At 32.4% G+C, this 70,342-nt stretch overlaps 3 protein-coding genes across 6 annotated transcripts in view; 1 reads left to right on the forward strand and 2 right to left on the reverse strand.

The window, feature by feature from the left end:
* Positions 1 to 2,604, reverse strand: part of wde (Fibronectin-III type domain-containing protein windei) — an 11,250-nt gene extending 8,646 nt beyond the window's left edge. Inside the window, exon 1 of one of the 2 annotated variants that reach the window (XM_088271012.1) lies at positions 2,560 to 2,604. The gene's annotated coding sequence lies outside the window, so the exon portion shown is untranslated. Of the gene's footprint in view, positions 1 to 567; positions 672 to 2,559 lie in introns of those variants that run through there. The other variant, XM_088271013.1, reaches the window with a different exon arrangement.
* Positions 2,605 to 3,998: 1,394 nt separating this feature from the next.
* On the forward strand, positions 3,999 to 11,179 carry LOC148302805 (transcription elongation factor, mitochondrial). Of its 2 annotated transcripts, none has more exons than XM_088271017.1 (7): positions 3,999 to 4,359; positions 4,441 to 4,604; positions 6,372 to 6,612; positions 8,462 to 8,614; positions 9,605 to 9,789; positions 10,175 to 10,297; positions 10,534 to 11,179. In XM_088271017.1, exons 1-7 carry the CDS (start codon positions 4,306 to 4,308, stop codon positions 10,820 to 10,822), a joined length of 1,209 nt encoding a protein of 402 aa, XP_088127143.1. In that variant the 5' UTR covers positions 3,999 to 4,305; the 3' UTR covers positions 10,823 to 11,179. The 2 variants fall into 2 exon arrangements, with proteins under 2 accessions (XP_088127143.1, XP_088127145.1); XM_088271019.1 differs by having other exon boundaries at positions 4,174 to 4,359; positions 4,426 to 4,604.
* An 8,233-nt stretch (positions 11,180 to 19,412) lies between these two features.
* Positions 19,413 to 59,194, reverse strand: jim (zinc finger protein jim). Of its 2 annotated transcripts, none has more exons than XM_088271015.1 (3): positions 58,826 to 59,194; positions 21,090 to 22,043; positions 19,413 to 20,570 (listed from the first exon to the last, which is right to left on the reverse strand). In XM_088271015.1, the coding sequence occupies exons 1-3, from the start codon at positions 58,908 to 58,910 to the stop codon at positions 19,627 to 19,629; spliced, it is 1,983 nt and encodes a 660-aa protein (XP_088127141.1). In that variant the 5' UTR covers positions 58,911 to 59,194; the 3' UTR covers positions 19,413 to 19,626. The 2 variants fall into 2 exon arrangements, with proteins under 2 accessions (XP_088127141.1, XP_088127142.1); XM_088271016.1 differs by having other exon boundaries at positions 19,469 to 20,570; positions 21,174 to 22,043; positions 58,826 to 59,192.
* Between the last annotated feature and the right edge of the window lie 11,148 nt (positions 59,195 to 70,342).

Consider the following 70,342-nt stretch of genomic DNA (forward strand, 5'->3'; position numbering starts at 1 on the left):
ATTCTAAATATTTTACGTAAGCATTTTTTTTTCAAAGTGACACACTGAAATGGTAAATATATATGTACATATTTTGTTTTCATTCGATCGATCAAATATATTATTTTATTTCTTAAACGTTTATTTGTTGATTATTTACCTACTAAATGACACAGAGATAACTCGACCTTTCACCACATTATGTGCTCGATTCGCAACCTTTTTTTATGAGGTTTCTGTCCGCTTCATTTGAGTTGATATTAAAAATTATTAAAATAAGTTTTCTGATTAGTTATATATAACAATGCCATATTTGATTTTTTTAAAGAGTATCTTAGAAATGTGAACATAAAAGTACAATATAAGTACCTATGGTATATAAACATATGATATATATTATATGAAGATATTTGTCTGTCTAAGGGTGTTGAGCGTAACAAGCAACAAATTCTGTGTATGAATAAAAAGTTATGTTTTTTGTGATTAGGTATGTACATGTAGATATATATATACACGAAATCGCTAACCATGCCGGTAAGTATTGTGAATTATTATTATATATCAAAAACTGAGCGTTGGCGAACTTACCAACATGTGCGGGAAGTAGGTAAGCGAGAAAAGTGGATCTTGTTGACCAGGCAGAAACAACAGACTCTTGGAACAGTTCACACTGGAAAGAAACCAAAACGGTCGGTTTATCGACCGTGCGGAAGTCTGACAACGACGCAAAAATATCGGCATCTCGCTCATAACAAGCGCGCGGAAGAGAGATAGAGAGCGGCATTTGCAAAGCCGAGGGAATTCGGTTTGCTGAGTGTGGAGATTGAATACTGCTTTGACATGTTGTTGGCGATCACTTGGGGGTTTTTATTAGTGGTTTGGGTTGCTTTCCACCAGCAATTCCAACAAATACATTGGAATATTCATCAATAAATCAAATCAAAACAAAGCGAGAACATATAACCTAAAAAATAAAAACAAAAAGTTAATGTAGAAACTCATAAAAACATTTATGCTGCTGAACAAATGTTTCGTCGTGGCAAAAGCACAATTGGTATACTTTTGACATTTTTACAAAATCATGAGTATATAAAATCTAGCAATATGAGAGTATTCAAAATACCAGTTGCCATAGAAATCAGTAGGTAATAAGATTAATTTTAAAATTACTATGACAATAAAGTTATTTTATCACTGATTGGGGGATAATGTACTCCGACAGTGGCGTAGCGACGAAAAAAATATATTTAGGTATTTTTGCACAAAGTGAGCGGTTATCTGTATTTAGATACCAATTATATCAGAGGACGTTTAAATTTAATACTCGTATGATTCCTCTACGAAGATCTTCGACCAAACCTCCCCCCCCCAGTTGATGAGCAAAACTGATGTCACTTGTCACTTCAACATGGTCGATCGACACCTATGATTTAGTCCGTGGGCATATTATGTAATAGATAAACATATTATATACATAGCGGGCTCTCGAGGGGAGGAGGGAGTCACAAGTTGTAATAGTCATAAACATCACTGTTTTGGTGGCTTAAATTTATTCAGAGGGTCTTGAATGTTGACGGTTTTTGTGAATCTTACATTTTCTATGAGGCCACAGGTACGCACATAAATTAGCGTCCCTCATTTTAAACTCTCTCTCTGAACGGCAGGTTCGCTTTAGCGACACGATCACATGTTATAATATATCTATAGGAAAAGGTTAAAAATAGGTATTACAGTTATAAATGGGGGAGTAATATTTATTTTCTACATGTTCGGAATTTTTCAATAAATTATATGTTTAAAACTTTATGGTTCCGTGGTAACCTGCGGACTTTGAATCTGGGTTTCGATTCCCCACTTCCAATTTTATTCATATTTTATAAAACATAATATTATTCAGAAAACATAAAAATAAATATGTGCATATTAAAAAAAAGCGTTTCATAAAAAAAAATCTTATTTTAAAAAAGCACACATTTTATGTATTTATTTTTAGAAAAAAAATACTTTTGTTGATTTATAAAAAAAATAGATGTATATATTTAAATAGATTAAACAAAATGTTCCTATCGACATAAAAACATGCAAACGTAATACATAAAACGATCGTAATAAAATGCGTTTGAAAGGAATATATGGAAAGCGGATGAGAGAAGTCAGATACCGTTCGATGTTCATATTTGGTTGATGGAGGGTTTTGCATTCGGTTGCATTCGGTATACGAATGTTTAAAACTTAAGTCCTAAAGTATTTAAAAACGCTAGCGGAACTATGAAAACAAAGGAAAATTCAATCGAAAATGCCATTTCTTTTAAAAATAACATTAGAAACCCTAGAAAACGAGGAACAAATATACGCGAAATATACTTCACGAAAAAACAGATGACTGTCGTCCGCCATTACACCCGGCGAAGTAGTGGAGAATCGAAGCAGTTGTACGTTTGTGTGTCAATTAAATGTCAACAAAGCGGAGTTGCCCTTATTCATCGACGATTTTAAGTCCAACTTAAAGTCGTCAATTACTATCTGATAATTTAAGTGTCATTTAAGATAAAAATTCTGATAAATAAAACAAAATCTTACCCGGTTTATCGCAGCTGTGAACCGCGTATCCCCCAGAACGAGAATAAAAATAATATAAAGGCATGACACGGACACGGGCAAGCGCACGCTACCGCTTGCCGATTGGCCGATGTTGTTCTACTATGTCGTTCTACTCTTACTTATCTCGCCTTATTTTCAGTAGAACCCACGATTTATATTTGAAACGTGTATAATCAGCATTATAATTAAGATTTCTAGTTAGTTTTACAGTAGTTAAATGAAAATATACAAAAGTATATTGTATTGTTTACATCGTTAATTATTTTTGGGGTTATGTACTAAAAAACGCCACGTTTTCCCTAGCCAAACTGCGATTGTGCGATTACAGCATTTTGACATTATGATATAAGTACTGCAGAAATGAAGGTTAAAAAACGTGTCTGTTGGGTTCTTTTACATTTTATACTATTTTGAGACCGTTTCTAAAACTATGGAACCATTGCAATGTGAAACGCAGCTATACGCGTATTTCGGAATTATTTTTTGCAAAATAATCTTAAATTTTGGATCAGGTTTACGTAGGGGTTCAAACTATATTATTGTAAATGATTTTACGCACATAAAATTCATGGACGAAATTCCACCGCATCGATTCTTTTCCACGTTTTTATTTTTTCCACCACAGCGATTTTCTTTTTGGTTGTTATTTTCTTGTTTTAATAAGCTTTGTAATGTAAAATTTACTACAGGTAGCTACATATATAACAATAAGGATTGATTCACAAAGAAGTTGAGTATGAAAGCTCGTGATTTTAATTTAAAACAATTTGCGTACAAATTAAATTGATGGGCATATTTACATTTAATATCTGTACAGGTATTACTAACACTTAAATCAATACTAACTGCTATGTTGTATAAACGTGAAAATTACATATTGAAAACAAAAAATAAATACATCTAGAGAAACCCTGGTCATGAAGTAGTAATAACAATAATGCGTTAAAAGTGCAGTTTCAAATAAATAAAACGATGTGATATGAGGTGGTGTGTTAAAAAGTTTGTGAAGCGCTGAAAACAGTATCCAGAAAAGGGCTTATTTATTGTAGAATATTACTTCATAATGCACTCTAGAACAAAGAAAACATATTTGCCGATAATAAAACTGCGCTGGACAGCAATACTTTGAATTTATATTTTAAACACGTTAATCATTCTATGTAAAAGTTCATTGAATGCGTAAAATTGCTGACATAGTATTCTGTTTAGATTGAAATAAACATCGCAATAAATACATAAAATCGAATGATAATAAAATGGATATAATTCGTATAAAGTCGGAACTATAAACAAGCAGATTACTCCTTTTCACGTACGTTGCAATGTCAAAAAAGTTCACGATTAATGTAGATAGTTAAAATTTGAGTCCATAGATGTCTCTCAAAATAACTGTAGTTTTGTCTTGTTTGGGAGAAATTACTCATTTTATTTAGCATAATTGTAGTTAATTTCAAATTTTTGATGAAAATAATTATCTATGTTGAATTTAATTAGTACGTATTGGATTTAAAAATTAAATAAAATAAAATGGTGTTTTTAGATGTACCAAATAATACCGTTAGGGGGCGGTTTCGGCAGCTGTCAGTGTCAGATGTGAAATGTATCTTTGGTTGGCGATGTAGTACTCCTAGAAACATAACCTTTATTATTTTAACGAATTTCATAAAACTTAAGTATTAGATAAAAAGTTTATAATTAAAGCAAACTAACTCAAATAACGTTAAAATGTTGGGGAGCCGCATTATGGTCGTACGATCGTGTCGTTGTGCATTCAGAGAAGTATGAATAAAATAATTTTAGATTAAAATGAATTATGCACAATGTTATCAAATTAGAATAACTTAGAATTGACTATTACAGACTTGGACATTTTCAAAGATTTCCTACGCGAGCCTTCACTTTTCTCACGTTTTTAAGACCGAGCATGGCGATAATTATGCGCAATATAAATCTAAGTATATCGACAGCCAAGAATCAAAAATACTCGCTAAATTAAATATCGCTAGTCCCGAGGAACTGTCCACGTAAGTAAACATAAAATTAAAGAAAATTGTTAAATCTCTTTGGATAAAGTAATGAGTTTGGTGTTTAAAACATAAATTTATATCTCTACACCTATGTTTCGGAGATTATTCCCTAAATTTAATTTCACAAAGTCAATCCCAAGTCTTGAAGTGAAGTATCTATATTTATATTACAATGTTTTGTTATTTTTATGGAGTTATGACTTTTCTAAATATATTGCAGTATAATGTACATAATGTAAATACATACAGGTTACCATCTTTTTACGCCGGGGTTCCATTACAAGAGACAGAGTGTAAAATGAAAAAATATGTAATAGATTGTAAAAGGTTAGGTTCCGTTTCAAATTTAGAATAAATTGTAAATGTATTTAATAAATAAAGTTTTAATTCCTTTTTACAAAATAAATAATCTTTCGATATAATTAATGAATTTTTAAAAATAAATACTAATTCACCAGTTCGTCCGTATGAAATCAAATACCCACACTTTAAAAAAAAGCATCCAATTTAATTTGGTTTCATTGTTCCTACCTTTCTTGTAGAATCACAGAGGTCATCTGTCAATCTTTCTATAGAAAAAAGTATACAAGTTAGATCGGCCACTTTAAGGGTTTTCCCGTAATTTTTTTCTCAAACTCTACTTCTTTGGAAAGTTATTTACTTCGGTCACAAAATTTAAGCACAGTAGGGGAAAAATAATTTTTCCATAATTTCAAAACATTTCACTTTCACAATAGCCTGCTCACGTACGCGGTAATAGATTAAAACAATGTGTAAAAGTTTTCTAGGGATAGAAAGATTGATAAAGACATAGAAAGGAGAGTGAACGCTGGGAACAGAGTGAATGGTGCACTAAAATCAGTTTTAGCAAATAAAAATCTATCAGCGAAAGCTAAACTGGCAGTGCACAACGGAGTTCTGGTTCCAACCCTTATGTATGGAAGCGAAGCATGGAGTTGGCAAAAGAAGGATGAAAGCAGACTGAATGCAGTAGAAATGCGATCCCTCAGAGGAATGTGTGGTAAAACGATGTTTGATAGATGTTCGAATGATGAAAAGAGGAAAGAATGCAAGGCTGAGATAAGTATTATCCATAAAATTAAGAAAGGTGTGTTGAGATGGTTTGGACATGTGGAACGTATGAGTGAGGAAAGAACGGTTAAACAAAATCATGAGGCGAATGTAGTTGTAAAAAGAAGCAGAGGAAGACCGAGGAAAACCTGGCACAATCAGGTATGTCAAATACTTGAAAGCGGCCGGGTCAGGAGTCGTAATAATCGTCGGGTATGTATGAGGAGATGCATGAATGTAGACGAGGCGAAGAATGTTTGCAAAGACAGAGTGGTGTGGCGTTATATTCTCTCTGCCTACCCCTGCGGAGAAGCGGCATGATGGTTAGTTAGTTAGTTAGTTAGTTAGTAAAAGTATTTCTGCTGTTAGAATCGTGGCTCTTTGATGTTGGCCGAACTGGTGAATCCTGCTGGTGTCGGCCCAACCAGGAAATCCCACGGCTGCCATTAACTGGCGTAATTGCGAATTGGCGTAAATTGAACCGGTGCAATACGTCGGTTACCTGTATATTTGCAATATAATTATACACTTGGCATGATCGAGTATTTCATATGCTTGAAAGTGGTCAGGTCAGAAGTCAGAATAATCGGCAGGTATATATGAGGAGATGCAGAAATGTGAAAAAAAAACTATTAAAAGAATAAAACTATTTTTAATCTAAGTACATTTACCAAAATATGTTTTAATTTGCAGATTAGCATTAAGTAAAGTTCGTCTTAAGGGACTGTTACATCGGAGAGCAAAGGGACCTTTTAATTCTTTAACCGATATTCTGGATGTGCAGGGTTTGGGCATAGCCAGAATGGAAAAGATGTGTGATAGTATTTTAAATGAATCTGATGATACCAATTCTCTCCAAAAATCATCTGAAAAATCTAGTAGCAAGTTAAAAGGTCAAGTTTTAGACCCCGTTTTAGGAAATGATCAATTGAAGGTAAGTAAAACCACAAATTGCATCTTCGCTTTTTTTTAATGTTTGTCATACATAAATGATGAGTTTGTCAAAAAGGGGGCTATGGCATTGTTAGATTATCAACTGAAAAACTGGCATTACGGGATTTTTTCTTACCAGTCACAAAATGAATTCAAGAAAGATTGATTTTTATTACCATATACGTTTTCCATCTTTATTAAGGTGTAGACTGACCGGAGCATTTCGTCGTAACATAACGTCGTAACATCGCTCGCGGCGAGCATCTCCGAGGATCCGAAACTATGGATGGAGCGCTCGGCTCGGCGTACTGACTGCCTGAATGCTCGCATCGTAACGTGTTACGTTACAACGAAATGCTCCGGTCAGTCTCCACCTTTATGCAACCTAAAAACAACCCTTTAGAATAGTAACCTTTCGGATTATTATTTTAAAAAGGCTATTAGCAATACAATCAATAAAATGGTTGATATTTATGTCTCTCAAAATTATTGTCATTTGCCATCAATAAGAAGCCACAATGGAAATCACTTCAATTACCTCTGTATACTGGTTACATTAATATGTATCAGTAACATAAAAGTGTCGATTCTTTTGTCATTTTCGATGGGCTTATTTTTTACTTAAGTGTGGGCCGAGTTTTACTAGGGTGTGAAATGTTTTCTTATATTTTCGTTCCCCTTAAAAATTACATAAAATTATTAAAACTCAAAATAATTAACAAATTAATGTTACATGTTGGCAATAAAGGTCCATCTTTGAGTTATTCAACACCAACATAAACTCTTTCTATGTATTTAGCTGTATAGGGTGTCCAGTGCAGAGACAGGTCAATGTAATAAACTTATGTTACGTGCCATGATGTACACCTGTAACCTGCAGTTTAACCTTTTCATAGCCGCAAATAAATTACGCCGCAGTGCTCAACAGGCCAAGTATTTTTTTGGAAAAAAAAAGTTGTCTAAAGATTTTTTTTTTTGTTGTTTTTATTGAATTATAATTTACTTACCAAATATTATATCCCGCATCGATTGTTAGAGTTTTATTCTTGAAGTTAAACCAGTTTCAAATTTTCAGGGTTGTCACACTAAGTCGCACACGCAAGTTTTTATTAAATTTAATATTAACACACAACTATTATTTATCAATGGAATATTTTAAAATAATAAGAAAAACACAAAAAAATTTAGCAAAATAAAAACCCCTGGCGTTCAAAACAATCGATTAAAATAATCAATATTTCAAGTGGTTTGAGTGGTAGCCCTAATGACATCTGTCAACTGTCAGCTGAAAGTGATACCGATAAATCACTTAAAAGTATTTAAAAACTTTATAAAATATTTTGTGACAACTTCAACTGATGGCAATGTATGTTCCGTTTTTGACAGATTGTCAATATGAGTTAAAACTGCGGAGTGATACGTCATCAAAAGTACTGACGAGATATCTCGTCTCTGGCCATACGGGCACTCCGCCATTTGCCGAGATATCTCGTCTCTGGCAGCCATCGGGTTAAAAAAACCCTTAATTTTATAAAAATATTTTTTGTGAAACATATTAAAGTGTAAGGGTGTTTGTGCACTACACGGAATTTTACCGTCCGGCAGTCCAGTTTTGAAAAATGAAAGCGACTACGACAGTTTAGCGTGATCGAATTTACGCGCAACGTGTTCACGCACCGATCAAGAGCACCGATCCGAAGCACAAGCACAAGACAAAAACACAAGCCAATCCAAGCCAATCATCGTTTTGAAAATGCTAACTGACGTGCCGGACTGTACAATTCCGTGTAATTCCGGGTAGTGCACAAACGCCCAAAGTCTATTTATCAATATTTTTAAATTTTTTTCAGTCAATAGGATCAGTGTGTGGGTTAGTATTAGACCTAAGGAGTATAAGATGGGCTCAAATTGATAGAAGTAGCAACGAACTGACTGATTGGAACACGCTCGAGTTTGGCGCTGGAGAGGGGAAAAAGCTTCAGCTCAGTAACATAATTGAAATTGTAAGTTGATATTCGAATTACAGTTGTCCTTCTGCATTCGCAGTGACTACATTCCTTCAATGTTTGTCACTAAGCAGTTGACATTTTTACCGTCATAATTTTTGCTACCCTGGTCAATTTGTGACCTGGTTAAAATTACCCCAATTAATTTAATAAATGTCTTTAAAAAAATCTCATTTCCCATGTAATATGTTTTTTTGATTATGGCAATACTTCAGAATATATTAAATAATTTCGTTCTCTATGTTTTGTCCGCCTCCGTAGTGTAATGGTCAGCACGCTCGGCTACCGTTGTGGAGGTCCCAGGTTCGATTCCCAGGGGGGGGGGTTAAATAAATATGAGTGATTTTTTCACAGTAATAATCATTCAATATTACCCTGGACTGGTACCTGAAGCGGAGGGCTGATCACCTTTCCTTCATGTGTAAACGATCAAGATAACACTGCGTTTATATGAAGCAGTGCCCTATGCACCATTGGGGTGTGGATAAGGGTTTTATTATTATTATGTTTAGTTGTATTAGCATATATATTTGACCATGGCCAATGAATGTTAGTTTAAAGCAGTTGAAATGTACTTTTCTGTTATAATTTATATGTAATAACTTCTTGCTCAAGGGTTTATTTTACCTTATACAAGTATATGTATATGGAGCCTTTGGCTCCATATACATATACTTGCACTGCTATATACGCTGCTATTATACGCCTTCAGCCGCTCTACTATGGTTGAGTAGAGCGGCTGAACTGCACTGCTTTACCTCTTTTTTATTTACCATTCAATATATATATTTGAAAACACTGTCGTAAATATGTAAAAAATTATTATTTGTAAATTTACTGTGTATTTATTAGCAGGGTACAAACACTAAAGGAAATTTTAAAAAAAATGACCACAAATAATCTGTAGTCTGCTGTATATTAAAAAATCCCTAATACGGAACCTAAAATGCCAGGGTGACATAATTATATGTGTATTTATTTCTTTAGGTTTGGTCTATTTGTCAATCTATTCCTCCGAGTGATGTATATGTAATGGAGGCCATTCCCACCGTATTGCGATCTGGGGGAGCTGATGCCAATAATCCTAAAACTGCTCAAGTCAATCTGCAGAAATCTCAGCTGATTGCCATGTTGGCTTCTGCGATTACATTTATTAGAAATTTAGTTCCTAGGTATATTTTTATTTTATTTTATTTTACTACATATTTTTTTCATTATTTTGTTATTTGTTACTAATGGAATCAGTGGCGTGCACAGAGTTTTCAATAAGAGTGGGCAGTATGATAGGATAAGGCATAGTAGGCACTGGTTGTGTTTCTATATCGAACGCGAGTAATCCAGGGTAGGCACTGCTTTTCTACCTATATAAAATGCACGCCTCTGAATGGAATCATGTTGACTTAAATTTTTACTCTGGTTCTCCATATTAAGCCCTGCTGTCGACAGCCCGTTTTATATTATATATGGTACTAAGTTTACTATACAAAGCATGCAAATTTAACAACAGTTTTATTTTGGTGAATAAATGGTTTATTTAAATTAATTTTTACTTTTCAGTGATGTTACCTCAAATAGTGATATGAGTCCAAATAATTATTCGAAAAATAACCAAATAATACAAAATCTTTCACCTGAGTTTCGACATAAAGTTTTTTATCTACGATCAACATTGCCTTCAAGGTAAGGTGATATGTGATATTATACTTTTTTACTGACATTTTTTAATGAAACTTTATTTTAATGATAGTAATTACTGCTATTTGACTAGAAGTAAAAATTGAATAGTTAGGGCGTTTTAGCCACATCAGGTGGCTTGGTGGGTCTCCGTTGAACAGTATAAAGTAAAAAAAAAATTTTAATGTAATCTTTGTCAGAAGAAAATATCAATGTAATGCGATAATAATAATTCTTTTCAGATTATTCAGGACATATATTGGAAATGAAAGAGTATCAGCGCAGGCTGTTGTAAGGAGCCTTCTACACGGGTGCCGAGAACAAAGTGAAGATGATGGCATTACACAAATTATGCAAAATATTACGCCGCTGCAAGTAGGAGATCACATTAAGGATCTCTACAGTAGGCAGTCCGACATTGAAAAGGAATCTCTTTGCCAATCCTTACTGTTGACAGTGACATTTTTAGAATTGTGCATTCATAAGAATAGCAAAGCAGTTAGTACTCTGGGAAGATCTAAAAATAATTGAATTTTGCGTATAAATCACGTATGCGTTTGTCAATTCTTAAACATTGATGGAAGAAGATAATGAATTCAAATGGAATATTATAACTCAGGAGGAATATTTATGAATATACTCTGTTTACATTAAACAGATTTTTTGAGGATTTTCTTCGTATTTTTGTATAAAAATCCCGAATGTCGATATGTTATATTTATTGGCAAAATTTGTGTATTGATAAATCCTATTATCCCATTCCCACTCTGAGTACTATACTTAGAAGGAGATTTGCAAGTCACACTGTAAGTGTAGAGCAGTGTTCCATAAACTTTTTCACTTCAAGATATCAAGAAATTTTACAGGTACACCAAAGAAAAAAACAAAGTTTATTAATTATTGATATTAAAATATATATAATGTGAAAACATAAACATATTATTTCTTGAATGTTTTCCGCAGATACTTTGTCTTTTATAAAGATATAAACATGTTATGTTTAATGCAAGATGTGAGCCTGCTTAACTGAGCACAGGCGATCAAAATTTGGAGAAGTTGTTGATAAGGCTGCTCTTATCTCTTCATTCATCGTCCTCAGGTGTTCTTTTTATTTTATTTAATAGTAGTCAGGGTCGAAAATCCCAATTCGCACAAGTAAGTCAAGGCGAATGATAAAATAATTGCGATGTCATGCTTTGTAAGCAGTGGATATTAATTTTTTATATGCAGCCAAAAATGTGGTATGTAGTAGGGTTTTGAAAAATTTCAGCTTTCAGACGCTCTCCCGCTCTTCGCACAACAAAGCACCTCGCTCACATAGCTTTCAGCTATTTGTAGGTGTGTTATCTTTACAAAACTAGACTTTTTCTGTGGCATACCAACTAATCACCACGGTACATTAGTGTGCCGCGACACACACTGGTTTAGAGTATAGAGTGCATAGATTGGTACACGGTCTAATCCACTCTTGTTAGAATTAAGTGCCTTGGCGGAAATTTATAAGTTCAGAGTTTAATCCTTTATATCTTCGTTCTTCACACTGTTTAATAAGGAATGTGTTAATTTTCTGATGTTTTTTATGTTTATTTATTTTATAATAAAAAAGTTAAAAGTTTTGTAGTTGCGTTTTTACTAAAGTAAAGTGTTTTTGATTATTATTTCTCTTGTATTCGTAATGTTAATTTACAGCTTGCTCTATTCTAGCGGTAAACAGTAGAATGTTTGTTTTTGTATTAAAGATAAACTCAGCAATAACGCGGTACCAGAAACGTATTGTTGCTCACATTCCCATACACTTGTTTTCTGATACCGCGATACTGACTTTACTATCTTTTTTATGAAAATTCAAAATGCCCAGTTATACAAATGAAAACTCTTTTTGCGAAATTACATACTTAGTAATGCTATTGGACAATCTAACATATTGCTCACTCCTTTCAGGAACGTCATAAATCAAAATACTTGATTTTTCAGGAGAACGTTTTTAAAGTAAAAAAATATAATACAATGTATTAAAAATAAATATCAAGCCACTTATTGAACTTTTTACTGTGCAACAGAACTTTTAGTTAAAACCTGAAGGTTTTTTCTCCATTTGAAAAATATTTAGTATATTTAAAAAAATTATTATACAATACCTTTTCTTCAAAATGCAAAAACAATACTTTCTGCCCCGTAGCGGGTAAATATTAAGTTATAAATATGCCGCTTTTGCTGGGATATAGGACATTTTCTGGGCATTCCGAAAACATGCACAACTGAAAATTGACGATTTTTGATTTATGACGTTCTTGAAAGGAGTGAGCGATATATATACTCCACTTTTTATTAAAAAAATCTATTATATCTGAATTTTTTCCTTTTTTTTTTTCGTGTTTATAAACTTTATAAAAAATACTGTAATACATATAAATTTTAAAGATTTTTTTCCAAAAAAAAAAAACTCAGTGTCAGGTTTAACTAATAATAACAAGTATGATAAACTTTCTTCTAATTCTGGAAATCCTGCTATGGAAGTTTCTAGCCCTGGAATTTTCTATACACATATTTTATATACGTTGATAGAAAAAAATTAAAGTTCTGAAAAGCAGGGCTGTAGAGTCGGAAAAAAAAACACGACTCCGACTTTCTATATTTACCAACAACATGACTCCGACTCAAAAAAATCCAATTTTATCAAGTTGTTTCCTACCTTTGCATATAGCCATTTCCTTTTTTTTTAGACTTTATGCATTAAAAAGATCTCGGAAATTTGCCATATTGGCGTGACTTGCGCCAGCAAGTTTAATATTTGTGCACAATACACATTCATATAATATCATAATAAAAAAAATGTATTTTAAATTTTAACAAAAAAATAGTCGGAGTCGCTCATTTTTTACGTCTCCTACTCCGATTCCGACTTTGGTCCAAATACTGCAACTCGGACTCCAGAGCCCTGCTGAAAAGTGTATCCTGAGATTGTTTGTCCTAGTCACAAATGAAAATATAGAAACTCGATAAGATCTGATTTTATTGAGTTTGTTGTGATGAATTTTGGATTTTCAAAAAGTAGGATATGAGCAGACAGGGAAAGTAAAACACTGAATGTATATATATTTACATGGTTTTTATCTCTTTATTTTAGGATATAATCATTGTTGATATTAAATTTTATTACATAAATTTCAAAGGGTAAAAGATAAAATGGTGGCATTTTTCAATATGGGAGAAGTAATGCATAACTATAAAATTAAAGTAATGTTACATATTTCCAAATGTACAATTTTTATAAATAATGGATTAAAACTATTTTATCAATTATGATTCTGGCAAGAATTTTTATAATAATGTTATTTAAAAGTTTTTTTTTCAATACTGATATGAATAAAAATACAAACGACGGTAAGACATAAAGTACTTGTAGGATTAAAAGTTCAGTGTGGAATAAAAACATTATAATATCGAATAGAAAATATCTACGGATGGCTGTCTCCCACTTTCCTCTCATTTAAAACATCTGCATAAAATATTTGTCTGGTTACCTATTGATTTGTGTACTCACAATGTTCAGTAGGGAATATAACAAGATCCGTAACGAGAACTCTGTGTATAAAAAGAAATCCGGCTGTAAATGGCTCCACTATTGTATTGTATGAAAAATAAACCATTTCATTTACTGCAATTATCTCTATAACAAGGACTTTATTACTTATTTATTTGTATGTGTTCTTTACTTACTATTACATATTATGTAAATGTGAGTACTCTCTTCTGCCACGCAGGACAAAAGTACGCTTTCAACAAATGCACATTCTGACTTGTTCAATCTATGTCACGCAATTTTCCAATTCGTAAAACAACTGCATAATATATTATGTCGTTTTTTCTGTTCTCTTGATTTTGTACTATGCTTCTGTGTCGGAGAGATCAAAGAGGCGATCATGGTGAAAAATTATTGAGATCCAATCTTCACAGAGTATCATTTACTACTTAACACTCTGTCTTCTTCTTTTATACATGTACCTGCCGGGCTATCTATATTTGTCTCATTTTCAAATTCTTTTATTAAACTTGATAAATTTAAGTACAATTTGCACAGAAGGAATGCATAGTGCTTTTTGTTTGTTGAATCGGCTGCCAGAGAAACAAAGACTGAAATATATTATTTGGAGAAATAAAATAACTTTGTTATTTGACCAACTCACTTTTCTTTTTATAAACCAACTAGTTTCGGCAACAACCTGTTGCCGAAACTAGTTGGTTTAAAATAAAAAAAGTGAGTGTATCAAAAAACAAAGTTATTTTATTTCTGCAAATAATATATTACAATGATCCACAAAGTTAGTGCTTTAAATATTAAAAATATAAAGACTGAAATTTCGTACGAAAAACAAGATAGATCAGTATAGATGGCCAGGTAGGTACACGTATAAAAGGAAATATGATAATTATTAGAATAATAATAAGAATTTTTCTTGAAATTTGAAGCTCAACCTTTTGCTGTCAGAATGAATACTCCCCAGTGTACTTGATGGAAGCAAAATGTGCATTTCCTATAGTATGAATATTATTTATCCTTATATATTAATTTTAACATGTAACTATATCACTTGTTTTACCTAATATGTAGATTTTCCATTTTTGTTTATTCTTTTTACACAAGACGTACATATTTAGAAGTAAATCAATATAAAATTTTAATCCTAGAATGACTCATGGTTCATGATTAATGAAAAAATCATTTGGATTATTTTTTTAGAGCAAATTAAATGTAAATCTTACCATGAGTCGGATATTAAATATTACATATTTCCAGATATGTTTAATATAATTTACAATGCAATCAAATAAATGCTTTCTTTGTTAATCACAATTTATATACTGTATTCATATTTTTTCTTATAAAAAAATACATAGTACGTCACTAAGTGCGAAAGAATGTACATATGTATTAACATATGTTAATTTTTAAGTTATATTTTTTGATTTCAAAACAATAATATAATTGTATGTCCGTACAAATTAAAATTTAACTTAATGTTTCATTACTTATGTTTCTTTAGTATTTATGTATGTTGGTAAGAATAAAATTAATTTTGTTTTGAAGGTTTAGAAAATTTCATTCCTATCATTCCTTTCCATTCAATTAATTACATGCACATATTGTACACCCAACAGAATTTTCTTAAAATATTTAAAATATGTTTACAAGTTGGCATTGTACACTTTAACTGAAATATCATTTTGGGGCGTGCATACAATTATTTGAATCAATTTACATTTGTATTAGATCAAAAATAAAACCGCATTAAAACATCATTATATAAGATCAAATATAGTTGAGCAGATAACTTACAAGCTAATAAATTAATAACATTCCATTTGAAAGATTAATGGAAGTACATATTTCAGATCTGTGTTAAAAAATATTTGTTTGGGAAAGTAAAACAATGCATGTACCATAGGTAAATCAACTGTTTAAATAGTTAAATAACAGTCTAAATGACGTTTGTTGTAAAGATCGGGTTGGTATAAAATGTATTTAATTATAAACCTGTAACAAAATGCAGAGCTATGTGTATAATAAATGTACAACAAGTGTATAGAATGATAAATTTGCTATATTATGTTTGTAGAATAACCTAGTAAAGAAAAATATCCTGTTTATAAACTGTTTAACGACAAATTCAATACAATCATAAATATGGTTACTCGTTAAAATAATGCATTATCGTCACAAAATATGACTTATTGTTTCAGTATGAGGTTTGAGATATCGGTTTCTTTCTATTATCATTATTTGTATAAAATAAATATTTCCTTATTGTTTCTATGGATTTTAATGGTATTGTATAAAAATGTATTTGTGGTTCTAGTTTTCTCTATGGCACTTATCTTAGTGAATTATAAGGAGGACACCAGTTTCTGAGTGCTAGACCCGAGAATGTACGCAACAGTGATGCATATATTGGGCATAAAAATCTCATTTACGCTTAACAGACAATCAGGGTGGCATGATGAATCACTCTTCAAACTCTCTTCTCTTAGATGGTTCTTGCCAATATACAGTAGCTATCTTTAGTGGATATAATAAATATTATCTGGGCCTACAAAACGAATGGGTAACAGTGCACAATAGTGAATGAGAACAAAGTGTTTATGAGAGCTATAGATATCTTAGCACCTCTGTGCTGAAATCACATACCACATACACTTCTGGCTTTACTTTATGATGTTTCATGATGGATTTGTGATAAAATGTAAAGACTGATGAGGGATTTTGTGGTTTCAGCATGGTGGAGCGTACAATGATACGCAAGAAATACGATTTAAATGTATAAAAACAAATTATTATTATCATAAATAATTTTAAAAATGATAACCACCTACTTAATGAGAATTCCATTTATCACAGCATGGCTCAGTCCTTAATTGATAAAATTATACAATTATCCGCGGCAAATGCTGTGCTCCCCGTTTAGTTAAATTACACCACCGTATTATCATTTAGGTATACTAAATATAGATTGGGTAAACTGCGTTCACAAACTAATACAAACAATTTTCTGTACGCAGCCGACAGAGTATACTAGGTAGTAGTCGTAATATCTATTGTTATTATATAACATTCATTAAGTCTTGTTGCTCCAGTATGTGTGTACAACCTTCAAGGTTCTATTCGTTAATAAATATATTTAATAATAAAAACAATTCAAATTGTCTTAATCTAGCAGCACATGGATGATATAACAAAATTAGTTATTAAAATTATACTCGTAAAATGGGTAGAAGAACGGCGTATACTTTTGTAGAATGCACTTGTGTGTCTTTGTTAGGTATAACAATATTGTTGTCTGGTAAAGGAACAATAATTATTTGTACAATTGTAACCGCAAGAGCGCCAATGTTGGATACATCTTCGTAGGTCAACATTGCGATATTACATTAGGCCCAGACAGTAATTGCTGCGGTGGTTGGACTGAATTTTAATTATTGATGAAGTAGCCTTACAATATTTAAAGCAAAACGTGGCCACTGGAGTCGCTGAGCAAGTTTTAATCTGACTTTCGAGTAAAAACAATAAAATGGACAATTATAATCAATTTGTATTCAACACGATACAAACTATCTAGTGTTTGCGATAAAAGTTCCGGGCAAATAATTCTAGTAAAAATATACAATATTTAATATTAAAATAACTATTATAAATCAAAATTCTTACAAGTTTAAATAAAATTTAAAAACACTGTTCACTTTAAAACAATTTACATATTTAAAAGATATTCATAGAAAACTTAATGATAAAAGCACACAAAGTGTATAAAAGTGCGACATAAATAATGCACTTGAATAATAATAACATTGGCAAGTATTAATACCGTGCTTCTTACATATACTAATATAATCCTCCCCTATTACCACCTCTGATACGCACGTCTTAAAGCTTTTATTATACCTGGAAAAGTAAAACAAAACTCGGCCAGCTTCTCTTCGATAAGGGACTTATATTCATCGCCAGGTATGATTATGTACATGGTAATGGCTTTTTAATGCATTCGTCTTTCTATTTATTTGCCTTTAAGTTATAATAAGACATCTCGATTGCAAATCTTTGGGTTGGCATATCATTTTTAAGGAAGAAAACGCTTTGTAGAAGTCGACAGATAATAATGAAGATAAAATTTCACTGACTGGGTAATTTCCGTTCAGTGTATGTTTTCAATCATTCATTCGCATGACTATATTTAAAAAAAGTACAATATAATATACAATTGTAAAAATGTAAATGCAGCTTATTGGAAATAGTTCTCGGATGTTGGGGCCAACTGGGAAAGAGTGGGAATGTTAAGTTGATCGAAACATGTGAAATCCAACAGGTGTGTATATAATGTATGGGGATTGTAATGGAATTGTTCTATTATTGTTACTGCGTTTGGCCTCTACTGGCCGAGAACTGGAGGGACGGGACAACTTATCCAATAGATTAAAATGCATAGTATAGAGAGCTTAAACTTCTTTTAAAAACAACTATCTATTGAGAAAATATAATAATATGTATAAAATATCCAGTTAAGTGTGAAACACTTCACCCAACCATTAGGCACCTTTATTTTGCGACTCCGCATCTTCCTTTGCTCTGTTCAAGGTACGTCGGTATTATTTATTACTATTGGAGAAGACATACATACAATATGGCAAATCTCTTTGTCCTGTTTTTTTATTGTTAAAAAAGGCATAACTTGCAGAGTGATTGTCTGTAAGTAGAATAGTGAGAATGGGGTAAGAGGATTTAATAAATACATCATACAACACCTATAGACCAATGGAATAAAATATTTGCCGAAGTTTTTTTACAGTTGACAGGAATTGAACCCGCAGTGTCAGTTTCGTAGTCGAACACCTATGTTACAGTGGCTACTAATGGCACAGCTTCTATCATTTATATTCTAAATAATATTTGACATCAAACAATCGGTTTTGTTTTCATTAAGATGTGATAAAATAAGAACATTAATTTGCAATGGTCAATATGATAAAAGTAAACAGAAAGATTGCAGATGTACTGGTTGTACGGGTATTGTAATATGCAGATGTAAATAAGGTACAATGTGAGAGAGTATTGCCGTATTGTAAATATATTGTCCTCTGCCGCAACTGGTACTATTTACATTTAAAATATTACTTTATATAACTGTAAATATAACAATATGTATGTTAATCGATATAAAATTGTATGGAGGGCTTGCAGTTTACAAAAATATGAAAAATTATTCCGGTGAGCGCAGGTTTAGCGGAGTCGCATTCTTTCCTATTCCTAACTCTCTTTAGCCTATGATTTATGTTAAAATTACAGTTAAAAAATACACAAAGAGATCACACAGTTAAACCTTATACATGTATATAAACAAATCTCATAAGTATTAAATCGTATTATATAATATATGGAGTAAGCTACAACAAACCATCGGAATTCTACGGATCGTGGTCATATTCGTAGCTTTTTGAAAGCTTTTATCCGTGTCTTCGAATACTGTAGGTTTATTGCGGCGTTTATATTTCCAGATATTAACTCGGATATACCTAGTTTGTTTACTGAAACATACTTTAACCGAAGGTATTTCGAAGATATAAAAAAATGTTTTTGCGCCAAAGATAATATTTTGAGAAGTTATACAATTTATCTACCTAAAACTATTTTTTTTTTACATCGAGATTTGGAATAAAATTTGAAATCGTCATTCTGAAATGTAGTCCTCGGCAAAAGTTTCCCAAAATGGAATATCCCAATCCTAAGATGTAGCGATTTGTGTACGAGCACCGCGCTACGTCACGGAGAAGAGCAAGGCGGGCTGTCACTGCGCCAGCTGGGGCGGCGGCGGCTTGAACTCCTGCGGCGCCGGCGAGCCCTGCGGGAACTGCTGGAAGGGCGGCGCGTAGCACTGCGGGAAGTACAGCTCGGGCTTGACGGGCGGCAGCGCGCGCAGCAGCGGCTGCTTGATGTCCAGCAGCGGGTTGCAGTTGTTGTTGCGCCGGTTCTTGGCCGCGTGCGGGTTCATGTGGTTGTCGATGTGCTTCTTCACTTCCGGCTCCGTGGCGAACCGCCGCCGGCAGTTGGGCATCGGGCAGCAGAAGGGCCGGTCACCCTGGTGCGTGCGCGTGTGCTGGTCCAGGATGGCCTTCTGCCGGAAGTCCTTTCCGCACTGCCCGCACTTGTACGGTTTCTCGCCCGTGTGGATACGAAGGTGTTGGTTGAGGATGGTCCTCTGTCGGAAGAAGCGCGGGCAATACACGCAGCCGTAAGGCTTTTCGTTGGTGTGGATGCGCAAGTGCTGCGTGAGGTGAGACTGCTGCCGGAATCGCTTTCCGCATTCGGGGCAGGGGTAAGGCCGGGATTCGATGTGAATACAGCCGTGCTGGAGTAGCGTAGACTTTTGTTTGAACTCTTTCTGGCAGATAGGGCAGCGCACGTACAGAGGCATGCCCGCGGAGCGCCCGTGCTGGATGACGTCGGGAAGTCCCTTGCCTCCGCCGGCGCCCTTGAGGTACTGCAGCGCGCTGAAGTTGGCCCCTCCGAACACCGAGTGGCCGAGTCCCTTGGGGTCCTTGAAGTAGGCGGGGTACTGTATGGAATCCGTGGGGGAGAAGCACCCGTTCCTGTTCTGGTCGGGGTGGGAACTGTCCGCGTCTCCGAATGTGGAGGCCACTTCTTCTTTTCCTTCGTCCTGCGGGAACGGCATGTCCTGGGGCCACAGGGTGGGAGTCATTCCGTTCTTGAATATCAAGTGTGGGGACACATCTGAAAAAATAATTTATTAATCAGTGTGTCATTTATATAATCTAGATACTCGCAAATTATTTTTATTTTGGTTTAATTACGGTGGATACGAATACGTTATCTTCTATTTGAATGACATTGATTGTTGGTGCATTTGGTAAAAAGGTTTCGAAGCTGTTTTGAATTCGGTAATAATAATTTTGTTTAAATATGGTATGTTCCATGTGTTGTAGTCATACTACCACAGTCGAGTAGGGGAGAATATGCGGATAAAATAGTATGGCAATAATATGAACAGAAGGCCAATCGGTGACAGAGCAAATCACGATTCTCGATTCAAAATAAAGAGTCGCGCAATATTCTCATCTTACTACTCTTAGATTACAATAATTTAGTGTATCGTAAAAGGCAATCGTTTAGGGATAAAGCGTGTCTCGGAAGTTCGGCGACTGGGGAGCGGTGGAGAAGAGGAGAAGTGGAGAAGAGAAGGGGAGGGAAGGGCGCAATGCACAATGCTCTGTATATGAGAATATCGCTCGCCTTGGTGTGTGCGGACGTGCTGATTCAGGATGGCCTTCTGGCGGAAATGTTTGCCGCACTCCCCGCACGAGTAGGGCTTCTCACCGGAATGGATGCGCAGGTGCTGGTTGAGGATGGCCCGCTGGCGGAACGTGCGCGGGCAGTACACGCACGCGTACGGCTTCTCGTTGGCGTGGATGCGGAGGTGCTGCGTGAGGTGCGACTGCTGGCGGAAGCGCTTGCCGCACTCGGGGCAGCCGTAGGGGCGCGAGTCCGTGTGGATGCGCTCGTGCTGCAGCAGCGTGCTCTTCTGCTTGAAGTCCTTGCCGCACGTGAGGCACTTGAAGAGGCGCAGGTCCCCGTTGGGGTTGGGCTTGCGCGGCTTGCCCATCAGGCCGTCGGCGGCGTGCGCGCCCTGCTGGATGATGTCCGGCAGCGCGCTGCGCAGGTCGGGCATGCTGCCGTACTGGTGGCCGTCGGGCAGCGCCAGCTGCAGCGGCCCGCCGTCGCCCAGCGGCAGCATGGAGCCCGGCTGCTTGAGGTAGTGCAGGCCCGGGAAGCCGCCCGGCGCCAGCATGTGCCCGCCGCCCGGGTGCTGGCTGCGCGCGTAGTGTGCCGAGTACTGCTGCTGAAGCTCCTGGTGCTGCTCGGCGGGGGACGCGTAGCACGCGGCGCGCTCCAGCGGCTCGGCTGGCAGGTGCGCCGGGGACGGCTGTTGCGCCAGCTGCGGCAGCTCCTGCTCGCCCAAGGTCGACTGCTCCACGGGGGAGGGGCTGCCGAGCTGCTGCTGCTGCTGCTGTTGCTGCTGCTGTTGCTGCTGCTGCTGCTGCTCCGTGTCCGTCTGGTGTGGGGAGCCGCCGCTGGGTGGGGACTGGTGTTGTCCCCCCCCGTACGTCCCGTCCAGAACTCCGCCCCCCCACTGACCTTGGCTCCGCTCCATGCCATCTTTGTAAAGTACATAGGGCGCTCCAGTGTCTGAAAAAAAAAATATTGTGTTATTTTTATAACATATAGAGTAAGGTTAGATTACTTTATTTGTCATTTTTTAACGTTCCACTTCTAGAAACAGGGTTGCGATATTTCATAGTTAGCCAGGGGTCATGGAGTAGTCGGATAGACGCTCGACTGCGACACTGGCGTCGCGGGTTCGATCTCTGTCGATTGGAAAATTAATTCAATAGATATCTTTTTTCAATTGGTCGGAGTGTTGTGTTTACATCTTTATCTACCTTTCCTATCCTTCCTGTAAACAAGCCTCTAAAATGGAGGCTTTGAGGACTTTGCTTTTCGTTAGTGAAAAGAAAAAAAACGAACCTAGTTAAATAAATTATAATCTTATTAATATAAATATAGCTACTACGGATTGAGGTACATTTAAAAAAAAGATACTTGATTTTCGTAAAAAGGTAGATATCTTTTCAAATCACGATTCTTGATTATAATATTAGAAACTTCTGTTGAACTTGTGTACATTTTTTAAAATTACAAGTGTTGGTATATGTTAATATGTAGTATTTTTTCGATACTATAAATTAAAATCTTAAATATATTGTACTAAAAACAAATAAAATAAAATAAAGTGGTTAACGATGAAATGGAAAATGGCCAATTAAGACAAGTGGTGTTGTATGACATATCGACATCATTATAACGGGCAAGCATTGTGTAAATTGATTTTGTTATTATTTATGTGCGGAATATAATATTACCGTTCTGTCGATAATAGCGTCGGATATCCGGCGATAAAAACTTCGCACTCCGAAAGCGCGGAAAATTGATCGTGAATCGAAACGAGCTTTTTATCGCCAAATGCCGCGTATCAAAAAATGAGATCGCATTGTTAACTTATCCAAATGACTGTTTTATTTTTTCACCGTTAATCGAGCAATAACGACCGTTACTGATATAATGAGATATCTGCTAAAATCTGTGTCTGGTGAGAGATTTACATCATTCCGGAGACATAATGTACTCCATACAATAAAGTCGATTACTGGGAAGAGACGTGACCACCTGCTTCAGACAGTGGTCTCATAAAAGATGCAGGTCTAAAATCAATAATACTTTTGGATATTATTTTTTTGACATCTGTAGAAAATATTGAAGAAGAATATGGAAGCGATATCCCATATTCTTCTTCATCTATGTTGTATTACCCCAAAGCAAACGCATCCGCTCTCGTTAAGCCTAAAACAAATAAATTGTAATTTATAACCGTACTTATTTCGGCAATATTTTATGAATTATATCTATTTTGATCGCATTTCTGTTGGTCGATTCAAGATGAACGTCACTTTCGCATGACTAGATCTTTATTTTATTAGAATTTATTTTAACTATCAATAAATATTGTATTATATAAATAATAAAAAAAACGCTTTAATTGGGTTTATGTTTTGTACTGACATTTCTTGGTGGAACTGCAATTTATTAAATAAAATAACAACTACTTATATAGTTTTTTCCACATAAATTTTATTTAACCAGCGACCGGGTTTCGTCGTAACAGACATCAACGACACCAAAACGATTTAACTTTAATTATTGAACCAATTTTCCCACGACAATGAATTGAGGAATGTTTTGTAAATAAATGTAGCAAGATTCACAAGTTCATAGATTATTTTGTCTCACTTCGGACGTTTTCTATAAAACAAAGAATATTCTTAGGATTTTGGTACTCATGTTTCAGAATCTATCAAAATAATTACCATAAATACCATTTTGTAAATAATTTAATGACAATAAATTATTTATACATCAATTTAAAAGTTTTTGAGGAAAATAAAGTAAATCACAGAAGAAGAGGCAAGGGAGGACATAACAGGGGATAATTCTAGGATTCTAAGGAAAAATCATACCAAAAATCTAAATTTCCTATTTTTTTGAGGTTTTGTCTAAAATATGGATAGTGGCTTGGGCGAATAATGAACAAATCATAACTGAGTCACTAAAAATGTACGTTTGTTCGTATTCGATTGTTGTACAAATCTTCTTCGATTGTCACGATTATAAATAAGCATTCAATTATTATTTTAGTTGGAAATACAATGGCATTCAGTATTCGTCCAATTAGCGGATGAACGTGAAACGTAATGAGTTAAGGACCGCGGAAAAAGCACTAGAAATCTATAACCACGGAGAAAAAAGGGAAAAAATTATAATAATCAAGTTAATTAATTATTAATGTAATATTTAATTATAATCTATTGCTAATGCACTAAAAATGAAGAAAAAAAAACACTTATATTATACCATTTATTGAATTTTATTTCATTTCACACGACTAGTTTCGAAAACTACAGAAGTTTTCATCGGCAGGTGATTACAAAAACATTCCATTCCACAAAGTAAATGCCAAATCAATAAATAATATAAAAAAGACAAAAGTTAATTCGGTTCGTGTTTTGCGGTAAAAAGTAGCAATAGTCAATAAAATTATTCGAATGGCAGTTAGTGCGCACGTGAGATGAATGATGATGCATTTCCAAAGTCTTATTACTCGTATTTTTACCGCGAATTAAATTCCTCACAAGGTTGTTTGTTGACTTTTTCTGTAACTGTAACCAGTTTACCCCTATCAATGTAAGTCTCGGCTTTCCACTTACGGGTGGCAATTTCATTGAAGGTTTTTTTCTCCCTGCGTTACACGTTTAACTTGACGGCTTCTCTTGCTTCTCTATCAATGAACTGAACGGTAGAGATGCGCATAGCCGACTGATGATAGTTTTCGATTAATGATAACCGGTTATGGAAATTTATTATTCATTTGTTGATAATTTATTTTATGTGCAAAGAATAAATAAGGATTTTCGATAAAATTATTGTGAATAACCTTAAGTTCAGTTGTTACCTCTAATTTTTTATTGAGGGTGGGTTTTTGAAATTTAAATAGCTCAGCGAAGAAGCAAAATATTGACAAATCGTCCTGTGAGTTTTGTTGCATATATAATTTTTTTAATAATAAATGAAAATAAATATTTTTACTCTAATTCTACACTGAAAAATTTAATTAAATATAATTATTAGGTAAGTATAAAGCAATTTGTGTGTTGCGAATATAAATCAAGTAGAGACATAGTGTGGATCGATCTTACAGCCTCTGACTCAAGAGTCCGTGACGGTGGAACCAAAAATCGACTCTTTTCTATACAACGGTTATATTAACAAAGGATTTTCGAGTATGAAAGATTAATTGAATAAATATAATACTTTTAATTTATTCGATTCACAGACGAATAAACTAGTATATTATTCATACTTAAAAAAGTAATGTTGTTTGCCTATCTACGATTAATAAAGACAAGACTACGCAATATAATGATATGTTCTATGCATCATTGTATAGACAAAGGGAGGGAGATAGAAAGCTGTTTAATAAATAAAATCAATTTAAGCTGTATAATTTTATTAATAAGCATTGCAGAATGTGTATTAAAAAAATAATACAAAACTTGAATATTTTTAATGGTTATGGCCAGCACCTAAACGTTCCGGTTTTTAAAGTTACCTTATTATTCGATTGTAATAATCGGTCATTCGCGTTACTAGTATAAAGGAAGACGTGTATGGACACTATAAAAGTATTGTTTACACTACACGAGCGCATCCAATCATATCGACCCTTAAATCGATCTGGTTAAATATCACGAACGAACTGTAAACCATTCTTGTTTTTTTTGGAACATATACATAATTTTTTCCATCATCGCTACGTAATGTTTTAATACATATTTCTTTTGACATAAAGTCTTGTATTGTAGAATTAAAATATATTTTTTGACAAAGTATTAAATTACCGTGAAATAACATTCTTTAACGAATCACTCTTAAAAATCCATGGTTTTTATTTTCGATTTTCTTCAAATTGCTGACGTTAAAAAAATACAAAATAATGAAAGGATAGTTTTAAAAAAGATTGGAAGCACCTTTTATAAACATTTTTTTGAAAATAATTTTATGAATTCATCATTTACAAGGTAAAAGTTATGCGTAATTAAAGAAATATGTATGAGAATAATACGTTGAGATGCCACTTAAATCCAATTTGTTCTTACAATGTGTACAAAAAGTTATCCCATCATAGCGCTGTAAACACCAAATCAGTTTACCGCAAATTACTGATTGGATTATCGATGGAAATAAGGTTACGAATAGTAGAATGTAAATATTGGTCAATATACAAGGTGCGCTTTTATTTCATTCAGCAGTACGAATTGAGATGATTTGATTTTTCAATGATCAAAACATGCGAAGATTATAAGAGTGAAAGAATCTGATAACTCAACAAAAAACAATTAAAATGTTGATAGTTTCATAGAATAACTGCGTGCGATAAAAACACATATGAATACTAAAAAACATCCGTCAAAATGAAGTGGAGGATAAATAGTTTGATGTGGGGTAAAATAGAAACAACCTGTAACCGAAGTCTTATTTACCACGGTGGTAATCATTCTTGGTCGTGTAAGATTGATATATCCAAATATATTGAGTCTGAAAAACCATGAATCTGGCTTCTTAAAAAGCTCTCTTCTTGGCAAAATATACTTAAGAAGTGTTGGGGTATTAGTTTGAAAAAAAAGTCGCAATGATTTTAGCTTCCATGGCTCCATTCGAACTTCGTGGAGAAATAGATAGAAATAGAAAAAAAATAATCAAAATAAAAACGGTTTGTCAATCAAATTATGATTGCTAATATGAAATTAAACATACAGTAAATGACTTACCAGAAAATGGAGGTGAAACTGCTTATAAAAATGGACATTAAATGTTTAGTGTACACAGTATATGGCTGTTTTTTTAGTAACGATTTTTTTAGTACTCTACTGAAATTTTACGAGCAAGTAAAAGTTATATCGATTTGGAATTAAAACAAAATATTTTTGCGCGTTTGAAAATACCAACCCTGTATGTATAAATCAAGCCAATACGATCCAAATGTGTAGCCACGTACCGGCACTAATTAAATTAATATTCAAACATGTGAATAGAAATAAAAAGAGATAAAATCATAATAACATGAATTATTCCTAAATGAACAAGTATTCAATATGCACAAGTGAATTACTATTTACAGAATTCGTACCTATAAATAAATGCGGTCGGCATCTCATTTGGTTAAGCGGCTAGCGGGCCATAAAGCTTATGTACAATTATGACGAAGAGAGATATTTAGGTCAGAAATCGGGCACGTTTTTTTGGACTCGTTAAAAAAGATAATTTCATTAAAATTAATAAAATACTTTGATTCTCCTTTATCATTTCCTTTATTGAAATACGATAATCCTTTATGTAGCAACTATACGATAAGAATGATGCAAAACAATACCAATTTTAAACAGAAAGATTTTTCTATATATTTATAGAAAGTAATAACTTTGTGTCTAATGGGTAATCCTTACTTTTTCGAATACCCGATTAGGATGGTATTCGTTGCTTTTTTTTCATTTTTTTCAGCATGTGCTATGTTTCTTTAAAGTTTAAGTTTTTTATGTCAAATTATAAAATATACCAGGAGCTAGAATACGTAAAACGCAATCGAATTTGTGCACTACTTTGGTCGATACAATTGTATTTATTTATTGATAGGTTTAGGACGCTTATTTATCCAGTTTAAAATAAAATACTTTGTAGAATTATTAACACAGTATTTTGACTACAACATTATTATTATTATTATAATTTTTTTAAACCATATAAACGAAACCTCAATCACATCCAAATTTTACCGCGAATATTATGGAATACTGCTGTAAATAATTTACTAAAACAATTTTGGAAAAATAAAATAGGTAACCTAAATAACTAAAGCTGTTAGAAGAGATGAAGATTTTGTTAAGTGAAATGGGTTGTGTTGGTGATCTATAGTTTCTGTTTTGAATATTGAAAGCATTAACTTTGTGGATCATATTGATATATTATTTTGAGAAATAAAAAGATTTTGTGTTTTGATCCACTCACATTTTTATTAACCAACTACATAGTTTCGGCAACAGCCTGTTGCCCTCTTCAGGGTTTAAAAATAATAATATTTTTTTATAATAATAATAAATTAAACCCTGAAGAGGGCAACAGGTTGTTGCCGAAACTAGTTGGTTAATAAAAATGTGAGTGGAACAAAACACTAAGTCTTTTTATTTCTCAAAATAATAAATCTATAGTTTCGACCGAATTTGCTCAGCAAACATCCTGAAATAAGACTTACTAAGTAGACAACTGGTAGTAGCCCGTTGATAATAAGAATACATTCGCTCTGTTGAAATATTATTCAAGCAAATGGTAGACGCCCACCTTTGCAATTTGTTTTTTTACTCATTGATATTTGAAATGGCAAATGATAAAAACCTCGCTCACCGTTTGACATTGACACTGACGCGAATGCAAAAAGCTGTTCCGAATGCAAACACGAGACGCGAGTCACACTAAGGCGGGAAACGTTACTAAATTCAACAATTACCTATTATGATGATTCAATTTTTGCTTATACTTTAATTGTGTTCCCTACTTTCAAAATCCGCCAGATCCATGTAAGTCGATTTTACAAAAAAAATGCAAAATTCTCCGGGTAACATTTATGTTTCAAAGATTTGTCTATCTTTAGATAAAATATTATGAAATACATATTTTTTTTAGTTTTTTTTCAGTATTAAAAAAAAACATCATCATCATCAAACCCTTATCCGCACCCCAATGGTGCATAGGGCACTGCATTATATAAACACAGTGTTATCTTGATTGTTAACTCGAAGGAAAGGTGATCAGCCCTCCGCTTCAGGCACCAGTCCAGGGTAGTATTGAATAAATAATAGAGTGAAAAAATCACAAATATTTATTTGACCCCCCCCTGGAAATCGAACCCGGGACCTCCAGAACGGTAGCCGTTCGTGCTGACCATTACACTACGGAGGCGGACACAAACCGATAATGACGTCATCTTAATTTTTGACCTATCCCCGCTCTCCGATTGGCTGTTATGGGTCAGAATGCAAGTTTCATGAATATAGCGGAATTTGAAATACAACGCTATTTTTAAGTATTTTTAGCAGTTTTCAAGTACATAAATATTTTAAACAAAAAAACCCACAATCAGCCTCCTGATAGAGTATTTATTTTAAAACCTTATAAAATGGGATCTGGCGGATTTTGAAAGTAGGCGACACAATTCATTTCTATAGGTATTTGGTATAAAGCTAAATTTTTGAATTAATTTAGTTTATGTCACGAGTATTATGCGCATTTTTATTATTATTATAGCACTTGCCATACACGACTCCACGTTTCTGTGGCTTAGTCTGAATCAATGAAAAATAAAGAAAATAGAAAACTCGCATTTCTGCTGTTTAATTTCACATTGCAAATGCGAAATTAAATAGCTGAAAGCAATGCAACTAATAATATTTTATTTTCATTAATTGGTTCGGCAGTCACTTTGTGGTAATACCTATCCGTTTTTAAGTAAAACTTATATAAAATTTTTTTTCTTTAAAATAATAAGTTAAAGCAGTGTCAAGAAACACGCCGGCCGCTATAAGCAATGTTTAGTTTTCTTTGTGTTGCTGTTACGTGAGATGGCGTTACCATTGCTGTAAAAACTGTTTTTAGAAGCAAAAAACATGTTTTTACCTGTCACAGCTAAAAACACCAGTCGCACGTATATATACAGTTGCGTATTCAAATGCTACAAATATTGTGTCGACGTTTCAAATCAATCGGAGAATAACTTTAGGAGATTTGAGATTTCGAATAAATTACTTAGCAATGTTTGAAAGAGGGTGAAAATGCCATTAATTAGTAGTGTCTATACGGTTCTAGGTAAACTAAATTGGTTGTTGACGTTTTAGATCTTACCGAATATATCATTAGAGCTCAGCTTCTCCAGTTTCCTTTGCTTTATTTTCTTCAATACTAAAAATAAAGTGGACAACTTGAACACGAATTGGCGAAGGTCAAGGTAATGCAAGTCGAAGCATTACTGAAAAAAAACACCTATAAATAGCAACACATCTGGTGCGATTCTCGAAGCCTTCCGTTAATGCTGAGAGTGAAATATAATTAAATTACGAATAGAAACCGATAACATACATATATCTTTCCTCGTGTATCCTACTTCACTTATCAACAAAAAAAATCAGTGGCATTTAACCCATGTTTTAAAGTTAAACGTAATCTAATATGTCGATATTTAACAGCTAATTTAAAAAAAAATCGATTAATAACGAGAATCGAACTAAAATACATTTACAACATTTTAAGTGTGTACTTGTTCACAAGTATACTTCTTCACAAAATCTGGATTATCTCCAATTACAGGAGTTATTTTCATATTATTTTTTGACATCTCATCAAAGATGAAGAATAATAGATGGCTCTAGTGAAGTTCTAGTGATTCAAGAATAATGTTCGAAATTGGTTCATATATAATATATAGAACTTCCAAGAATTTGAGTAGTGTGGTTATCAATAATGGGTAGAATCGGTGAACGGTACACGTGTGTAAAGTGATCACTTAAACTAGCCTATGATGGTCGTCAGCCCCATGTCCAGACTTCCATATTTTTCTTCGTCTTTGATGAGTTGTCAAAAAATAATATGAAGTACATTGTTTGTCTGCCTCACAAGATACTCCGAGATACACATATTATTTAATAATAAAATGAAATATGTTGTTTGTTTATGGTCTTACTGTTTTGCGATTTTTCCCTAAATTATTATTTAAAATCAGATGATCTGAAATATATAGTGTCACAATTTTACTGTTATTTTACAGCAGAAGGGTTAATTATTCAACCCTTATTCGCATATGATGTTGCAAAGGGCACTGCATCATATATGTAAACGTAGTGTTATCTTGATTGTTAACACATTAATGAAAGGTGATCAGCCGTCCGCTTCAGGTAATAAATATTAGAGTGAAAAATCACTTATATTTATTATACCCCATCCTTGGGAATCGAACCCGGGACCTCCAGTACGGTGGCCGAGCATGCTGATCACTATGAGAAGGGTTAATTATACCCCTTATTAACGGATATAATTGTGAATAGCGCCTATAGTTTGATTGAAAGTACATTTTCGCAAACCCGTGTACTGATATAATAACCGTTATACATATAAATAATAGGTATTAAAAATAGTTAATTACAAGTCAAATTAGCAATAACATACTGTTATAAAAGCATTTTATACATATATGGTATTATTACGATAATTGCAACTGAATTTGAAGAATTACCTCAATAAATCCATCCATCAACCAACCAAACATAAAGTGCTACATCACGTATTGAAATGATGGCTTTATTCTAGCCCACTTTGCTTAGTTTCGGTATACTGGCGTGTATGTACATTATATCTACATAGTAAATATATAAATATTCATAACTCATCTCATAATACATTAGGGTGAATCGAGATTAAATGGAATATCCCGTTTTGACGTTTACGATCTACGACTCGTTTCCAAAAGTTCTCGATTAATTCGGAAGTCATCATTAAATGTTTAGAAAAATGACAGGGCATTGAGATAATGTGAAATTTTGATAATAAGCGTGAAAAGGTTCTTTGGTCGATTGGAATTTTAATTGTTGATATATTCTTATATAAATTTGTGAAGTAAAAAATGGTTTACGTTTGGAAAGCATAAAAAAGCTCGCAATTTTATTTACACGTTTTTATTTTATTGATTTGTGAAGCGTTAAAAAAATGCATATTATACCTAATTATAAATGTTCAAAAAACTATAACAAGAGCTTCGTCGTCAAGCTACATCATGGGCTTGAAGTGGGGTGGCCTTCGCACAACAATAATCGTATTTAAAGATTGACATAAATTAGCATAAAAATGAGATTATTAATTATATCGAAGTAGATAATCAATAGTTACATTTAGATAAACGTGTGTGAACTTGGTGGTACGGACAAAAGCTGCAATGATATCATGTTGATCAATGAGATGAACGTAATGTAACATAAAGTTCGCGGTTAGTATCAGCACGGTATTATCACAATAGAACCAAGTACAAAGTATATAATATCAAGTAAGTCAATCCGATATGTTCGGTAATAAAAGCAAACTTTTATATTTACCTTTATTTGTAGTTGTAAATTACCAGCCCGTAACGCTTAGATATGGCAAAACTCATCACTACCAATAGTACAAAATTTTTACTGTCCGTTTTTTTTCAAATCAGAAGAATAATCCGATTATATCAATGCACTAATATGCAAGTAGTCGATTATAATGACTTCATTGTGGAGTACAGCAGATGCACTTTATAATGGAACGAGTTCTTGTATGAAGATTCCTTCATGTAGGCTTTAATATGTAATGTAAGCTTTAATAAATCAGGTTGGTGTGTACCATTCACTCCCTGCTTTTTTTGCATGTTTGATAATTAAACTCTATCAAAAAAGTAATTACGAATATAAATAACGGACGCGGTTTCCTTGCACAAACTTTCTATAATCCGAATCGATAAAAAAACCTAAATACGCCAGCAAAACGCCTTAGACAGGGCGAGTAAATGTACGATGTTACTAATTTATTTCTATCATTCGTTCCGAAGTCAATCACTTCAATTGCCTTTTAAAACGATCGATAAGTCGCATCAGTGACGTAAAAGTGTCTTTGGAGCCATTACATTAATTTCGTGTCTGAAATATAACCTTTTATTTTCAAAAACAATATATTGGATATATTTCAATTTCATACAACATTCACATGATGAACGATTAGTATTTAATTAATGAATAAATTGTTTTTGAACAGTTTTTAAAGTAATAAGTGCTTTTTCCTATATTTTTTCTTTTAATCTTTAGTTGTTTATTTGGTGGTTAAAGTATTGCTATTATTTTTAAACAAAAGATTTTTAAACGAATACCATTTTTGTGTACTGGGCATTTACATTTCCTATTAGTATCCACTGCACTCAATGCAATGTATAAGAAAACCAATTTTGAGTGTTGTATTTTTTTCAATGATTCAGAAAAAAAAAATATTTAGTTTTTATTTGGGTGTTATTAGGTTAATTGAGTATGGAAAAATGATGTTATTTGAAAGTGAAAACACGGCGTAATTTAATAACAACTAATGTAAACCATAATTTATTATACTACGAGTATTTGAAACATTAAATTTTGGCATAGAGAAATTTACTCGAACAACTAGATTTCGAGGAATTTAATAACAAAAAAATATATAATGGCAATACGATCAGCGTGCTTCAGTAATGTGAATTTCTTCAACGCATTCTTAAAAAGCTCTCTTTATTCCCTGTACGCGTTTTGGCGAGAATACGCCACATACCATTGAACACACAAAGGAAGGAATGTTCTAGGTGCACACATTCGGCACATTCGAGTTTCTGTTACTATAGACGCGCTTTGGTTGGCACTTGTATGAGTCATGAAAATCGAGAGTATTTTCTCTGAATACACATATGTACGTACCAGCCTCACAAGACACTCCGAGATGCACATATTATTTAATATCGAACATACCGTGTCAAAAAACATTTGTTAGAGATATATTAAGTATACAGGCGAGAAGAAAATTAGTAGGTTAATCAATGCAATACAACATACTATTTTGTTTTTTAATCTTTTAAGAAATCTAAATTTCTAGATTTGCTAAAACAATAATCAATACTGTTGAAAAAGAAGTACAAAATTTATATGGTTCGTTTCAGGGATAGATACGTTAGATGGCTTCATACCCTCATATGAATTTTAAACCATATTTGATTATAAAATAGTTTAAATATTTTTTACAAATAATTAATAATTTTTGTTTTGTATAAATGATCATTTTTACATCATATCATGTTTTGTTCTAAGGTACTACAAACTTTTTTGTGCCATATATAAATCACTTCAAATTCAAACCCTTATCCGCACCCCAATGGTGCATAAGGCACTGCATTATATAAACACGGTGTTATCTTGATCGTTAACATTGAGGAAAGGTGATCAGCCCTCCGCTTCAGGTACCAGTCCAGGGTAATATTGAATAAATATTAGAGCAAAAAAAATCACTTATATTTATTTGACCCCCCTTGGGAATCGAACCCGGGACCTCCAGAACGGTAGCTGACCATTACACTACGGAGGCGGACAAAATAATTACATTGGCGGACATATATAATTAATGAGGTATTTTCTCAAATTTCTGCAGTAAAATACGATTTTCATAAAATAATGAATTGTTTAATAATATGAACATTTTGAAGTACCTACCTACAGTGTGGAAAAAATACTATAATAGTTAAATTTTGACGTGTTTGACAAGGTTATGACATTTGAAAAAATTAACATGTATGTTTTTGGATGCTAAATGTTGAAAATAACTTCATGTATTAAAATATGGTAATATATTTTATCATATGAGGATTAATTTAACAGCTAGGAAATTAGCGCGACTCTGCAAGTGCAATGCACTTTTTGTGCTGGCAAAAAGTGCATAAAGTTCTTCAGCCTTCATTCCTCAGTATGGGTGTGAGATGTAAACACGCAGTACGATTCAAGATACAGTGATAGAATATGGAAATCTAAATATCTAAACTTTCGTAATAAATCAGAAAAAAACTATTGTCTTCAAAACAATAATGTGGAATTTTAAATGCCAAACTTATTATTATAAATATTAAAATGAGAAATTTTCAATATTAAAGCTTTATTTTTTTGTATGTTATTTATATTTAGTAATTTGAATTTATTTCCTTTTTCTTGCTCTTATATTCTTCCAATTTTGAAACCATTATAAATAATGTTTATAAAAAGTAGCAAAAGAACACTATATTACAGTATAATATTAAGTTGATCTGTCGTTTTAATTAAAACAAAAACAATAAAGATTTTTTTAATTCATGGTTTTACTTAAATATGTCCAAACAAGATCTTAGAGAACCCATTAAAATATTTGTGTGTATATAAACTTTTTTAAGTTGATTTTAATATTAAAATCAGTATAAAAAAATCCATTCAGATCACGATAAAAAAGCGTATGATTGATGACAGAAAAGTTTGAAAAATTATGTCAGAGACAAGAAAAACAACTGTTGAAAAATATGTAAAACTGTGACGTAATGTTTTTTTGTTGTTGAATTATCTCTTTAAATATTTTGATTATATAAGTTGATTTTACTAAGAAAATGTAATTTCTCATTATTCCATCACTGTCCGCCATCGAGAGTGCGAATGCCGGTAAAGTAAATAAGTAATATATGTATTTTAGGAGTGGATCCGGCTGGTGACGCATCGTTCCTTGGTGCTGTCTCTCTCTCGGCTCCCGACTCTCGTGTCCTGTCCCTTGTCCTCCGGTCACGTGGACACATCGAGAGATCACATCTCATAGGGAAAGATGCATGTGGAGAGAAGTCTTCCTCTTTAAAAATAGAATTCTCGGAACTAATGAACTAACAGACGACAGAAGAAAACAACCGTTCAGGTTTTCAGAAGTCATTAAATGGACATGTCCCTTTCAGATCAATTAAGTTGTCTTTCAGCTCTGTGAAAACATAATTTGTATATTGAAGTATTTACATTTTGTCGACTTCACAAAGGTAAGCTTTCTAAGGGTTTTCTAAGTAAAAAATAAATCACTGTTATCTTAAAGCTAATCAGTTTTACACTTATGATGGCAGTCAGAGGGTAAGAGATTGAATCTTTGTTATTTATAACAAAGATTCAAAAAATTTGAGTATGTATCGGTGCGAGCATATTAATTTTCATGTTCATCCAATCGAAAATTTAAATTGAAACTGTTTACGTGATACACAAACGTGGTAATCATTATTCTATATATGTACATATGAAGAAGAAAATACGGATAAGTGTAGACATTCATTAAATCCTGATTTTTGTAAGTGTGGGTACTTTAAAAAAATAGTAGCATAAATAAGAATTTTTTTGGACGGAAAACATTCTCAGTAAATGTAGTATCCCAAAATGATTGCTTGACATCGAGACAGGACATATCAACACTCATATCGGTAAGGCGACCCTTAACAGTATTTTTGATGTACTCAGAGGTTATTCTTTTGACCTTTGCGTCTTGTCCTCAACCTATGGCCCATAGGGCGCTATATAATGTTGACAAATTAAGGCAAGGTGATCATTCCTGCGATTCAGGGTAATATTTATTAAATATTTATATTTTACAAAAAAATCTTCTATTTATTTTGACCGCACAAGAATTGAAGTCGTGACCTCACGCACGATAGCCAACTCGCTAACCACTTCGTTAGGGAGGTTGAAAGGAGCGTAATAAAAAACTCTCGTTACAGCGGGCTTGGAGCGGATAGATACCAGGATACAAGATACGTGGAGAGGTACGGGACAAGAATCATGCAGCGGGAGACATGGGCGTGTGGCAGTCTGGAGTGACACACCCGTCCCGGTGAATATATCAAATTTCGTGGATCTTTCTCTCGAACCATTTCACATGGCGGTGGCTAAAAATACGCCAAAGCGTTTGACGCGCATTTCAGTGGAGTTCGTCGACCCGGCTCGACGAAAAACCTGTTGTGAAAAAATCCGTCTGAGTTTTTTTGCGCCACACGGGGATGAGAAGGGAGGGTATTCCCCGCCTTACCGCCGGTGGCGTAAGGGTGATTATCCCTGGCAGCGCCTGTGCGTGGGTCGGGTCGGTTAGAAAAATAATGGCGGGTTCGTATAGCCGAGTCCCCAGACCCCAGTCCAGGAGCCCAGACGGTGACTATGCGGCTGTGAATGAAGCCTCGTCCCTTTGTGTCTTGTTCCTCGCTGCTGGTCGCTATCGTGACAATCGCGGGATGTTTATACAAACAAATAATATTACTTCTTTATATAAAAATCGAAAAATCCAACTACAACCTTAGACAGGCGCCGTGGCGTAATTGGGTAGACGCACGACTGAGAAACTCTCGTCGCGGGTTTGATTCCCGCCAATTGCAAAATGAATTCAAGAAAGATTTATTTTCAGTTGGCCTGGGTGTTTGTGATATATTTTTAACATTTACCTTCCCTATCCTTACTATCCTACCTCCAGACAAGCCTTTTAAATTAGGGGCTTTGTGTGTTCCTATTCCTTTAAAAAAATATCAAAATTGAGTGTAAAACTTTATGGTATTATGATTACTTTATGACTCTTCACTCGTCTAGGAGTGTTCTAACCTGTTTTACAAGCACACTTATTTTATACATCTCTAGTTAAATGCTTCACAATAGCATAAAAAATAATGATAGATTGGCTTATAAATACTAAAAATAATATATACAAATGCAAAAAATAATAATTACAACTATATTAAAAATGCCAAAAATAATTAGATACAAAGTCAAAAATATGATATCATCGTGAATTATTCGTATTAAATATTATATCATGAATTGTAATATTATTTTTTAACAGACATACATTAGTAAATTTTGAATAAATTATCTATATATAATCCACGGGAGGAATGCAATAAAATTATCATTATTATTTGGTAATATCAACCCACTCAAATGATGTTGACGTACTGCGATTTTATCATAACTGCATCATCAAAACGGTGATATATCGAAGAATAAGAAGAAAAATGTGTGTAGATTTACATTTTTATTTCTATACACTGCAAATTTTCCTGGTAAATCTTTTCAAATAAAAAAAAACAACAAATAAAATAAAAAATATTTATAGACGTTCAGCACGATCGCCTACCCTACTGGAAGTCCCTGGTCCGATTCCCAGGGTAGGGGAGGGGGGTCCAATAAATATAAGTAATTTTTTCACTTCAATATTTACTCAATATTACCCTGGACTGGTCACCTTTCCTTCATGTGATAACGATCAAGAATACTCTCCGTTTATATGATGCAGTGCCGTTTATATGATCACCTTTCCTTCATGCGATAACGATCAAGATACTCTCCATTTTTATGATGCAGTGCCCTATGCACCATCGGGTGCGGATGAGGGTTTGAATGATTGAATATTAAAAATACGATTTTTTAAACTCCAATGGATTTTGTCAAAGATCATAAAGAGGAACATTCTTGGAAATCATTAAAACACAGTGTATATGTTTAAATATATTTTGACCGTGTTTTGAATATTAGCAAACAAATTAAGCTGGCCATTTCAAAAGTGAAGGGAGGCTCCATTTCACGAGCCGTAAAGTTTCAAGTGTAAGTTTTTGCGGCGATAATTGCAGTGCACTTGCACTAGTTGTAACGTTTCAGTTTTACCCTCGCTTTCCGCATCCACCCTCGCTGCAACTAACAACTAGCAACGCTCAATTCTCAACTCTCAAACTTCCTCGTCGAGCCTCCCTCCGGCCGAGCGAGTACGTCCGCTCGGCTCGAGACTCATAATGCGAGTGAGGGAAATAGATTGCTTTCGTTCAAGGTCAGCCACCTACTCAACCTACAAATGCCCTCGCGTCGCGTGATCGTGACATTCAACAAAAAACAGCCACACGTTTGATTTATCGGATATTACCTGTAATCAAATTATCTAACATACACTGCTCTGGGCGAAAAACAATCGAGAGCTTAATAACAATCAACAAACGTTCAAATCTCTATTTCGCGGACCACGATTTAACGAACTTCGGCTTTGATGAATTATTGTTACATATTTTTACATCATATGTCCATATTAAACATATTACCAAAGTACTATCGAAATTTCAAGGACGCGTCACGTTTATTAGACATATTTCGTTACATGAGAGGGAAGAAAGATATAACGCAGAGAGACGGAGAAAGAGAGCTATACATTCCAACGCCACAGGAGTAGAGCAAGAGAGCGACGTATACACAACGATATAATAAATAATGTCTTGTATACGCGTGTTGTATATAGATGTATACTTCAGACGCTATATATGAACAGTAGAAGTACCACGCGTTTCGTAAGTAGTGTTTATCATTGTGTTTTGTGGTTATTTTTCGTTACCTCGAAAATATCGAATCACGGAAACATAAAATGTATTTTAGGTATCACAAACCATTAATATCAGCATTACCAATTGAAGCGTCAATCAATGTCAGTGTAATTATTATATTAACTGAATATTTTTATGTATATTTTGTATTGTTTCATATCTTTTGTGATGCTCTCTCCTTCTCTCTTATTATTTTAGAAGTTTCACTTATATTACGTGTACGGTGCTGCACTTTTTTTGATATGTCCTTTTTATGATTTAGATCACATATTTGTCCATTAGAATAACTCAAAACTATAGCGACCACAAAGCCTCATCAATGCAATTATTAATTTATTTTTGATGACATAAATGTGTCTAAATAGTCAATCAGCTTTGTTGAGGACTGATACATCAGTTTTAGGAATCGCAATGTCCCCAAACGTCTGGAAATGTGAACCTTACCCGGCATAATAACCCAGAAAAACGGTAACAACTTCTGAATGACCGTGAAAATGTAAGACGTTTACATTGTTTCATGAAGTGTGATCGCTGTCTGGTAATACATACATAACATACTTATATGAGTATGTATGGCATGGATGTTTGAATGGGATGGTTTTAGGCTGATCTATCATCAACAATAAATGTAACTAAAATATATGCATCACAAAACTATATATATATATATATATATATATATTTATATATATAAATATATATATATATATTTATATATATATATATATATATATATATATATATATATATATATATATATATATATATATATATATATATATATATATATATATATATATATATATATATATATATATATATATATATATATATATATATATATATATATATATATATATATATATATATATATATATATATATATATATATATATATATATATATATATATATATATATATATATATATATATATATATATATATATATATATATATATATATATATATATATATATATATATATATATATATATATATATATATATATATATATATATACTCATACTTTCATCATCATGCGCTTCAGATTTACAAACATTGACTGTTTGAGGATTGATTGTTTGAGGCCAAAAAATGTTTTAAGTGAATTGGTAAATAAACATTAAAAATTTATTATATGTAATATGTAAATTAATGTAAGTGTAATGATAAGATATTATTTAGAACCATGATAATGTTCCTCCAGTGCGGTACCCAAACGCACTAACCATTACACCACGGAGGCGGACAAAGATAAAGACGTAATAAGAAGAGCTCTAGCGGTTTTAGTAAATTAGTTATGTATTAAGAAAACTTATAATTTTCTCTATTTTCGCCAAATGGGGGAAATTTGCTGTCTATTACAAATATGCTTATGTGGATTTGAAACTACACATTAAAAAAATAAAACAATTTACGACTTATTGAATTTTATTTCATTACACACTGTTTCGAATTAGTTTCGAAAACAAAAGTTGTTTTCATCGACAGATGATTACTTAAACAGTTTTTTTTAAACCTGTCCTTGAATACAACTGGTTTTATAAACTAGTCTTGTGTAATGAAATAAAACTATTTTTTTTTAAAACAATCAATATGTCATTCCGCAAAATTAATGCCGAATCAATAAATAATATGGATTTGTAACGTTTTCGAACAATATTTTTTTGTTGTAAATAACGTTTTAAATGTTATCAAAATGGCACTAGAGTCATCCTCAATTCAACTATGAGCCGTCGGCGTGTGTGTGTGTGTGCGTGCGAACACTCCGCCGTGTACAATGTGCACGTGTGTACACAATATGTGCGTCTGTCTCTCACGCACAGTGACGCGTATCGCGTATGCATTGGGCGCGCGGAGGGGGCAGTGTAAACAAACCATTACCCGCGTAGAGGCGCCGCAGCCTTACACAACGAGGCGCCGCGTGCGTAGACCTAGTGTGACGTCACGCTAACTTCGTAGACGCTACGCATAGAGAACTTCCGAACTTACATCCTCGCGCGGATTTGTAACTTTTTTGGGAAAATATTACGTTCAAAACAAACAGATATTTAATTTTAAACAGTGTGTGAAAAATATGCAAATATTTCTCTGTGAAAACATATTTCTTCATTATTTAAACAAATATTAATCTTTGAAAGAATAAACATGATAAAGGGATGTGGGCTTATTAATTCACGTTTTGAAAAACTGTGTATTTTAAGTTTAAAACAAACAGATATTTAATTTTAAACAGTGTGTGAAAAATTTGCAAATATTTCTCTCTGAAAACATATTTCTTCATTATTTAAACAAATATTAATCTTTGAAAGAATAAACATGATAAAGGATGTGGGCTTAATTTACGTTTAATAAAAAACGGTGTGTTTTAAGTTTAAAACAAACAGATATTTAATTTTAAACAGCGTGTGAAAAATTGCAGTTATTTCTTTTTGAAAATATATTTACAACAAAATTTCTTCCTTATTTTAAATAAGATAAATACTTGTACAAAGAAATCTTTATCTTAAAAAAAAACCTATTTTTCTATGATGATAGATGTTTTCTAGATTTAGGTTTTTTGAAAAACAGTTTATAAAACATATATTTCATTTTAAACATTGTGTGAATATTTTGCAAATGTTTCCCTTTGGAAATATATTAACAACATATATTTCTTCCTTATTTAATCAAATATTTATTTTTAATTATTAAGCATAAAATATGGATGTGAGCTAATTTTTCATTTATTGAAAAACTGTGCTTTTTTTTAGGTTAGAAACAGATATTAAATTTAAATGCACCGTGAATAATTTGAAAAAAATATTTTTCTTTGAAAATACATTTCTTCCTTATTTAAACAAATATTTATCTTTCAACAACTAAACATAACATATGAATGTGTGCAAAATAACGGTAATTGAAAAACTGTGTTATTTTTAGATGTCTGTTTCTACATTATAACAGAGTGTTTTTTTTGTGGTAGTTAGCATGTTTGGGTACCGTGCTGGAGATCACAGGTTTGATTCCAAGGGGGGTCAAAATGTTTTTGTACTCTAATACTTATTTGAAAGACATATTTTTAATACTTGAAAGTTGTCAGGTCAGGAGTCGGAATAGTCGGCAGGTGTGTATGAGGAGATGCATGAATGTGGAAGAGGCGAGAGGTTGTGTCTATTCTTGCTGTCTACCCCTGCATTAAGGTGGATAGTTGGTTGGTTAGTTAGTTAGTTACTAATTTGATATCCTGGGCTGGAAAGCGCACGTCTGATACCTATAATATTCATGAAATTTAAACTATTTATAAGAAAAGGTACAGTAATTAGTCACGTATAGAGATGGCAAAACCGTATTTTTTATAAAATGAACATATCTAAGGAAATTTGCCTCAACGTATTTTGTGTAAATAATGGTCACACTATTAAAAATTTTAAAGACATTTTTACCAGATTTCTAAAAATTACTAGTAAAATGTGGCTGGTCACTGGTACCGATTAGTTAGGTTATTTGTTTAAGTTTCATGACATGTCGTTGTGGGTATCACTTTGTGCTACAATTGTGATTGATTTAAGTTACATGTAACAATATCGCATCCCTTGAATGACAAGGTCCCAAATAAAATTTGGTAAAATTTATTAGGGATATGAAATGGTTCTACGTATTATAAAATAAATTTCTTCTAGTAACATACGTTGTTAGCACCTGCATTTAAAAATGTCGGTGAGTATATATTTTATCTGAATTATTATAATTATGGGTTGAAAAACACCTTACAATATATTTTTAAATAAAATATAAAATTCAATTACAATTTGATCACGTTATAATAAGATAATAAAACAAATGATATATTTTGAATAGTACTCGGATAATAAAATTAAATTTACGGTACTTCATTTTTTCGTGGATTTCCTTTTGGATCTAATTTTAGAAATACATTATTTGTGAGCGAAAAGTTAATTGTAAAAGAAATATTTGTGAAGATCTCTCAAAGAATTTATTTTTCAAACAAAAATATTCTCGGAATATTGAACAAGGTTTATGTTGCACTTTGATCTCAAACAATAGGAATATTTTACAAATCGTTCAATAATATTAAACAATGAGTTCACGAGAAAACTTTGCCCAAATAAAACAAAAATAAAATATAAATTGAAATGTAACTTTGTTTTGACAATTAGGTTGTTGGTCGCGATTTTTGGTAACAGAATAAACAATTGTTAGCGTGCGATAGTGGGGTAAAAACGAATGAAAGAGGTAAAACTTTTAATTATCTCAAATTGCATGTCCTTTGTTCTCGAGGTGGCGTGGCCGCTTGTGACAAACAATTATTATACTTTGTAAGGCTAACCAAATATTCTTTAAACATTTGGATGATGATAATATTGTAATAAATAACAGCAATCAATTAATAGTATGAGTTATAAAAATGCAAATTCTACAATATAAAATTCCTACCATCGCCAATTGTTATATTTGAAGCTTATGAAAATCGAAACTATATGTTGATGCGTAAGGCTTCAAATAATAATAATAATAAATTGAAAATAATAACTTCAATTTTGGATGATTTATATAGAGCCATTGCATCGTTTTGATGCAGGGTCACATTAATTATACGAAAACAAGATAATAAGTCCTGAACTTCACGTACTAGTAATATAAATTAGGGTAAAAAGTCATTCAGTCAAAAAATATTTTTCCCCATCCCTGGTAATCGAACCCAAGATCCCCAACATTCTAGATAAATGCGCTAAGCACTACTCTACGGAGGCGGACAAAACAACGTACCAAAGTTTACGTGCTTGTTTAGCAAAGAAAAAGGTAAGTAAGTTTACCGAAAAATGTATTTTTAAAATCATTATCTTTTTTAACAAAATAAGGAAAATGGCTGCGCATTAACACGTGCCTGAAAATAGCGTAGTTCTCAATTTTGAACCGAAAAAACCGGTTTGAAGTGTGATTACGTAGCCTTCATTTTGGTTTTATTCTCAATTAAACAGTGGTCATTTTAGTGAAATTTGTAATTTTGTGATTATCTCTAAACCGTATAAATAAGTGGATGTAATTCGATATCTTAGAGAAATATAAGCTATATAAGATGTCATACGTTTTGACTAACTGCATTAGTCTGTTTTGGCTGGTTGGAAGATATTGCTTCTTAGCAATAAGCCCGCCAATGTACATATTTTTTTCTGTACCTGAAGCTAAAATTAATAAATATAATATAAGTAGGTGTATTCCATAGTGCATAGAAAATACCGAGTAAAAAGATTTTTCCATTTTCCATAAAGCACGAATGCAATAGCGAGGGTTGATTGCATAATGTATCCGATTGTCCTGTAGGGGTGACAATCGATCGCTTGTCCAAATACAATTGACAGGACTCATCCTGTAATGAATAATTCGTCCCGGCCAGACGAACTCCGCCTCGCAAAAAGCAAAATAAAAATGTACCTCGCGTTCCATACATTACAAAGAGCCCTATCCCGGGTACACAACCCACCACAGGGTGAACGAAAAATCAATAACGCAGCGCTTTTTTTCAGTCAGCTCGCGTAAAACACAGCGCAAACCCGAATAGATATATCGCCCGGTCTGTAAAGAAAGAAAAAGCGGGACGGTGATATATTTCGCGAGCGGACCAGCCTTACGGGGCCGCCGCGGGAGGGAGAGGGACGGATAGAGGGAGAAGAGGACGCCGACGAAAAAATGGAGGGATTTTTATATAGACGGGGTGTAAATATGTAGAGGTAGGTTGCAGCGGCGGCCGCTGCTGCAGCCGGGGGGCGAGGGGGCGGGGGGGGGGGCGAGGTCGGGACGGGGGCGCCGGGGGAGGGGAAGGGGGAGGGTGCCAGCCGGCGGACGAAAAATCCAGCCCCAGTGGATTCATATACTTTTTCAGTATTTTTCAGGTTTTCAGAACCACCCCATATCAAATTATTCGAAGCATTCATAATATCCATACACCCACTGGGGAAGCATTTGCATAAAAATAATTATAATTATAATTATAAATGGTTCATAATTTTCAATAAGTATTGTTGTTACGAATAAATTCATTTAGAGTTTATGTACAATAAAAAAGCTTTTAAGTATGGCTTTGACTAATTTAATAAAAAAAAGTTTTGTTTCCTTTGTAAGGCGCGGTAAGAAATCATCCCAAGGTTTGTGTAAGGTCTAGATTTCGATTCCATAGAATAAAAGAAGTCAAGCATAAAATTGTTAGAGTTTTATGAGTAGATATTTTAACGACGTCTGAGTGCCCTTTACGACTAAATTAAAACCATTCGTGTCGCAACTAATGCAGAATATTTCCGTCCTTTTAATGTCACTAAAATATTATGAGGATCATAAAGTTATGGCACAAAAACTACAAACAATGTACTTAATAATGTAAACCGACTGTTAAACGCATATGTAAAGTAAATATACTAAATCCAAATCGGTGTTTTGTGCAGTATGAAATATTTTCAGGTCAGTTTGTTTTTCTCCAAAATATTTTAAGTATCTCAAAATATAGATCGTCTTCTATCAAGTAAATTTATATTTTATTTATTGTTTCGGCATTAACTTTGTGGTAAGACATGTTACAATGATTAAAGAAAACACTTGTTTTTCACCACTTGAGTTTTATTAAAGACTACGTGTTTCAGAAGTTAAACTTCCATCATTCAGGTCTGTATATATACACAGATATTATACAGACCTGAATGATGGAAGTTTAACTTCTGAAACATGTAGTCTTTAATAAAACTCAAGTGGTAAAAAACAAGTGTTTTCTTTAATCAAAGTAAATTTAATTGACATCTCTAAATATATGAAGAAGAGTATTGAAGTCTGGGTCTGAAATAGGGCTTACGACAGGCTTATTTACATGGTTTAAGCCCATAACAGGTTGTAAACCTGAACTTCCAAACTCTACTTCATCTTTGTTGAGTTGTCAAGTCACTTTTTATATGATTCTCTTTGTGAGGTATGATAACTCACTTGATTCCAAACTTTTTTTGTCGACTCAAGCAGAAAAAATCTGCATAATGGTCAATAATTTTAAATCGATTCCATTGTTCGTATTTCATTCTTGATCACTGCCTTTTTTGTCTCACGGCTAAATGCAAAATATTTAATATGACAATGGTCTAGCTTTTGTTTGAGAAAAGCACTTATCCCGGACAAAAATTGTTTTTCAAATAATCTAATGTACTCATATTAGTATAGCCATATTAATATGCCCATAGACTCAATCAGATAATGGAGCAAGTTATGTTTTATGAGTTGAATTATCCAGAAAGAAAAATGGGCCTGATACATTATAATTTCCCAAAAGTGTGAACTACTCAAACAAGTGATTAAATAACCAGTTATGAAAAATGCTAAAACAATCAGCAAGATCTTGTATTAAGACAGTAATTTATTTATCTTTCGAGAATACTTGTGCGACAATAAAAAACTGACACTTTGTATGAACGTCAGTTTAGCTATATTATGCATAACATTGCTCCCAAAGGAAGCATTATACTATGGAGTATCTAGCATTTTTATTGGATTAACTGCGTCATAATTTAAAAGTTATGAATATCTTAATAGAGATGATACACTGTTTTGAGAAGGGAATATGGCAGTCAGGTTACAGGGCTTATTTGTAATATTTATTAAAATCTTCATAATTATATCTCCGGAGTTCAACCCATTGTTTTGGTATTTTTTCTTAAATTTTTCGACGTACTTGAAATATTGTTATAAATAAGTGATTAGTAATACTTGAAAATTTAAATACTGCTGTTATTTTACCAACCATTTTAAAATTCTTATTTTGTACTGTTTTGAAGTTCAAGTTTCCCATTAATTGTTATAAAAAATGACAGTGAAAAATATTTTCACAATATACCTAATAATATAATTTTTTGAAACAGATTTTCAGTAAAATATTGATCATTAAAGAATTATCAAAAGGTTTAGATTCTCTAGTCTCTAGTGCGTGGCTGATTCCTCAAACTTTAGTTATTTATACACATTTATTTATATCTATTTATACAGTAATTAATCAATAAATATATAAAAGGTTAATAAGCAAATAATTTTGAGAGACATCGTTCTGATTTACAATTGGCGTTTTAGCATATAAAATTAAATGAAAAAAAACTCGATCGAATTGGTTTTGATATTATTTTTAAAAGATAAATTGTATATTGGGTACATACATTTTTATCCAAGTTCTTGTGAATGAACATTGTGCATTGTTTGGAACCCATGATGAGTCTCAGATTTGGCATTTTGCCTCTAATGGCATTTTCATGAGAAAGAGCCAGGAAATTGTACCGTTTTGTCAATGCGAGAACATCAAATTATTACATTTTACTGTACTCATTTTTTGCGTTACACATTTAAGCGAGAATAGTAGCGTTATAAAAAAAACTTTTTATTGATTCGGACTTACGACTGTATTCCAATAATCGTTGTAATGGGTAATGCGTTCACTAATGGCGGATTGAGGGGTATTTAAATAGGATGTTTTATTAATAGTCGTTTTTAAACCAGAACACATAAAAGAAAATCGATATAATTTCAATTTACATGCAAGAAATTTAAATAAATGAAAGATTTTTCATTCAAAATTGATTCCTAATTAATTCAGTTATGGGTATCTGTAATATACATATACTCGTATATGTATGTATACATTTATTTATTATTATTTCTTAAAGTGAATAAATGTACATTGGCGGGTTTATTGCTAAGAAAAATATCTTTTAACCAATCAAAAAATATATTGTAAAATAAACACATATTGTTTGTCTAGTAACTATTGATTTTTATATGTAGTTTAGCGTAAAATGAATGGCAAGAACACAAAAAACCGACTTAATTATATAACACTCCGTGTAGAAATTTCCTCAGATTCGACAAAGGCATTCAACTTGACCATACATGTACATATATATTTTCTAAGATTTATCTAAGGAATAAAAAGTACTTTTTACACCATTTGAAATATTGTAAAAATACATTAAAATCAAACCATCAACCTCATTTAACGATAACAATCAAATCACGTAAATGCAATTTTCTGAATCATTTCTCTTTGTGCATTTCACGTAAAAAAATAAAACTTTCTTTAGCAAAGCGACATTACAATATTATTTTTCACGTTTTCCGTTTTCTCTGCTCTAAAAACTGTTCATAAAGCCTCCCATGTACGTGAACTAAGATAAAGATTGAAGTCTCTTAGTTTGGGAATACCCAGGCGGTGGGTACAGGTAGGTACTTGGTACATGCTAGACAGGTACCTGTAGTTTGATAGCAGTCACCTCAATTTGACACGATTCTTTTGGATCGTAATTTTTTGTGATGTCCGTGATTTTCAATTTAAATTAAGAAAAATAAGAAGTTCTGATAGAAATATTACACAATTTTTTGCACAATATTTGATACTATAAAATATTTTTTTTACATACATTTTGAAACAATCATCAGAAATTTTTGTATTAATTTCGTTATGAATTTTTGTAACGTTTGCTAGAAAAAACTAGAAACAAAAGAAATTTGATACCTTAGTATGATAATGTGAAAAAACATTTTTAAATAGTATCTTTGCATCAAAACCACTTTAATTTAGTAAAAACAAAAAACAATCACTCTTTGTATCGACTTACAATCAGTAAAGCTTAAAATTTAAGCATAAAATTTGATTTAACGTTTGTTTTTTTACAACGTGGGTATTTTTAAATATTCTCTCAGATAAAATTTTAAAACATTTATTCGCATCCTAATGGTGCATATGGCACTGCATAATATAAACGCAGCGTTATCTTTGTCGTTAAAACATGAAGAAAAGGTGATCAAATCTTCGTTTCAGGTACCAGTACAGGGTAATATTGAATAAATATTAGGGTGAAAATCACTAATAATTATTTGACCCCCCCTGGGAATTGACCCGGGACCTCCAGGACGGTAGACGAGCGTGCTAATCATTACACTACGGAGGCGGAAGATGAAATAATCACCCCAAATAAAATAACGGTAAAATACCGATAGTATGTTTGATTTCAGATTACGAAATCAAGATTCTAAAACACCTCACAGCTTCAATGAAAAACAGCATTTTATAAAATGGGACCAGAAACTAGAGAAGGTTGGCTGAATTTATCGAAGCTAAAAAAGCATTGAAAATGATAGCACGTACAATGTACCACACCTCGCCGAATAACTTCTAAAGATCCGGTTCAAATCTCTACAGGGATGGGGGATCAATCAATTATAAAGATACAATAATATCTCAACAGCTTCCTAAATTATCAATCAGTCATGAATACCAAGATGACCTGCACGAGATGGAGATAATGATGAATTATAATGCAAAAATAATGCTCTCTTTAACACAACGCTAATGGGATAATCTGTTTTTGTGTGAAACATAACTGAAATTTCAATAAGCTTAAATCACTTTGCGAATAAAATAAAATATTGAATTCAGGTTCAGTGCTGCAGAACAGCGTTTATTATTTAATCGAATTTTGTACTTAAGTTATACATATTTATATATATGTATATATTATTATTTTTTTATTTATTATTATTGGACACTGTCTATCCTCACTAGGTATTTGGAGATACCTGTTCTGAGGTAGGCAGGGTATGCTTATTCTTTTTAAAATACAGCTTTATATATTTTTAATGATAATATAACAGTGGTAAGACTGAAATAATATAAAATAATAATTATAAAATGAAAGCCAATAGAGAGTTTAACTAAAAGAGAAGTAAAATCTAAAGGAGTAATATTATAAAATCAGAAAATAGGATTATATAATTATAAAACACTGACACATAGATTAATCACACACAAAATTTTATTTGCTGCTCCAGCTGGGATCTTCCAATTTTTAGGAGCCATTCTTTTGTGTGCATTTTGAATTTATTTCCAACTGAACATAATATTTATTGTGGGAGCATATTATTAATTCGAGGGCCTATAAAATTTGAATGTCTTTACTTAGTAATTAAGTAAAGTGATCTTATTTTTAAGATATCAAATATTAAAACGGGATTGATGAAGTAGGCAACTAGATGCGTTTTGCGAAACCAATAATATTTTAGAACTTTTGTAAAATCACTTAATTAATGATCAAGCATTGATAAATTTGTCATTTATATGAAAATTCCGTTTTGTGTTTGAGGATTAAATAGTGGAAAACTAGTCAATTTAATTATAATTTTAAGTCGTTGATGAGAAAAAAAGCAGGGTTTTATAATTTTATACATTTTACAAATACGTATTACAAAAATAAATTAGGATGTATTTAGAACATGACATTTAATTTTAAATCTAATGTCGTTTAGTAAATATCTTATCTATAATTTTGTTAAATAAATTCAACATCGAAGATATCATATTGTAAATCAATAATAGGTTTATTTGTGTTACATTTTGAGGTTAATAAGGTTTTATAATGTGAGGTTAAAATAATCAATGTTTTTATAACAAAAAGTAAACAAGCTCCTAACAAAAATATATGGAATTTCAGATAAACTCCACAAATTCTCAGATCATTTTATTAGTTCAAGAATTATCAGTTTGACATTTGGCTTTTGTTGATAGTTTTTATTTACCTTTTTTCATTTCCTGATTAACGTAAGACAAAATTACCGTTTTAACGCCCGAAAATATGGAAACATGTCGCTCACTCCTTTCAAGAACGTCATAAATCAAAAATCGTCAATTTTCAATTGTGCATGTATTTGGAATGCCCAGAAAATGTACTATATCCCAGCAATAGAGGCATATTTTGTTGTTTTTGTATTTTGAAGAAAAGATATTATTTAATTATTATATTAAATAAACTAAATATTTTTCAAATGGAGAAAAAACCTTCAGGTTTTACCTAAAAAGATCTGTTGCACAGTAAAAAGCTCAATCAGTGGCTTGATATTTATTTTTAATACATTGTGATATATTTTTAAACTTTAAAAACGTTCTCCTGAAAAATCAAGTTTTTTGATTTATGACGTTCTTGAAAGGAGTGAGCGATGTGTGATACCTGATCTAAAAATTGAGAAATTTTATGGCACAATGACAGATTAAATACGCGTTAAGTGAGAGAGATATGTTTTTCGCTTGTTTTTCGTTATGCTTTAAATGGATTGTTTATAACTTTTATAGAATAACCCCATTTGAAAGATAGTTGTTATGTGAAAATATATTATGAGGAAAAAAAGCTTATAGTATACATATTGTGCATATGTAAACATATGTAAACATTTCAACACGTGTAACATCCTTATACTATAACAGGGGTGTCCATTTTTGGGGAGTCAAAGTAATAAAATTTCGCGATAATATCATAGTTATTTAATAATGTAAAACAATTTAAAACGAAGGAAGTAATCAATTGAAAGCGAGTACTTAATTTTAACGATAAAAACCTGTTCGTTAAATTAAATTGCAATGAAAATTAATGTACTATAATAATATCACGTTTTTGTTTGATTATAAACTAAATCCGTTTACTGATAAATTCGAGTAATAATAATACTACTTTTACACGCATTTTTATGAATTATATCAAGATAATAAAATAACGGTATTTATTAAAAAAGATTTATAGCAAAATATTTTTATTTTCTTGCATATATTTTTTAAAAGATATTATTTACACTATAATTACTACAATTCACTTTTGTAATAGGTAAGCTAGATATATAATTAATACGCGATGAAAATATTTTTTTGAAAAAATGGATGATGTTTTATTTATACTGACATAAAGTATTTTGGATTTAGTTTCCTGCAACATATTTAAAAAAAAACTTTTTAGATTTTACTTTGGGTATTTGGAACATCAAAATATGTTTGTCCTGGCGCCTAAAAGTTTTCAACGATTTTTTCAAATGAGCAATTTAAAAGTTTAAAAAAATAACAACAAAAACAAAAAGTTATCTTGTTTTTTCTTCCATCACCAAAATTATTTCTTATGATCAACTAGTAAAAACTATCGATAAAAAAGGAAATTTTGGATATCGACTATTTGAACTCTTACTATTACTACTACTATCATACCGTTTCCCTGCAGGGGTAGGCAGAGAGAATGGAACGCCACACTCTTCCGTCCTGACATGCACTTTAAGCTTCCTTCACATCCATACATCTCGTCATACATGCCATCTAATTATGTAGATTTTAGGTTCTGATTACAACACTTTTTTTGCCATCCTCGTTCTGTTCTCCCATTCTTATTTCCCTAATTTACTTTCTTAGTCATTCTCTCGCTATCCGTTTGCTCCACATGTCCATACCAAATTAAACAACTTTTCTTCATTTTTTCAACCATCCCCAGTTAAGCCTTTTAGAATATAAGATTAATTGGAGTAAAACGTTTACATATACAAAATTCACAAAAAAATAAATCTCAATATTTCATTTTATTAATCAGATGATTTAACCTGTCTATGTTTACTTATCTAAACGATAAAATATATTTATTAAGCGCACTAATAAAAAAGGTTCTGCTCAATAAAAATCTTCTTTTCATCTCACCAATAGATGTCTCTAGTGAAGGTCTAGTGATTCAAGAATAATGTTTCAAAATTGGTTCATATTTATAGAACTTCCAAGAATTTGAGTATTGTGGTTGTCAAAAATGGGTACAATTAGTGAATGTTACACGTGTGTAAAGTGATCACTTAAACCAGCCAGGTCGTCAGCCTCGTAAATGCCCGGACTTCCATATTCTTCTTCATCTTTGATGAGATGTCAAAAAATAAGAAAAATTATATCATTATATTCATAAAATAGTATTTTGTTTTTTAAAGTAAATCTTTTAGAAACAGTGAGTTGTTCATATTGATTTTCCACAAATACATATCTCTTTCTTCGCTGCACATAAAACGATATTTTTAACGCCTATCCTGACCCGAGTCGTTATTTCATATTTTACAGAGCGCATAAAATGCTTAATAAAAATATGCACGTAAAGTTTCTCGATGGAGATTTTACGAGTTGACTCGGAGAGTTGAAAGATATCTCCGCTAACAGTTGGACAGACAGACCCTATTAATATATCCTATCATAATATCCTAACCGGCAAGTCCCCAGAGGAACTCTAAACTTAATAGGTACTCACCTACCATTTGCAAGCAAGAAAAATGAATGACAACTTATCATTATACTCATTCTGGCAAGTCCCTAGACCCATATGCTATACTTTAAACTTACTAGGTACTTACCTACCATTTGCAAGTAAAAGAAAAATGAATGACAACTTATCGTTATACTTATTCCGGCAAGTCTCTAGAACCATATGCTATACTCTAATCTTAATGGGTACTTACCTACTATTTGCAAGTATGAGAAAAATATCAATCTATCTATCATTATACTCATTCCGGAAAGTCCCTAGAGTTATATACTATACTCTAAACTTAATAGGTACTTATCATTTGTAGGTTAAAGAAAAATGAATGAAAATTTATCACAAACCTCATTCCGGCAAGTCCCTAGAGTCAAATGTTATTTTACTATAAACTTAATAGGTACTTACCTACCATTTGCAAGTAAAAGAAAAATGAATGACAACTTATCATTATACTCAACCCGGAAAGTCCATAGAGTTATATATTATACTCTAAACTTAATGGGTACTTACCTACTATTTGCAAGTAAGAGAAAAAATGACAAAAATATCAATCTATCAATATACCCATTCCGGAAAGTCCCTAGAGTTATATATTATACTCTAAACTTAATAGGTACTTATCATTTGCAAGTTAAAGAAAAATGAATGATAACTTATCACAAACCTCATTCCGGCAAGTCCCTAGAACCATATACTATATATACTCTAAACTTAATAGGTACTTACCTACCATTTGCAAGTAAAAGAAAAATTAATGACAAAAAACACTTCAAATCACACAATCATTAGTAAAAAGCTAACGACAAATCCCGTCTTAGATAATCTCAGATCTTGAGATGAATTGAGTGAGTTGTCACATAAAAGGAGCTAGATCAAATTTATGACATTAAATGAACTCCAAATAATTTTTACAAAAAATTATTCTTAAAAATATCTACATAAATAAGGTATTTCAAACGTATTTCAGGGATTTATTTTAGGGATTTCAACCCTTTATTTTCCGCGTTATAAGTATACTCACAATAAAAAAGAGACTAATATAGTGAGTATAAAACTTGTATAAATTTAACATGTATGTAGTCTGAGAACAATTACATTTAGGAAGTTCAAATAATTACATTGCTGTAAAATGTGAATGGCACAAGAATTGGGATCATATGAGGCATTAAGGACAAGGGAAGGATTCGAAAGAAGGGGATGATATTTTTAAGTCGTATCATTTACAAGTCGAAATTTTTGAAAATTATAGTATTATTTAGCTGTTTTCTACCGTCTAAATGTCTAAATGATTGACATTATATATTTAGAATATTAACCCTCCGAAATATTCATTAAAATTTAAACTTATTGACCTAATAACGTAACATTATTATTTTTCAAACGTAAGAACAAAGGCAGTGAAAATATGACACGACAAAATCTGTAAACTGAAATTTATTCTATGGTGTACCGGCTCAATAAACAATGAACGCTTTTATATGTTAAGTAATTATAGTTTGTTATATGGATATAATTATACCATGCCAAATAAATTATTAAATTTGTCTTTATTCCTTTTGCTTCGAGCTAAATTGTATACAGGCTTTGCAAACCGAGCTTAATGAGATGCACCTAACCTGAACATAACATTTTGCATGAATTAAAAATTCATTCTTTTTTTATTCGCCAAGTAAAAGTTAGAAGAATTAAGATATGCAGGGTGTATCCTTATACTTGGTAGGTAGGAACAAAAAAACAGTGATAATGTGAGGGAACAACAAAGATCAAACCGGTAATATTTACGCTAAGAATAGAGGTAATCAAAAAATATTTAAAAATGTTTTAAAATCACTATTCATCTTTGTTTAACGTAATCATATAATGTCGACCAATTTCGAAGCAAACGGCTTAATCACAAAGGCTTCTAGATTAGGTCTTGAAAACTCTTGATGAAGAGGCTCTTCATCAAAACTTCTCATGACGTAATCAAGAAGCTTTTATGATTTATTAAATATGTTTGATTCGTAACCGGACGACATTATAATTGGATGAGATTAGGATATATGTTGATTTTAAAAGATACGAAATAGGAAATCACAGACTTGTGCTTCAAATATTTATAGTAAAATGACAAATATTAGCAGGTACTGTCAATTCTCACCAACTTAATTGACATTTTTCACCGATGGGATGGTGCATTGAATAAATGCTAGTTTGACATGATCGTTTAACACGGAGCAGTCCTGCTTTTCAGATGTCGGATCAGGGTAACATATCGTTCGCTCCTTTCAACAACGTCATATATCAAAAAACTTGATTTTTCACTAGATCGTTTTTAAAGTTTAAAAATATAACATGTATTGAAAATAATCATCAGGCCACTTATTGAACTTTTTACTGTGCAACAGATCTTTTTAGGTAAAACCTGAAGGTTTTTTGTCCATTTGAAAAATATTTAGTATATTAAAAAAATTATTGAACAATACATTTTCTTCAAAATGCACAAACAACACTTTCTGCCCTGTAGCGGGTAAATATTAAGTTAAAAATATGCCTCTTTTGCTGTGATATAGTAAATTTTCTGAGCATTTCGAAAACATACACAACTGAAAATTGACGACTTTTGATTTATGACGTTCTTGAAAGGAGTGCGCAATATGGTATTTATTTTAAAGTTTAAAAACTAATATTATTGTAACAACCATGAGAATCTAATCTAGAATCTCAAGCATGGTAGTCAAACGCGCTAACCGCTACACTACAAAGACAAACTTTATTATAATATTCCGAAATATTAACCATTGTACGATATAGTTTGGAAAATATTAGAACTATGAATTATTCAGTGCGAATTTGAATCACAACGAAACAATCTAATTAGCTCCGTACTCATATAGGTTCAATAATATTACACGTATCTTTCCGTCGACCTATTAGTGCTATAAACAGTCGAATATCTCTGAAACAATGCAATATGGTGGGCTGTAACATCATATGGCAAACGATGGCTTTATTGTTTTTCATAACACCATAAATTACAGTATTTTCAAAAGGACCAAAGACATCTAGCCAAATTACTCTTCGCGCCGAAATCCATAAATGACCAAATATTGAAAAAATCTATGATATTGTTTCATAATAAAATTCACAAGTATCGATCGATTTCTAGAGTTTTTTACTTTATTACATATGGAATATTTTATTAAATTATTTATTTATATCCAATAATACAGATACATAAAGAGAGTGGATATTTACGTGCAATTATGATACACTGATCCGTTGACCATTTTAAAGAAGAAGCAAAACCATTTCGAATAAAAATTGAAAATCCCATCTTCCGATTTTAAGTTTATCTAAATATTATTATGTGCGGTTTACCCAAATTCGGCTTATATAGTATGACGTATTTTTCCTTCTAAAACTTTTTTATGCCACTAGGAATGAGATTATAAATTAAAACGTAAACCAGTTTTGGGACAATGCTATGTTCCCCTTTAAGACTAATATTCAAGTCTATACAGGCGCCTATATTAATATTGTTCAATATTATTTGGGCGTCGCTTTTCGATCAAAAATATTGATAAGCGAATTGAAATATCTAAACAAAAATCATATTACTATATAAAACAAAATCTTTTTAAAACTTATTTCACTTTTGTACTCTTTGTGATTACTTTATTTACATGTTCTAAATAACAATAAAGATAAGACTACATCAATCAAATGCAGTGTCAAATACTCCACTACGTAAGGAAAATAAAGAATATGAGTGTTATTAATATTATTAACGTTATATATCTATAATGGCGTAATGGTTAGCGCGTTCGGTTACTGTACTGAAGTCCTCGGGTTCGATTCCCAGGTATGGGGGGCCAAAATAAATATTAGTGATTTGTCCCTCTAATATTTATTTCATACTAACCTAGGCTGGCATCTGAAGCGCAGCATTGATCACCTTGCTTTCATGTGAGAACGATCAAGATTGATACTGCGGCAATACAATACAGTACCCTATGCACCATTGAGTGTGGATAAGAGTTACTTAACTACTTATGTATAAAAAATAAATATATACCTTGATATAATATTGGTTGACTCTTTTTAAATTACCTATATTCCAATAATATCTTTGTTTGATTTTTTTCAGGTATATTCTAAAGCATATTATCTTGGGTGAAATCCGTAGTCGTAAGTACAAAAGGCACTGATTAAAAATAATGCAGTGTCATCCTGGTCATAATTACATAAATAGCAGAGTAGTGGCCGCGTAGTAGTTTCGCGGACAGTCAGGGTTTCCAGTTTCAACCCTTACTCTGTCACAACTTGATTCCTATTTTCGAACACAAACCGTTTAGACATAATTCAAAACAGCATTGATTGGAATAAATAAAACAGTTTTGGGTTCTGCAGTAGTTAAAGTAATATATAAAATTATTATGAATAGCTGAAATCCATTCATTTTTACTTCGACTCAATTCTTTTGCATAGTAACCAAAATGTCAACTGCTTTAAACTGTGGAGATAAGATACTACGGAGGACAATATGACTTGATATAACAAAAACATTAAATACATATAGGTGTACAATCAATTTTAATACAATTAACAGAAGAGCTTTCTATTATTAAAACTTAAATACTAAGAAAATTATATTAAGTAGGTATTTCTACACAAACAAAAAACCTTAGTGAAGTTTATACGCCGACTTTAGAATAAAAAATCTTTGAATCAATTGGCTATGGTGAATTAACACTATTTTGCAGAAAAGTTTGAATGGAAAATAATGCTTGAATTTCAATCGATCACTTATTCGTTTTCAACAAGAATTCGGTAAATAAAACAACCCGTAGTGTCAATGTTGGTTACTTTTTTCAAAGCCGGATAAAAATATTTTTAGCCAAAGAAAACTTTTAGAAATAAGAAAGGATTACAAAATAATGAAATTTATGCATCATCGCGATTATACCTACTTATCTATCTTGTAAGAGCGGATTAAAAAAGTTTAGATTTAAAAAAAAAGTGTAGGTAGATAAGTACCTACATGGCTGATTTTACACTGTCAGTTTGACGGGCTTATTGAAAAAAATGAATATTAATACATTTTAGTGTGATACATTTTTTTATATGAACTAAATCACGAGACTAAGTTATAATGCGTAGCATATCTTTTTGTACTAGTTCCTCAAAAGATTCCAACCAGATTCAACTATGATTAGATGCATAACTACGTAAATGTATTAAATTATATCCTTTCATTATTTTTAGGCGCGTAAAGGTTTGAGTTCATTATATTTTTTTATTAAATATATATAACTTTGTTTAAACAGTCTCAAAGTATGAGAATATCCGACGTCTTCGATACCTGAATGGCCTTGGTACGTACGTTTTTTTTCCGTGTGATAATTAATAAAGGCAGATATTATTATAAACAAAAAAGATAATGGATTATTTAATATTTTTCTTCGAACTTGCAAAGGTAGTAACTAAGACTGTCGACCAAGACGAGGAAAAGAGAATTGAATCGTATTTTTGGTCAGTTTTGATAGTTTTTAGAGTTGGGAAAGTTTTGAAAAGTTTTGCAAAAGTTTTCGCGTAGAGCGGGGCTACTTATATTCGGGTTTTTAGACTTAGACGAGGATAAGTCGATTGAATTGTATTTTGATTAATTCGGATCGTTTTCAGAGTTGGGAAAGTTTTCAAAAGTTTTTCAAAAGTTGTCGCGCAAAAACGGCGTAGAGCGGGGTCAGCTTACCGGTGTGGCAGTAGTCCTCCAAGTAGTGTCGAGCTGCCCTTTGGACGATGGAGTAGTAGAGGCTCACCGAAGACGCGAGTGCCATCCTGACGCTTCAAACACCAACGATGCACCCAAAAATATCACACACAAACAAAATCAAAATCAAAATGTACGAAACTCCGTGATTATTTGCTAAGCACCGCACTCGAGTGATAGTTTGCCGGGGTCGGCGTGCACTTGTTCCTCATGTTGCTGTCCGATGTCGCGCGGGAGTCGTGTAGCGCGGAGGCGTCCGCGCCGGGCCGCGGTCGTGTGAGCTGCTGGCTCTGCGCTCGGCACGCGGCTCCGTACGTCCGCTCGGCGCGGCGGTTGAAAACAAAAGTGCGCGCATGCGCGGAGCGCGGGGCGCCGAGGTGCATCCATCCCGCGAGATGCGCCCCCCTCCCCGCGCCCCCACCCCCACTCCCCACCCCGGGACTGCTGCTGCTGCTGCTGCTCTCGTCGGAGCTTTTCCGCGGAAATCTCGGCGCGAGGATCTAAAGTTCTCACGCGGACTACAGATGAGAGAACTACTCAAGTCTCAAGACGAAGGTCTATAGTCTCATAGTCTAGTAGTCAGCATATTGGGTCTCGGGGTCCAGAAAAATATATGAATTTTTTCTAAGAAATTTTTATTATTATTACCTGGGACTGGTACCTGAAGCGCAGGATTGATCGGAATTACTTTTGTATGAGTAACGGTCAAGATAAATCTTCGTTGATTTGATGCAGTTCCCTATGCTCCATTGTGTCAAATTAGAAGACTTGCAGATTAAAATATTAGAAAACCAAGCAGACTCGTATTTCTCTAACTGTAAGATTGTTGAAAGGACGAAAATTTCAAATATCATATTCATATGAAAAGTCGATTGAGAATTTCGACTTTTTCCCCAGTTATAAAAGCAAATCATTGATTACCTTGCCTTCATATAATAAACGATAATATTAACATTGCTATGCAGTGCCCTATACACTTTTGGTGCAGAAAAGGGTCTATAGTAGTAATATTGTCGGCTTAATCAATTCACGGACTAATCCGACGAAATATGATGGTCAGGGCATTTACAAACTCAAGACCTGTCAGCGGCCACCATTCGGCTATTTTTGAACATCCATGACATTTGATTTTCTATAACAGCTATATAATATAATGATACTAATCCCTCGTTGGTAAATCCAATATTTATTTTTTGCACAAAAATTTAGACATACTCAAAATGTTATAAAAACTTGTAATAAAAGGTGAATAAAGTATGTTTTGTCATTAAATTTTACGAATAAAAAGGCAATTGACAAATGGAAGTGGCGCTTTTAGTTTATTTCTTACGACCACCAAACAAAGCTTTACCGTATATAGAACCTTTCGAAGTGCGTTGCTATTTTTAAGTTCATCTTACAATGTCGGAGGGATACAATAGTACTGACTTTATTTACGGTACAATATAAATATATATATATATATATATATATATATATATATATATATATATATATATATATATATATATATATATATATATATATATATATATATATATATATATATATATATATATATATATATATATATATATATATATATATATATATATATATATATATATATATATATATATATATATATATATATATAAATATATATATTTAAATGTAATATAGACAATAAAAAACAACAGAATTGTAATAAATCGGAACTAAAGCCAATTAAAATAATGGCAACACCCAATTATGTTCGGCTGTCCAAATTTAAAACACAGCAAGGGACATTTTTTTGTAGCAGGTTTTTTTTTGCATTTTTGGACTAAGTAGAGTCTACTTAGTCCATAAATGCAAAAAAAACTTACTACAAAAAAATGTCCCTAACTGTGTTTTAAATTTGGACAGCCGTGTTATCGTTGCGTTATTGCCATTGTAATTGGAAAACCGTTTGAGCGTGGTGTGACTATTTTATATGAGTAATTTGATTTCTTATATATAATTCATTTGATTATTTCAAATATTATATTTAAAATAATAAAATACAGTTTATAAAAAATCGTTTTGGTATGCAGAAAGATATATTTAACTATCGAATAGGTATGTCCTCTAACGTCGGTCATCATTGCTAAAAAAAATACACTGTAATGAAAAAACAATAAAAAAAGAGATAAGGCTGGTTCTCACCCCCTTATCCAGTTAAACTCATCATATTCTTTGGTGTATTTCTTTTTCTATAAGTTGTTTTAAGATTTACGACACTTTATACATGACCTATATTTTATTCGAATTTCCGTTTACTAACAGATGGCACCCATTAGTGCATAAGGTACTGCATCATATCGACGCAGTGTTATCTTGGTCATTTAATTGCGTGATGGCAAGGTTATCAGTCCAGCGCTTCTTGTATAAATCTAGGGTGAAATGAAATAAATACGAGTATGAAAGCGAAAACCATTTATATTTATTTTAAGCTCCACGGGAATCAAACCCGGATTCTAGCATGGTAGCCAAACGCGCTTATCTTTATACTACAGGGGAGGAGAAAGTAAGGTTAGTAATGTAAGGTTAATGTAATACCCAAATCGTAAAAAATAGGTACATCATGGAAATGATGATTTTTTAAAATAATTTTTTATCTTAAAATATATTTTTTTTGTTTGAAATAAAAATAAGACTTGACACTTGGCAGTAACATCTTTTCATTATATGGTTCATTTTATGATTGTATAAAATGAAATCAACTTATGTTTTTATATTATTTTTCCTGCTATCTTCATCGTTAACGAGACACACGCATGATGATGACAAAGCATGATGATATACTTATTCTTCAGTTGACACTTTGTAGTTTTTTCCATTTTTATATTATTTAAATACACCTCTCTGTTTTTGCTAATAATCTTTCCCTCTTCCATATTCATGCATCTTCCTCACATATACCCGCCGATTATTGCTATATTCAATTACATACTACAAGTTTGAAAAATATTTTCTATCGAGCTTTATATAAGAAAAAAATTGACACATATATTTGTAAATATCAACTTTCTCTAAATACTAATTCTTCAGTTGACACTGAAAAGCCTAATTTAAACGTCGTTAGTAAGTTCGAATTAAAGTAATTTCTGATTTTTTAAAAGAATGCTAATTATCTTCAAAACATAGATTTTGAGGCACATATTAGAGGTTCGATAAATTTAAATAACTTTATTTTTTATTCATCTCTACAAATTATTAATAATTTATATTATTTTATCCTTAAACATTGATGGAGCCAGTAGGATAGGCGAAGAATATTCCAGCATCATAAAACGTATTAAATGATGTGGTGATGAGTGTATCGATTCACGCGATTAGATTAACATAAATAGTGTAAAAGCTCAAAGCGCTGAATCACACAAAAGGGCTGTTAAGTTCTCTCAATATTGACTGTACTGCACTCCGTATAGCCGCGAGTAAACATTCGTTGCACTAAGAGGACCTGGTTGCCCGCTACTACTACATAGGTTGGAATCTGCATAAGGCATCGAGAGACAGAGAGTTATTTATGTCCAAACCAGTTGGGTTAGCTCTCTTACAATCAGTTTTGCGGCGAGATACGAGTGCATCTCACTGCATTATACACATCATATTTATGTCTAACTATAGCAGTAGACTCTCGATTCGTCGGGTTCGGTTGAACCGAGACGTTTTAGTCAAATGCAATAAAAGCTACATATAATTAATTACTTCTTGACTACCTTGAACAGCAGCAAGACGATAGATCCTCCAGGTTTTCGTTAAATATCGAAGAAATATTTGCCAAATTGATATAAGCGTATTTAAAAAATATATATATTAGTTGCCTGAGAAAATTTTTCTTGCCTTTTATGTGGATTAATAGCATATTCAGTTTATATATATATCTTTAAAATGATAGTGAATGTGGAAAGTAAATAATAAATGAAAAGGTTGATCTCTAAAAACAATACAATAGATACAATGGATTCAATATCTTATATCAATCAAGATTTGTCACATATAAGTATATGTAGTTCATTTATTTGTCTTATTCGTCTTGTCATATTTTCTAAATAAGACACCACTAAATCAGATAAATCTTTATTCCCTACTGCCTCATAAATTTTTGTCAACTGCATGCCTTCTTTCGCACTGTTTCTAATTTAAACCTTTCTTTAAAAAAAAGTTTAAATTAAGGTCAAGTAAAAAAAAATTATACCTATCAACACATATATTTGTAATAATAGGTACAATATTCGCAGAGACAAAACGTGGTGTGTTTGAAGCTTGTTAACGGGTAAGAAAGATTAATGAAAGAATGACATGATAAAAAAAAACAATGGGTATGAAAAAAGCGTGATTTGAACTCGTGTTGATAGTTTTATAGTCAATGTAGTCGTCGTTCATCTAACTGCGGCTGTTATGACCAGTAGAATAATGTCATTACATTGTTTTAATAGCTGATTAGAAAAAATACATTACATAAAAATGTGGCCTAATATATAACTATAATAAAAAGTATAAATGGAATCTGGCAAGTGACACATTTAATTTATGGATATATATATTTTTTTTTATAACCTCGGTTGCAACTAATGACCTAAAAAATAATTTATTACATTCGAGATTTTAGTGCATTTTTGGGATTCAGATAAAAAAAAACTAAAAATGAATTTGTAACATACAGGCCTATTTAAATTTAATAGATTTATATTATCCACTGACACTTCGTGATGGAATTGCATTTTTAATTTATTATTAGATTAAAACCAATATTTTTAGCTTTTCCACTTTTTTATTTGACCAGCGACCGGGTTTCGTCGTTACCGACATCATCAGACTGGTGAGAGGCTTTACAAATTTGTATGTTATATATAAAAGAAGGCAGGAGTTGATAACCATGATTTGATATAATTTTATGAGAAATTAACTTAATTTTAGTGAATTTAAGTATTGTATGATATTTTAAATATTTTTTTTATAAAGGTTTTTTGTATTGAAAGCACGATTTTATATAAAGTTAAAATAGATTTGTATTTTTTGTAAATGAATTTAAATTATGTAACGAGGTATCAGGAAATGCTGGTTGACGGCTCCTTCCACTAAGCTGTGGTTGTCCGGGGGGAGTCCGAAGTTCTCTGAAATGTAAATTTCCCGGCAGTCATTTCTTATCGACAAGATATTAAGGCATCTATTGTTTTTTAAATTTATTTCAATCTATTGTTTTTTAAATTTATTTAAAGTTATTTAAATTTATTTCAGTGTGTCTTTTCAGAAATCAGATTAGTACTAAAGATACGAAATACCTTTCGCATGGACAAAATATTTATTGGATGCTACCAGGAGATAAGAAAATCGCAAAGGTCACCTGGCTAGACGCTGCGCTGTGGTCGAGCGGAACTGAAATGAACATAAAAAGGTGGATCACGCTCACCGCCTAGTGGCGTATGTCCTCCTGGCACAATACTGCTGGAACTAGTGTGTGGAAAACACATGCTAGCGCAATCAGACGGCGAGGTTTGCTTGCCGCCCATCACGTCATGTGCTCCTGGTACGGTTTGCGCTTGAGACGTAGAAAGAGTAGGTACATTATTACGGTTCGTCTCTTTGGTCGGGCAGCGGATCAAGGCCACGGACGGCCCGCTAGGCAGGGTGAATACGCGTTGGAGCCTGTCTAACTCATTTTAAAATTTCAATTATTTTACAAAATAATAATAATTATCGCGTTTTATGAATTATTTATTTTGTATTAATAGTGATATTATGTTACTTAGTACACCATACATATTATGTTAGTTATTTTCGCCATGAAGAAGATTGTGTTAACAGCATAGATATATCTAACTCTACAAAAAATCTGAGTATAAATGCATTCAAAACAAATATTTTGACGTTGGTATCGCTTAACGACTAGAAGAATTAAAAACAACCTGGTGGCGATGATCAGTCAGATACTAAACTCTATTCCACGGTAGTATGTAATAATTTTAATTAAAGCATGGAATTGGAAAAAAAGATGAAAGCAGACTGAATGCTGTCGAAAAGCACGTTATGAGGCGAAAGTTGTTGGAAAATGAAGCAGAAGAAAACTTCACACGATCAGGTATGTAAAATACTTGAAAGAAGCCGGGTCAGGAGTTCAAATAATCGACAGGTATGTATGTATGAGGAGACGCATTTATGTGGAAGAAGTGAAGAATGTTTGCAAAGACAGAGTCGTGTGGCGTTCTATTCTCTCTGCCTACCCTTGCGGAAATATGACGTGATGGTTAGTTACTTAGAAGAGGTGTATTTTTTTTTACTAAAACACAGTTTAAACAGGATTATTAAGTATTATTTTTTGACATCTCATCAAAGATGAAGAAGAATATGGAAGTCTGGGCATTTACAGGGCTGACGACCGTCATAGGCTGGTTTAAGTGATCACTTTAAACACGTGTAACATTCACCAATTCTACCCATTATTGACAACCACATTACTCGAATACTTGGAATTTCTATTTATCTGAACCAATTTTGAAACATTGTTCTTGAATCACTAGAACTTCACTAGAGACATGTCTATTGGTGAGATGAAAACAACCTTTTGGATGCACTCAAAATGTTGTAGGATTATTTAGTTTGAGAGAAGTGGTAGTAAAGGTATAAAGTCACCAATATTGAAGCAGTTAATTGCTAAGACAAACTGTCCGGAGTGCCGGTTAGATAAAGTCTCCTAGACGAATGATAACTGTAAAATAATAACTCATTCGCTTTATATTCACGAGATTGAACATAATCGTTATTAAATTGGTCAGATTCACCGAATAGCCAAAATAATGATCGTATTCAATTACCGAAGAAATCGTGCACCTATTCAATTATTTAAACAATCAGTGATTACTACTGATTTTTCAGTTATTATTTAAATTCAGTGGTATGATATTATAAAGAAATATTCAACATATATGAATAAAAGTAAAATAATTGGTACTATTCTTCCAAAGATTATGGAAACAGTTGAAAAATAATAATACTGTAATATAATTACTATGTCTATAAAAAAACAATAATATACATGTATATATATATATATATATATATATATATATATATATATATATATATATATATATATATATATATATATATATATATATATATATATATATAAATATATATATATAAATAGGCAAAAAAAATGTACTTTAAAATGATAGAGATTAGAAAAAAACTGGACCCAACTCTAAAGCTTAGAATTAGATGCACACACGGTGATTGAAAATGATGCGGAATGCATCGAAACGCGTGTCTCATAAGATTTTAAGAAATAGTGGTATTTACTAAGTAAAACTTATATAAAAAATGGAACAAAATAAATAAAACGCATACAAAAATAAATGACAGGAAATTTCAGTTTAAGGTTTTTATGATATTTGGTAATTTTTTTCCAGCTCGTTAAATGTCGTGTCTCAGTTAAAAAGTTGGAAATGAAAAACATCTCAAAGAAACACGGAAAGGACGTCACCCTGAAATATATCAAACAACTTATCCCGTGATAGTTAGCAAAAAGTGACTGCATCTAAGCGAATTCGTGCGGATTCACTGAACTGCAAACTTTTTGTATGTTGGTTTATTTTTGTTCCAGTCATAATGCAATCAAAACTGTATGTAAAGGTAATTTCTTGGAAACGATTTGTTCTCTGCTAGTATTTAGGTAGCTCGGTATTCGGTAATCTTTTCTGCGATTGTAATCTGACGATGGCGTGAAATTAATGGTTTTTTAATTAGTTGAGTAGCTAGATGACTCGGATTGTTCTATATTAAAATAACAGGTTTTAATTATACTAGAAACCTAAAATTATTATCGTTGCAAATTTTGTGTTATTCGAATGAATTATTTATATGTTTCTTAAATAAACACCTAAAAGAACAAGCTAATCATTTTTCTTTCCATCTGATAATTTAGAACAAATGAAGGCATGGAAACAGTTAATAAAATTTGCGTGATAATTTCATATTTTTCTCGTAACAATACAGAAAACTGTACTAATTTTTTTTGTAGATATAATTTGTAAATCAAATAAATATGTTGAGTATCATGCAAAAGCACAAATTTCACGTTCAATTCATTGAATAATAAAAATTTCTTGAATTATCAAATGAATGTCGTACAAAGCTAGAAAAGGTCTTCGAAAAGTAAATTAATTATGATTAAAAAAAAACTTAATTCTTAGTTGACATTTCAAAAATATGTAGTACAGAACCTCCTCTATCACATAAAACCCTATTTGTACTTAAAAATTCTGGTTTGTTTTAAAATTGTCTAAAAAAAATTATGCAGCAAAATATACAATTTTAAATATGGAACCGCTATTAAATTAAATTCAAGAGTGAAAGCTTGTAAAATAAATAAGGCAGGAGTTTTTCATCCATTAAATAACTTGTTAGCAAGTAAAAAAAGGAAGTATTGCTAGTTACAGTATCAATACTATTCATTGATTTTAGTACCTACATAGTCCGAAATGACACACTACGATTCGTCACATTTTAATGCCCAAACACACAGAATAACATGCATACATAGTAATCCGAGAAACTGCGTGAATCACGAACTAAACTAATTTCTCCGAGTATCGTATGACGTTGTGAGAAAGGGGTGAGATGTTGAAGTTTACGAGCAGATGAGCCCTCGGCCTTTTTGGCAGAGTGCCATGCGGGTCTGGGAGACTGCTCAGTGCGGACCTCGAGGCCGGAGTAAGTAGATGTGACAGGATACCTCCGCAGACCGGTCCTTCCAAGGCCACTAGACGGCCAATAACATGATTTATTACGAAGGGCAACAGGGCAGGCAATTTGGTCCGCCCGGTAGGGGAGAGTACCCGTGAAAGGGACAGTGTGAAAGGGGCAAGGCGCCTTCACTCAAAAATTTTTAACTAAAATTAAAAATTTACTCGGTAAATACCACTATTTCTTAAAGTCTATCGCGACACGTGTTTTCGATGCATTCTGTATAATTTTCAAACATCGTTAAATCTATTGTGATCTTACCAACATTTTGAGTGTGTCCAAATACTTGTCAAAAATCTGAATTATCTCCAATTATAGGAGTTATTTTTTATATCATTTTTTGAGTTCTCAACACATGAATAAGAATATGGAAGTCTGGGCACTTACCATTTAGTACTTCCAAGAATTTGAGTAGTAGTGTGATCGTCAATCATGGGTAGAATTGGTGAATATAACACGTGTGTGAAGTTGAAATCAGCCTATTGTGATCGTTTGAAAAAGATTCAGAACCCATCGAAACACGTGTCATAATATATTTTAAGAAATATTGATATTTACCAAGTAAATCTTATATTAAAAATGGATAAGGATTTCCATAAAGTGACTGCCGAATCAATTAGTGAAAAAAAAACTTTACTAAATCATTTGCTCGCTTCGTTAGCATAGTGTTGTTGTCGCTGCACTTGAATGACGATCTTCAATGTGATGTGTAAATTTATTTGTCATACTGAACTGATATAGCCAATTTTATATCGGAAACCACGTAATTTAAGATAAATTACTTGCTGTGCTCTAAGCTGAACAGTTAAGGAAAAAATACGCTTTTAAATTTTTTGTAATTCTCCATTCATACCCCTTCCCCTAACACATACTGTAAAAAAGAAGAAAAAAGTCCGTGTACATGCACAAGAGCTCAGTTTTCTTTTTTGAAAAAGCTCAGGGCAATTAAAATTATAAGATTGTTTTAAGTAAAAATGTATAAAAATTGTATTGAATTGTATATATTTTTTGACTATTAAAAAAAAAACATACATATATACACATATGGACACACGAGTTATGAAGACTGATGTAAAATGTCCCTTTCAAGGGTACGCTTTCCTAATCTCCAAACATCAGGCGCAGGTCTTAAATAAGAAAGACAATCGACGGGTTTAAATTTATGTTCTGTATTCTGAATCGAGTTGTGCGTTCTGTCATTCAACAGAAATTTAACTAAAAAATCCAATGATTTTCATGAAAACCCTAAGACATGGGTAAAATAACATCTATTTTTGCAAAGAGTAAGTACGTCAACTTATAAAATATGTATTTATGTATGTATGTAAAAATACATATTACAAATACAAATACAAATGGGTATTATAATTAAATGTATTCCTTTCCTCGTTGTGAAGTTGTCTTACAACACTATAAATTACCTTATTAGTTTCCAAGAAAAATCCCGATAAGATTCTTATCGGTCGAATTGTTTGTTATTTTAGAATAAATATTTTAAATAGCAATGAATTACAAATCAGGATCATTCTCAAATTAACCTCAATTTTAATATTTTTCCATGTGAATATTAATAAAGAAAATACATATTTTGTTTCAAGCACGGTTATTATACATATATATTTGATTAATAACAATAAATAAACAGATTTTTTGAATTATTCCAAATTTCTTCTCATTGTCATTTAAAAAATCGTTCAGCGTAACGAAATCGGGCTGCGTTTAAATTTATTTAAATCACTTAGGAGACAGAGCTACGGTAATTGACTAGATAAATGAATGTTTCAACTAGATAAAATAAGTTACAAGGTCAAATATTAACGATATTTTCGAATAGGGATACATTTAGTTTTTTTTTATAAAAAAATATCTACCAGAATGAATATTGTGGGACCAGAGCATTCTAGGTATTTTTTCATCAGTATTTTTTCACCTTGTATTTTTATTTTATTAAGTGCGTAATATAAGTTTTACTTGGTAAATACAACTAAATTTTAAATAAAAACTTTTTAAAAATCGAATCGTGACACCTGTCCGCATAATTCATGTCACATAATGCGTCCCACATAATTTTACTGAGTAAAACTGAATATAACCACAAAGTGACTTTCCAATTAATTTATTAAATCAATGTGTAATATAATTTTAAAAAAGTTTTTTTTTAACAATGTCAAAGATACACAGTATGCACAAATATCATGTATAAAATTAAAGATGTGTAAAACTTACATTGAAACTAGATATATTTTTTCACAAAGTGACTGCCGAATCAATTAATGAAAATAATTCGGAATATATAATTATTTTAAGATTTGCGGTATGCACGATTATCACTTACATTTGCATAAAATCAAACATGTGTAAAACTTGAAAAAAGTTAAATTTACATTAAAAATGGATAGGTATTATTACAAAGTGCCTGCCGAATCAATTAATGAAATTAATTCGTAATGTACTTTTAAAAAGTTTTTTAACTATTGCAAAGATTTACAGTATGCACGATTATCACGAACATTAGTATAAAATCAAACATGTGTAAGTAAGATTTTTTACAGCACTCAACAATGTTAACCTGTTTTTTCAATGTTAAGATCACGATACTAGCGCTCAAAAGGGTAAGTTATTCACGTCGACGGTGAAGGGTTGAGGGAAGAAGGCAGTATGGGGGGGAGGGTAGGCAGTGCATAGATCTTACCATAATATTCGTTCTGAAAGCAAAAGTGGTTTGACAGGTCCTTTAGGCAAAGTTAC

This window comes from Brachycentrus maculatus, unplaced genomic scaffold (genome assembly GCF_059751285.1).
Source record: "Brachycentrus maculatus isolate JH-2025_06_01 unplaced genomic scaffold, ASM5975128v1 h1tg000408l, whole genome shotgun sequence".
Taxonomy (NCBI): Eukaryota; Metazoa; Arthropoda; class Insecta; order Trichoptera; family Brachycentridae; genus Brachycentrus; species Brachycentrus maculatus.

Coding starts and splice junctions, on each gene's coding strand:
- LOC148302805 (XM_088271017.1), top strand. CDS start 4,306: ATGTTGGGGAGCCGCATTATGGTCGTACGATCGTGTCGTTGTGCATTC. Junction 9,790..10,174: donor ATTAGAAATTTAGTTCCTAG/GTATATTTTTAT, acceptor TTTACTTTTCAG/TGATGTTACCTCAAATAGTG. Junction 10,298..10,533: donor CGATCAACATTGCCTTCAAG/GTAAGGTGATAT, acceptor AATTCTTTTCAG/ATTATTCAGGACATATATTG.
- jim (XM_088271015.1), bottom strand. CDS start 58,910: ATGGCACTCGCGTCTTCGGTGAGCCTCTACTACTCCATCGTCCAAAGG. Junction 22,044..58,825: donor GGAGGACTACTGCCACACCG/GTAAGCTGACCC, acceptor TTTTTTTTTCAG/ACACTGGAGCGCCCTATGTA. Junction 20,571..21,089: donor GCACGTCCGCACACACCAAG/GCGAGCGATATT, acceptor TTATTTTTTCAG/ATGTGTCCCCACACTTGATA.